The 70,927-nt window shown below is 40.6% G+C and overlaps 2 long non-coding RNA genes across 2 annotated transcripts; both read right to left on the bottom strand.

Annotated features, from left to right (window-relative positions):
* Window positions 1-12,122: 12,122 nt before the first annotated feature.
* On the bottom strand, window positions 12,123-17,307 carry LOC129186082 (uncharacterized). Its single transcript, XR_008572195.1, has 4 exons — window positions 17,230-17,307; window positions 16,684-16,822; window positions 14,350-14,521; window positions 12,123-14,280 (listed from the first exon to the last, which is right to left on the bottom strand). It is a non-coding gene; the product is annotated as an uncharacterized LOC129186082 (long non-coding RNA).
* Window positions 17,308-17,720: 413 nt separating this feature from the next.
* LOC129186078 (uncharacterized) lies at window positions 17,721-36,030 on the bottom strand. The gene is made up of 4 exons (XR_008572194.1): window positions 35,897-36,030; window positions 35,217-35,284; window positions 33,979-34,100; window positions 17,721-18,205 (listed from the first exon to the last, which is right to left on the bottom strand). It is a non-coding gene; the product is annotated as an uncharacterized LOC129186078 (long non-coding RNA).
* Between the last annotated feature and the right edge of the window lie 34,897 nt (window positions 36,031-70,927).

Here is a 70,927-nt window from a genome sequence, read left to right as displayed (position 1 = left end):
CTGTACTGCAGAAAGTAATGTTTTGGTACAAAAATTGAAAGAAAAGGCCAATTAACAATGGAAAGTAAACAGACCATCTTAACACTTAAACATGTAGGTCTGTCCTACAGAGAAATTGGAGTGTTGTAAAACTTTTTTTTGTATGTATGTCGTTACATAAATGCACATTAGCATAAATGATTAGCAGTAGCAGCTACAACTGCCGTTGTTATTGTAACTTTGATCATTTTTAGTTTTTGTTTCAATTTGCGGAAAACAGTTCACCAGAAAAGCATCATGCTTAGGTCACGCATGCAAAGTTATAAAACATTTCAAAATGCACCTGCATTGTTGTGTGAGTCAGTTACATTGAAAAAGTCTGATTGTCCAGTCCTATATTTTGTCATTGTAGTTTTCTTAAAAGTAATGTGAAAATATCGTTGTGTCGCGTTCTTGTGAACTCAATATCGCGGATCGTCTCATCTCGTGAGCTGAGTGTATCGTGACACCCCTAGCAAATAGTCACATCCTCATGGGAACGGATTATTGGATGAAAAAGATGCAATACATAAGGCACACTTACATGTGGCCGTGTAAACATACACAGGGACAAAACCATGTGACGCACCAAAACTATAGAGGAAGAGGAATGCATGCGTACAAGGTCCGCTTGTCCAGCTTGTCTAGACTCATGTCGAAGTAGAATGACTTCGGCAAGTCACTTTGGAGTATAAGACAAAAAGATATCAGGAGAATGTCAACTGGGAGTCATGCCAGTCGAAATGTTCAGAAACAATGTTTGCTTTTCGGCAGCACTTCTGGTCACGTGACAAAGACAGGCCATTGATTTTCACACTCTAGAAGCGGTTTTCAAAAATACCTTTCCAGGGCACCCAGAACTCCTAAAACAATAAAATACTTAACCGGTTTGCCCTGAAAACGTTTCCGTGTGGAGAGGCCCTTTGTGTTTCCGAATGCCAGTCTTCACTAAAGACTAGCAAAAAACGTTACCTAGATGGTCCTTTCTCTTTTCGTTTTGCACATTTGAATTTATGTTTGCTTGTAAAATGTTTGGTTCATGTTGTGTCGTTTCACTGTAGATAGTTGGACATTTACAAATAACACACACACAATCAAATTGGACCTTTTTGTCTAATTGAGATGGGTCTTCGCTCTTGTCTTTTACTATTAGTTTTTGTTGCAATATGACGCCATATGAACAATAAACATTTACATGATTAGATTTTTTTTACCTAAGAAATTCATTTTACTCCTTTTCTTTTGGTAAGGAGTGAATTTCAGAAACCAAAAAATCTGAGCATCTATCTGGGATCTAAAAGAGTCACTACACCGGCTAGGCGACGCAAACTTGACTCAAGTTGGATCCCAAGATGCAGAGAGAGCACACAAAAAATAGTGAACCAAAGGTTTCATACAAAAAGAATAGATACAAGTGTCCAAACAACAAAAATACAGGGCAAGGCCACAAGAACAGGCGAACAAAAAGAGCTGCTAGTAAAATATAGCAGGGAAAAAACTACTCGATAGGCGAGTAACAAAAAGCGCTGCTGAGAACCAAACAGGAAGTAATATTAGCTGAGGTAGAAAAGACAAGAGACTGCTGGAAATAGCCAGGCAGGAATAAATTCTCACAAACAGGTAATGCAAAAAGACCAGAAAGCTAATAACATGAAAAAAACATAGAAGATGCCGGGAAGCAGGAGGTGCAGGCGAGGAACGAGGAACAATCTGGCGCTGAACGTGTGCCGTCAACCAGCATATGAAGGCCAGGTGAGTACTTGGCTGCAGGTGTGCACCAGCGGCTCCGCCTGTGCAGGACAGCATGCACTGCAACAGGCCGTCCTGCGTTTTAAAATTTATTTTAGAAAGTACTGAAAATGTCCTGGTTTTCATTGTTTTTCAAACCAAAGATTATTTTTTTGTTGTTTGATGAAGCAATGTCTGTATTATTTACATCATTACATTGAAAAGTATGTGAGAGATATTCTATTAAAGCTGAATTTGTTAACGTCACTAATATTATTTTAGGTTTATTTTTCCAGTAAGACTTGAGAAGAGAGATTTTTATCATTATTTTATTCCAGAGATTGTAGAATTATTTTGTCACCATCGAAACAAGCATATATTTTAGTCATCACAAAACATGTTGAGTCGCTCTGAGAAGCCTATTTAAATTTGTGTATTTGTTTATAAATAGTATTTTGCAATGTAACAACTTTCTAGAGGGGGCATACTTTAAATGGATTGAAATGAAAAGGCATCTTTGAGTACATTTCAAGTATCATTTGAGCATCTCTATCACTGCCCTGGCTTTCGGTCATCAAAATATGGTGACCCGATGCAATCCCAAAGATGATTGGTTAAAACATGGGTGCTTACACATCTGCCTACCAGTTGGACCTTTGACTTCAGCTTTGCCACTCACAGAAGAACATAAACTGCCTGCAAGACTGAAAAAAAAAATCACGAGGCTGTTCTTTACTAAAAGAAGAAAGCAATTATGGATAGCCTGCAGCACAAACCTTAGCTCCTCTGAAGAGCATTCACTTGAGCGTCTAACACGGCTTCCAGGCACAAATACGGTGCAACAGAGCAAAACAGCCTTTGCCGTCGAGAAAGGAGAAATTGGGCAGATAAATTGTAGGGATTTTTGAAAACAGCCATTTCTGACTGAAATCCCCACATGGGCTCAAGTGCACCACCGTACATCCCTTCATCCCTTCCTTGTTTTTTCATTTCACGCAACATTAGTCAAGGTGCTGGTGCGATTACATTACATGTTAGTCCTCCAGCCTTTTGTGGTGGATTATCATGTCTTCCGAAGAATGACATAGAGGAAGAGTTGTGCCAACTCAAACGTGGCACTCGGACCGGCATGCACAAAAGGACATTAGCCGTCACACAGGTGGCTATCGCTTTGGGCTCCTCCATGCAGCCAAGTGTCAGGAATTAGACGGTCTTGGAAGACTTATCTCTCAGGACTGGCTGCTTGACGTTCCATAAAAAAGTGGTGTCAGTGACCTTATTTTTTTTCATCCGTAACGACACCAACAGTCTGATATTTTTTTTAGTTCAGAAAAACTGCTTTAGTACAACTAATATACCTCCTATGACAGCACAGTACCCAATGTGGTTACTGCATAAAACAGTCAGAGGGTTTATCTTTACTTTAGGCTCAGCTATTTTGTAACCACTTTTGCTGATGATGTACAAGTCATCTCCCTGTAGACTTAAGCAAGGCTATTCCAGGGTCTGTTTTATTCATGCATACGCAGATATTGTGCATACCAGGGGTGTAACGGTACACCATAATCACAGTTCGGTACTAACCTTAGTGTAAGGATCACGGTTATGTTCAAGTGCACTAGTAGTTGCGGCTTGTAGCACCATTCTCACACTCTACTGAACACTGCCGACACACTGCTATCATATGCACTCGTCTTTGTCCATTTACGTATTTCACCAGCAGGCAAAGTCTTCAAAAACAGGTGCGCCGCACCATAGCTGAGGAGATCCGCATCCAGAGCGGTCTCTGCGAACCGCCGACACCGACCGCGTCGCCTGCGTGGCTGTCGCCTGGACTGCAGGAGGAGACGACAGAAGAGAGTCTCTCAGCTCTCGATTGTCCATGGCTCTATCACGAGCCACGACTCCCACCCGCCAAAGGCTGAGCTGCACTGTTTTCGTCCGCCCAGATTTCCGCTGCTTCCATGCTGAATGCCTCGTCTTTTCATCCACTTTTAAGGACACTACTTCCTGTCTTTCACTTGAAATGTGTGGGAAATCGGTACGCAGCTGTACCCAACCGCAGGGTCCATACCAAAAAATACGAACACGAATACAGATGGTCCTCAGGATACGTGCGAGTTCTGTCCCTAGACTGTCAGGTAGGTCGGATCCATCCATCCATCCATCCATCTTCTATGCCGCCTATCCTCACTAGTGTCACGGGTATGCTGGGGCCTATTCCAGCTGACTTTGGGCGAGAGGCGGGGTGCACCCTGGACTGGCCGCCAGTCAATAGTTTATAGACAAACAAATATTCCCATTCATACCTAAGTCGGCTCCTATATGTAAATGATATTTAAACAAACTCCTAAATCACACACACTGTACTCAGCCCATCGCTGAGATACTCAAATCATACTTGACGTTTACTCAAAGATGCCTTATAGTAACCGTTGCCAACTTCTCAGTAAGAAAAGTGGATGTTGGCTGTCCTAGAAGTCGCTAGATGATGTCATCTGATAATTTGCATATTATTGGCATATGACGTTGTTACAGATACTGTAGGAAAAAAGCATAACCTTGTAGAAGAGACAAAAAAGTGAGCAAAAACACCTTAATTACGTAGTACGTAAGTACAAATAAACTTGATTCTTTGTTTATTAACTTAGAATTGGCCAGCACTTCATGAAAATAAAATAATTGAAATAGTTTATCTCGACCAGCGCTTCTCAAAGTCTAGACAGCGTAATAATTACATCTGGACTCGTCTCCAGCCTCCACCCTTTATCTTGCAGTTAGGACTGCTTGTTTCATTTATCACACTGCGTTCTTCCATCACACGTTCTGACACGCTGCCAGGTAAGTGACCGAGTCTGAATGAGCATTGAGTGTAATGAGTAGATTAATCTTAATCTTTCTTCATCAGTGCATCTTTTTCGACTTACACCTGGATTCTCTAACATTTAACTTCCTATTTTCCCCATGTGGATAAAGTTAGCCTGCTAACAATGCTAAGATGCTGACTTTAACATGCAACACCCAGCATGGTAGTGACTGTGTGTGTTAATACTTATGAAAAATGTCAAAAATGCTACTATGTTAATATTAGCATGCTAGTGCTAACATGTTAACACCTGACATGATAGCACTAAGTGTTTATATAGGTTTCTACTCATGTAAATCGCTAAATGCTAACATTAACATTACAAACCTAGCATGATAGTGCTAAGTGTCTGCCATTGTTAAAAACAATGAAAATGGCTAAAAATGCTACTATGCTAATGTTAGCATGCTACAATTGATAACATGTTAATGTCAGCATGCTACCACTTAGCATGATAGCACAAAGTGTTTCTATAAGTCTGCACTTACAAAAATGGCAAGAAAGGCTATGATGCTAACATTATCATGTTAACATGCTAACATTACTATGTAACACCTAGCATGGTAGCATAAAGTGTCTTTGGATTTTATTCCTCATAAAAATGGCAAAAAAATGCTACTATGCTAATGTTAGCATGCTAGCAATGCTAACTGCTAGCATGCTAACACGTGGCATAATATCGCAATGGACCAAGAACGCTAAATGTCCTGATTGAGTTGTTCATTTTCATTTTGCCCTAACCCCTAACCCCTAACCCCTAACCCTGACCACCAAATGTTGGAAGTTTTGCCTTAAACAGAAAAAAGAAGAGGAAAAACGAATCGGATGTATGGATACGCATTCACACAATTTAAGGGAGCGTGCACAGATAATATTCAAACTTAAGGTGGCAGGAAGTAGTAATAATTGTTGTGGTTTTCCACTGTGATATGTAAATAGTAGATGCAAATGGACAGTGGTACATGAGTGAGCAATTGAACAGAATACACATCACATTGTCATGTTCATCCCATACTGTCAGTTTAAAAAAAACACCCACTTGTGCTTTTCACCACTCAAGATGATAATTAACAAATTTAAGCCATTGGATATAATTGCACGGAAGGGAAATTAATCACATTCATTTCAGAGTGTCTCAGCAGCATGGAAACAAAGGCCAGCCTTCTGAAACAAAGAATTTAAGTGGCATGTTGGATTCAAGACTTCTTAATTCCCGTCTAGTATGCATCAGCTGGATATTAGTGGCGGACTAATGTTTACCTGCGCCCACACAAGCTTGCCTTAAGTGTTGGAAGCTGTGATCACTCTTTACATTTAAATAAACATTTATAAATGTGACACAAAAATATGAGCTATTTTCATGGCATTGAATTTATCTTTATATACTCACCCAAGGCAAGAAGCAACATTTCTTCTTAAATGTTGTCTAACTTTAAATAAATAAGCAAAACACCCTTGGATTCCTATTTTATAGCGAGAGAAAGTACTGCCTTAAATGCTGCACTTGCATGAGCAGGCTCAGTGCGCCCTCATGAACAGTAGCACATTTGCAAATGACACGTCAGCGTTTACTTTGTGCCGCTCAAAACAGATTTGGAGTGGCACTCTGTGAAGATAAGGTCACACAAAAAGTTGGGGGAGGATTGTGCATTTGCCCCGTGCATACATTTATCAGAATGGTTAAAGAAAATAAGCATGGCTTGAGTAAGAGTGATAATCTAGTATTTCCAGATGCCACCAGACTTGCAGAAATTCTTCTATGCAGGCTATTTAAAGCTCCGATGCCACCAACAACAAAATCTCAGGTGTCCAACAGCTATGATTATTATAGTGGTATTTACATATTACACTCCATGCTGTTTCATCTCTCAGGGTAAATCTGCCGTCAGTGACACATCAGCTTTGCTTCATGTGTTTCACCAAATAAATGAAATCATCCACATCACATTTGAGTCACAAAACAAGGCCAGAAGGTTTCCTGGTGGCTCAGCTGGCAAGTGCACATGACATTAGGAGTTTTTAACATGGCCAACAACTGCACCATTGGCTTGGGCTGAGCCCACGGTCAGTGCAAGCGGGAAAAGTAGGGCAGGTTAGTGTGGATCTGCAAGCTCTTTGCGGCACAACACAAAACGAGGCTTAAAAAAAGATGTTTTCACCAGTGTTGTAATGCTTTTCTTTCACAGCGGCGGGATTAACGAGCAAATTGAATGCTTTTCAGCCCCTTTGTGGCTATTCCTCTGAAGTCCCACAGATAATGATTAGATAATTATAGCAGGGGAAGCATCTGCAAAACAACAAAGATCTAATTCATCGTTGCAACAGTCAACCAAGTAGCAAAGAACCCAAAATGTATACATATAACTATATTCAGTCATATTATTCCATTAATTAGTGTAGAACTGTCAAAGGCACATTTTAATGCAAAATAACAATGTACAGATCGACCGAAATGAAAAAATTTCAGAACAACATTTATGATTACGGTTGTGCTTATTAGGGATGAGCCGGATACTCGTTTTAGGCGAGTATCCGTTATGGATAATGCATTTTTGCAGAGTACGAGCATGAAACGAGTACAGCTCATCATTATCCGTAATCGTGATGAAGGAAAATCCGCATTGGGTAACTACTTATGTATTCGCTCTTCGTGCTCTGTGATTGGCCAGTCACACACAGTGTGACCGCCCCTGCCTAGACAGACTGTCTACAGCCAGAGAGAGGAGCCATGCCTGTCACCCTTTAACACAGACACACTGCAGACAGTGACTGTATTTTGTTTTGCATGATATTTGAAGTTAGTTGGAGCTGTAAACGGCTCGTGATGCGTCGGCCACTACCGGTGTTTTGTTTTTATTTCCGTCTGCTTGCTGCTAATTTGACTGGTGATATAAAGTCATTTGGAAAAAATTGGCAGATGATGCATTTCTGCCGAGTACGAGCATGAAACGAGTACAGCCCGTCATTATCTGTAATCGTGATGAAGGAAAAGAGAGAGAAGTGTGCAGTGTATTTGACAAGACAGAGTTAAAAACGGCTTGTTGCGTTGGTCACTGCCTCCGCTCCGGACGGGTTTTTTTTAGGTTTTCCTCAGCTCAGCTCGTATCTAAAGTTACTATGAAAACTTGTTTCATTTGACAAGACAGCGCTGTAAACGGCGTGTGTTGCGTCGGTCACTGCTTCCTTTTTGTCTGCTTTCTTGTAATTTGGCTGGTGATATACTGTGAAGTCAGTTGTAAAACTTTGCTCGTAGTGCCGAACGCGGTGCTTTTGAGAAAACTACGGTGAAGAAGGCTGACAGATTATTTCCCTGTTTGCCATCACTGGATGTTTGTCAATTGTCAATCACCAGATCATTAAAAAATAATTAAATCATAAAGTCTTACAGATTTACATTTACAGAAAATGTAAAAACAAATGTGAAGTTTTTCTTTACGAGTCGCGCTAGACAAGTTGACAGTCTGGGCTTTTAGCACGACAGGAAGTGCTTTCAACTCTCATTCGGGGCCCAGGGTGGGACTCGGGGCTGGGAGGAGATGTATTTGGTTCTTCAGTTATTCAGTTATTAATGTATCAGTTATTAATGTATCAACTGATATAAAATTTATGTACAGTAGAGCAGTGGTTCCCAAACTTTTCACAGTCTTGTACCGCTTGTGTACCCCTACTCTTGCACACACGGCCAAAAACAACTTCCCATGTAATGAATTTGCTCACCACTAGAGGGTAGCCTTTGCAAATGTGTCATTGGTGGCAATGCAGGAAGGCTCCCTGACTCTGATTTATATTCTAGTTTCCAATCAAGTTGTCATGCTGTTTTTAGCTTTTATTCACATACCACTTATTACAATTTGCGTTTGGGAACTGAGGCAGCAGGGGAAAAAGAGCAGGAGGTGGTTCAGAGCTGGAATGAGTTTTTTAAAGCATGCAGGACGTGCTGTGGCCTTAATTGAATGTGATGTGAGTTTACTGAGACCATCTGGGATGCAAGGTGCATCCTCAAAGTTTCTCCACTCCCGCAGTACTGAAAAGATTAGCTGGAAAAAAAAAGCAAAACAGATACTGCAATCCCTGACAAAGATAAATTCTTCCACATGGCACAGCTCCAGATCCAGGTACCAAACCCAGGCCGACTCTTGAAGACTTTACCGTTAAAGTAGACCCATTACATCACAGCAATAAAACTGAGCTTGCTGCTTTTAGTGACTGTCATTTTTACTCATAAACCTTTCGTCTTTTCTCGTAATACTTTCTCCTGCTGAATGTCCATGTCCAGCAGGGTCTGTTGCTAACAATTACATTCGAGCACAAATACACATAAAGAAGCAAAACAAAAACACAATTCTCTTTTTAAAAGATGGGAAAGGAGTTCAACTAACCACACTGTGCATAAAAACAGTACATATATACCTATTTTCCTAATTTTATGGTAAAATACTTCAACAGTACCATGAGACGCCATTCAAATAGTTGCCTTTATAGGTTCCAAAATCCAGTTTTTATGTATACAAACCAAAGTAGCAGTATATTTATCCTGTGTCAATTAAAACAATCTTGTTTCTCTGTATTCATGGTGTTAATAGGCAATGATACTGATTTTTATTTTTATTTTTTGCATTTTTATGTACTCTTAATGAGCATAAAAACCTCCATTTGGTACTGTGTGGCAAATTTTGCTCTTTAAAAGTTTTGTTATAATTTTTTTGTTTTTTTTGTTATAAAAAAAAATCACATTCACTTTGAATGTATTTTGAATGATGTTATGCTGCGTGATGACTATACTGTAATTTAATATGCATTTATACTTGTAGGAACTAAAAGCTATTGCTATGAAAGCGTTTTGAAATGAGAACCTGATGTCAATTTCTTAAGAACTAAACAACACAGCTACACTTTCGCTCGCCAACAGCAGCCTTTCGACACCGTGAGGCTCGTACTCCCTCTAGTGGCAATTATATGTCATTACATATTGCCTCGTTGCTGCTCTGCATGTTTCATGCATCATTAACATGCATGAACTGCTGACAGTAAAGAGGCTAATTGGATTTTAAATGAGCACAATTTATAATCTGTCATGGGGATTGTAACATCTCTCACAGAATTACTCAACAGAATTGTCTGCCTTGTCCTTAAATCAACGGGACTACTGTGAATTTAATAATAGATAAGGTCCCAAACATGAACCTGCGCCACTCTTTGTCTATATAACAGGTTGGACCTAATATTTAACTTGTATGAAACACATGGTATAACGAGCTGATAATTACTGTACATATCGACATGGATACAGCTGTGATTTATTTTCCAAGCAGGAGAGGTCCCTTTATTAATTCTTCCTTCACACAGAAAGAGACAACACATCAAGAGACAGGCGCCAGCGAGGGAACACAAAGAAACCCACTTTCCTTGTATAAAGTGGTGCAGTGGGCTGTGAGAATGGCGCCACCTGTATGGCACTGAAGCACCGTGGGATGTCAGCTGAACCAGACTCACACACCCATCCAAACACTCTCTGGCAGTCAGGCAGTTGGTGGATTGGCACCACCATTGTGTGAAAGTGCCACTGTGTTGTTTCTGGCTGAAGAACTGGGGAACATTAGACGCAGACTGCCAGAACATGTCCAAAGCTTGGAAGAAAAACAGTTTGTCGATTAATGTATAAATGCTGTGTAAAGTCAGTGGTTGGAGACTGGTTTACGGAGGTACGCCTGCAAAGCCTAATTAGAATAATGGGTTGGATATGGCACCTTTCAAGATACCCAAAAGGCTTCACAGTGAAACCCATAATTCATTCGCTCCATTCAGTCACACGCTACATCTGCTGCCCTGGGCTAGACTGATGGAAATGTGGCTGCCGATTTGGGCCAAAAGCCTCTCCGACCACCAAACATTCATTCACATTTTTACACCAGTGTGGGCTGCATTGGAGGTGCTGGTGGGTGAAGTGTCTTGCCCAAAGACACAGCAGTAGTGACTGGGGTGGAGGAAGTGGGGTTCGAACTGCGAGGACGACCTGCTGCTCTACCTCCTGAGCCACTGACGCCTGATCCAATGAATTCAGTCCAAAACAAGACTTGTGCTATAAATTCCACATTTACAAAAACCAGAGAGCTTTTATTGATTCCTGAATAGTATTACCTACACTGAAAGAAAGTTTATCTAATGCAGGGCTTCTCACATGGGGGGACATGAACTCTGAGAGGCAGGGAGAACTTTCAGTATTAGTGCAGACCTGCCAACTTGTATGAATTTGTCGTACTTAGCATGCAATTTGACTCTTGAATACGCTTTTATGCTTCACTGCTCTCCGTTTTGTTGCATTTTGCTGGTTTCAGTTTCAAGCTCAGCCTGTACAGTACAGATAAATAAATAGATACAGTGTTCCCTCGCTACGTCGTGGTTCGCCTTTCGTGGACGTGCTGTTTCGCTGATTTTTTTTTTTACAGTGTATGAACGTGCATTGTGTTCTGTGTTCTGATTGTCTAAGGGAGAACCCACATGTTGGGTCTGCGTCCTGATTGTCTAAGGGAGAACCCACGCATTGTGTTCTGCGTCCTGATTGGCTAAATGACCGCAGACTATTGTCAATCAATCTCCTCCACGCCTTCGTGTGCGGGACAGAATGCGTTCAACTTGCCAAATTGACATGTTTGATCGCTGGCAGTGTGACTCTGAAGTGCTGTGTGTTTGCAAGGTTTATCCCCGACAAAACCCACAATGTCGCCGAAACATTCTGCACCGTCAAAGGCACCTGCGGTCGCACCCAAAAGACAGAGGAAGCCAGCCATCACACAAAAAGTTGGTCTTCCAGACAAGCTGAAAGAAGGCAGAAGTTGCGTGGCTCTAGGGCGCCGTTATGGAATGAATCTTCGGTTCATGGAGGATGACGAGGAGGAGTAAAATACAACGACAGGTGCAATATGTTTTAACAAGGATACAAAAACGCTACAGCCAAACGGCACCAGGATGTAGAGGCACAGTCAGGGGAGTGAAATACACACGAGTCATGTAATAATTTCTTGCATCCAACCTAGTAGGTTCTTCATTAAAGAAATTGGAACTTTGAGGTTGTTTAAACAAGAGAGAAATGTGAGAAAATTGCACGTCCTGATTTGGCTGTATAAGGGAAACAGGTTGTCGTCGCTACCACAACAAGAGACATTGGAGACTATAGGCTGGAAGTACTGTAAAATCTACTCAAATACTTATTTTATGGAATCAAATACTAATTAAGTTAATAACATTTATTTAATGTAATGTGTTGTTTGAATATTTGCAGTCATTATGTCTGCAGTCATTATACAACGGCGGTTTTACAACAGCTAAAAATAGAATACACAGACACACTTCCTCTTAACTTCAGCAAAAAAAACAACAATAAACATTTTTGTGCTGAAAACTTTAGCTTTCTTCTTCAAGACGCTGATGTTGTTTGCTGTTTTGTCAAAGCAGCACCACTCGTAACGAAAGAAATGAGTCCAATGCAGGCACGCAGAAGTTTAAACAATTTAATCTTCCATTTAAAATTTTAGAAAACGCTGTGGCTGTGTGACTTAGGACACCACCACCGAGTCGAGATGCATACTGAACCTTCCAACGTTGCACACACATTCAGTTCAGGCACCGTTTAAGCACCGGAACCATTCCAAACGTACCAATTTGGCACCGATATGGGATAATATGGGATACCCAACCCTGCTGTTGAGTTACATGAGGTCTTACTCCCCAGTTCAACCTCTCGACTTTGTGTTTGTCTTGTCTTGAGTGTTTTTATATTTTACCAAACTACTATGAACCTTCCTTCCAATTCTTGTGACGTAAATAAAGGTTCAACTTCTGAGATATTTGTATCCCCACCATGTCTTGTGGAAAAATGATTCCAATATAGAATATAATATATAAGATATGTATCTTTCCATTTTACCTGTTTTTTTTTTCCTTTTAGTCAATGCTAATCTTATCAGTGAGTCAATCTATGCATATTTGATCATCTTGTCATAATACGGCGACATCAATAAAAATCCCATTCACAATGACTGTTTTGATTGCCCTCCTGACTGTGCTAAAATCAAACACAGTTTGGATAAAAAATGGCCCTTGTGGGTAAACACGGCATATTTGCCAGCACAAAATATATTTTAGGGGGGCATGTATGATGCCAATAACAGTGTGGGAGGTTTGGTTTGGTCCATACAATGCACCCTGAACAGAGTGGAATGGGCTTTTATATAATTCTATGCACTACACGTCAGACCATTATTCCATACTCAAGCTAACATATGTCAGACCTTAATTAGTGATACTCATATATAATGCTGATGACCATAATTATGAAAATAAGGGTGATGACGTTTTACATGGAAAATTTTCCATGTAAGAATACCATCACCATTATTTTCATTAATCATTGTCATTAGTCATCATTAGCTGGACCACAACGCCTATTACGATGGCGTATTACAGCCACAGTGAGGAAAAAATAATCAGAGATTATTTTACAATTAATTTACTTTTAAAAACTTGTAATATTACAAGAATAAAGTCCTAAATTTATGAGAAAAAACTTGTAACTTTATGCTACAGGCATTGCCTGAGACAGCTAGGAAAATGGTAGAAAGTTTTGACCTTTGCCTTTTGGCAGAGTAAGGACGTGAGACAGGACATGCTAATCTGTTTGTGCTCAACTGCTCTGTTTTGCTGCCACGTTATAAATAAAAGCTTGCCTGAAGCAAGAGGAAAGTTCCCTTCCTTCCGGAAGAGCTCTGCTCTATTTTCCCTCTGACACGTACCTCACATACTGTAATAATACCACTTTATTTTCGTAAATTTACGACTTTCTCATAATATTACAACTTTTTTTCTCGGAAATTTAGGACTTTTTTCTCATAAATTTATGTCTTTATTCTTGTACATTTACAACGTTTTTTGTTGTACATTTACAACTTTATTCTTATGAATTTACGACTTTTTCTCATAAATTTAAGGTATAGGTTTAAGGTATGGTTTAGACTTGTGAAGAAAGCTGGGAAACTTCACGCAAAAAAGCCAGAATCTACCCTGAACACATTTGCAGTGAGGTAGCAGTGCTAACCCGTGATACAGTGTTGTCCTTGCGTCTGCCGATCATTTGTTGTTGTTGCTTAATTTATTGGTATTAATGTTTCTTCTGTTCTTATTCATTTTCTTGTGTTTTCTTTCTTGCTTTTTTTGGGAGAATGAACAGAACAAGAATTTCATTGCATAGTATAACTACTTGTTTTACTGTGCATATGACAATAAAACTCTTGAATCTCTAAAGATGCAGAGCCCTTTTTTTCCATTTAGCTTTTATAGTCCATTTGCTATGGGCCCAATGGTGCAGTGACTGACCAAATCCAGCAGATGGAGCTGTGCCTACAGGGCTGAAAAGGAAGAGAATGGCTTTGTGGAGAGTACCTGCGAATGTTTGTCAGAGCCATGGACGAAATGAAAACGAAAAGTCCAGGTTCTCATAGAGTGACAGCGGGGACGGATGATCTGGGGTGCTTTTTTCTTCAATGGATGAATGGAGCTTCAGGTTGTTCAGGGGCATCAAACAGCTGCTGGCTATGCGGAGATGTTGCAGGGGGCATCCCTCATGACAGAGGGTGCTCATCTGTCAGGCGGGCAATGTGAACTGCAGCATTGTCCTGTTGAAAAACCAGGCCATAACCACACAAAGGACTTCTTCCAGAAGAATAACCTCACTTTTAAACTACCTTGCGTGTTCCCCTGATCTAAATCCAATGGAGAACATGTGGGCGGCAAGGGACGTTTACAAAAACGGACATCAGCTCCAGACAGTGGATGTCCTCCGTGAAGCCATCTTTACCACCAACATTCCCACTAGCCTCATGGAAACACTGGCGTCAAGCATGCCCAAACCAATTCCTGGGGGGATTTACAAGAATGGTGCAGCTACTCATTGCTGAGTCATTTTTTGAACATTTTATTTCTATTTTAGGAGGGGGTTTCAGGTTTCTTGAGCTATGGTCTTAAACTTTTGATCAGCTGATGAGCAGCCTATTTCAGTTTAATGGTAATTTGCAATAACGTGCTTACTCCAAATATGTTTTGTCTCATTCGCATTCCTTCTTTTTTCATTTTGAAGCTTTACAGGAGTGTATAGAGTAACATTGTCTTTGGATGGTAAAAACTACAGGGGACCAAAACTTCCTTTTCCCCAAAAAGGAATACTTCCATCAGTACACTTTTGGGGTGTGTTCGTGATGAGTGTAACATCTGGGTACGGACGGCGCACTGCATTATGCGGTACTTCTTTGTGTCAATGCACTTGTACATGTAAAATGTTAAGTGTAACTATGGAAGTATGTGACGCCAATCGAGACACAGATTTAGTAAGTGCGATGATGCTGTGGCAATGAATGCATCACCAGTGCTTTTCTGTGTAGAAACTCAGTCCATAAGCTTTGAAACCAGAGGTTCCGGTTCGAAACATACACAGTGGTGTGAAGAAGTGTTTGCCCCCTTCCTGATTTGAATTTCTTTTGCAGTGATTGCCCCCTAAACCTAATTGGGCCCCCCTGGTCGGGCCACCGTGAGCAGCAGCAACTGCAATCAAGCGTTTGCAATAACTTGCAATGAGTCTCTTACAGTGCGGTGGTGAAATTTTGTCCCATTCATCTTTGCAGAATTGTTGTAATTCAGCCACATTGGAGGGTTTTTGAGCATGGAATGCCTTCTTAAGGTCATGCAACAGCATCTCAATAGGATTCAGGTCAGGACTTTGACTAGGGCACTCCAAAGTCTCCATTTCCTTTGTCTTCAGCCATTCAGAGGTGGACTTGCTGGTGTGTTTTGGATCATTGTCCTGCTGCAGAACCCAAGTTGGTTTCAGCCTGAGGTCACGAAGAGATGGAAGGATATTCTCCTTCAGGATTTTTTGATAGACAGCAGAATTCATGGTTCCATTTACCACAGCAAGTCTTCCAGTTCCTGAAGCAGCAAAACAGCCCTAGACCATCACACTACCACCACCATATTTTACTGTCGGTACGATGATATTTTTCTGAAATGCGGTGTTACTTTTACGCCAGATGTAAAAAAGTTGCTCAGTGTCTTTCTTATGGTGGAGTCATGAACACTGACCTAAACTGAGGGAAATGAGGCCTGCAGTTCTGTGGATGTTGTTGTGGGGTCTTTTTTTGACCTCTTGGATGAGTCGTGCACTCATGGGGTAAATTTGCTTTGCTGCCCACTCCTGGGAAGGTTCACCACTGGTTCATGTTTTCGCCATTTGTCGATAATGGCTCTCACTGTGGTTCTCTGTAGTCCCAAAGCTTTAGAAATTCTTAAAAATGGCTTTATCACCTCAATTATTCTCAGTTATGTTATTGTGTGTGTGTGTGTGGGGGGGGGGGGGGGGTATCAGGAATAGGGCAAACCCTTTTTCACACCAATGTATATATAATATTATATTGCATATTATATAGTATGCTAATTAAATAGAGTAAACGAAGCTACCCTTTCATTCACTTGATTTACATTGTCTGACCTGAGTAAATAAACATTTCACTCCATCCAGACCAACTGGCACACTGTGCCTTAATAAATAAATAAATACATCAAATGTTTGCAAAACCTACCCCACTTAATATGGTATTCACGTGCAGTACTGGTATATTAATCATTAATATACAGGGATACTCTTATCGTCTTAATGAGAGAGAGGAGGGGAAAATGAGATATGAGCAGATGTTCACGATGAAGCCTCATCAACTATGGTTACGTAAACCTGTCATCTTGCAGATCAACCACTAGGTGGCGGTGTTTACCTGGGTAAACAACAGAAGACAAGGCACACATTAACGTGATTGATTTGAAGGGAAATCCAAGGAGTAAAAGCAGAGTTAGGTGGTGTGGAAGCGGTAGCGTTTAAGTCTTGTATAAGGAATCGGATTCATGAGAATTAGTTGGAAAGCAAACGTGGCATAAAGATCATAATCAGTCATCCCCTACATTCATTACGTCTATGATTACGCTGCTATTATCTAGGTCAGATACATTCCCTTCCACATCCTTGGAGCACAAACCTTATTCATGGTTAATTGGGGGAAAACAGCATCTCGGTGAGGGTGAGATGCAGTGGAAGCTTTGCTTTCTGAGCTTCCCAAAAGATGGAGGAGAGCATAGCCCAACAAATATCACTCCAATTCTGCATCCCTATAAGAACTGTTGCAACACACAGACAGAAGAAACACATGCACATTGTTTATTAACGGCTGCATGAACGATGGATCACAATGAGATGAAAGGTGAAGACAATTTGTTTAAATATAGCTGTTAAAAATGAATCAAACAATAAACAACAACAGGCAAAGTGCGTGCTTAGCTTTGCTAAATATTTTCTGTGCAGGAACAGTCAGAATTGTCTTAAGCAGTGCGTCCCAAGCAGTGACGCACCCCTTCAGACATTTGACCTGAAGCCATTTTGATAAAGTTTGACATGAGCACTGATCAACAGGCAAGTAATCATCCTACATATCTTTTGTTCCAATTTGATGTTGGCATTCTTCCAAATATAAATAAAATGCTTGAGATTAAACACTAGTAATACACAAAATAATCATCAAACTTACTTATTTGTTGACATGATGCACACAAAGCAATGAACAACATCGTGTGCTGCCTCCTTCCTGCTTTCTGCTCTGTTCTCCATTGCGCCGTGAGGCGTTCAGGCACACTCGTAATTGAGAGGATTGGGCGCTAATTGTTTTTCATTTTTTTTCGCTACGAGTATGCCACTTTGAGAACCTAGGCTCTAAAGCACTGGATTTCTTGTACATATGTATATCATGTTATATACAGTATATTTTTGTAAACAAAAAGTTGAGGTAGAAAGTACACGTAATAAGCACCTCCATGAAATAAGTGAGAGCCAACAATGTGTGCTGTGGTACTTGTAGCACCATGATACAAGACTCAGGGTTTAAAGTTCCACTTCAGGAAAACATTATTGCTATGCTTTTTTTGCAGGCGCTCTTAAAGGTAAAGATTGAATTAAGATGAACCTTAAGAGCTTAAAGGTTGTTAATAAATGTATTTGTCACAATCCTGTGCCAGCATCTGTAAATGCCCATGCTCCCCAAACACATTTAATATACAGAGGGGGAAATAAATATTTGATCCCCTGCTGATTTTGGAAGATTACCCATTACACGTTTATGGTAGATTTTTTTGTGGGACCTTGGTTAGCATCATTAATCTGTCCCAGAAGGTCTGACTGAAACCGGAACGTACGCTAACTGAATCAATCTTTGCCATAAAAAATAATGTAAATCAAATGTATGCGTTCCGGACACCCAAAAATGTTCACACAAAACACATTCTGAAATGGTTTTACAATTATAGTTTTTCGTGCAGAAAATAATTTGACTTGATTGTTGACAAAGACGGCTATGAGGCAGCAGCGAGGGATGAATACGGATCAACACCATCTTCGTGTTTTGCGATGAGTTACTCCCTGAATTCAGTAGTGTTTCTCACCTTCCTTATCAAAATGCTGGCAATTGCAACTTTCTTGGGCTCCCCTGTGTGTTCTTTCGCAGCGGTGATCTATAAGAAGAGCAGAGACGTGCGGTGCAACAGTGTTAGTTAGCAAAGAACGATGGCGGCATCAGTCGATGAAGTCAAACACAGGCGACAGAGATGGACGACAAAAACTTACGCTTCCGGTTTCAAGTTCACAACAAGCTAACAAGCTGCTAACCTTTTTTGATAAAAATACGTTAAGAACACTTTGAAATCACACAGTGTATTAATAACACCACGGGATGTGTGCCATGTGTTAACAGGCACATATACGCTAACTGTGGCATAGTTTTGATGTAAATAAGTGCTAACTGGTTCGTACGCTAACAGAGGTTCCACTGTGTATGATCCCCTACTAATCAGCATAGCCACACTGATAGCCACAGACTGGTTATGTGCCTATGAAGCACACAAAGCAGTCCTGTCCTATTTAGGAAAGTACTCCTAAGCTCAGCTCACTATGTGGATAAAAGAAACCTGTCACGGAAACAGTCCATTCAAACCTCTACATCACCAAAACCAAAGAGCTGTCAAAGGACATCTGGGACAAGATTGTAGACCAGCACAGGACTGGAATGGGATACAAAACCATCAATAAGAAGCGAAGTGAGACCACTATCGCCGTAATCATCCATAATTACAAAAGAGGAGCTTGTTAAAAATGTCAAGGGAGATGGGACCACAGGAACCAAGAAAACCATTAGTAACACATTTCGCCGTCAAGGATTAAGCTTCTGCAGTGGCTGCAAGATCCCCCTGCTCAAGAAGACACATGTAGAGTTTGCCAATGAATGACTCAGAAGGAACTCTTTGGCATAAACTCGAGTCAACGTGTTTGGAGGCAGAGAAATGCTGAATATGACCCCGACAACAACATCTCTACTGTCAGACATGAGGGTGGAAACACTTGAGGCTGTTTTTTTCTGACCAAAATCTCTTCCGAGATGTGCGCAACGCGACAAGAAACGTCTGACTTCTGTGCTTGCCAACAGGGGTTTCTCCACCGAGTACAAAGCCACTCTTTGCTTTGGGATCAAATACTGTACTTACAGTATTTGCCTCATCAAATACAAATAATTTGATACTGTAACATTTATTTAGTGTTATTTTTTTATGATTTTTAAAAATATATATATTTTGTCTTGTTTTTCAAATTCTGAGCTGTTCATATCGTTGTAAGAGGTTAAACTTACAAAATCAACAGGGCATCAAATACTTACATTTCCCACTGTATATACTGTATACCCAAACACAGGAGGGAGATGCAGGAATCGGCCACACTCGCTGAATATGATTCTTTAGTCGTCCCTCGTTTATCACAGTTAATTTGTCCCAGAACAGACCGCAATAAGTGAATTTCCGCGCGAAGAACGATTCAATATTAACTAGAAAAGTACTCAGATAGCACAGGCTCCATCAAGCGCCATAGTTCCCCCATATTGTGATTAACACCATAAATATTAGTCCGACATTTATTTTATCTACATATGACTTAAAGAATGCTAACAATGCTAACATGTTAACGTTAGCATGATGACACCTACCATAATAGCGCTAAGTGTTTGTATAAGTGCCTACCTCCGAAAATGCTACAAAATGTTAGTATGATTATGTTAGCATGCTAACAAGCTAATGTTAGAATGTTAAAATCTATCATGATAGTGCTAAGTGTTTATAAAGATGTCTACCCATGAAAGGGGCAAAAAATGATACTATGCTAATATTAGCATGCTAGCATGGTAACGTTAGCATGCTAACACCTAGCATGATAGCGAAATATATCGGGAAGACTAAACGTCCCAAACATGTGCTAGGACTATTTTTTTGTGGAGCTGTATGCACAAATGCCAAAAATTCCTGGATCCAGACGGTGATCTGGATCACCCCAAAAATTGAATCAGTTCTTCCATATTCCATTTCTGACAATTCTTGAAAATTTCAGCCAAATCCATTTATTTTGAGCACAGACAAACAGATAAACGCCAGCAAAAACAAAACCTCCGCGCTGCGCTTGGCGGAGGTAATAAATTTAATATTTTTGTAGTTAGCGTATAGAAAACCTGTTTGTGACTTTCTAAATACAATTTTTAGAGTTCTTTAAATGTTAAATAACACTTATATAGTCACATTTACACTCCTATTATTCTTTGTTTACAACACATTGCTCGACTCGCAGGCTACGGGATCACTGAAAGGACACAAGTGCTAGCATAGCAAGCTACTGAGCTCGTTACGTCTTGGCTTGTGGTTTTGTGGCGACGACCCCAGGATGCAGAAAGCAGGAAGCAATTACAGGTAAAATAATAGCTGCAGTGCAGCAGCAGGGATTCAATAAAGACAGCTTTGCAGTAGCGTGTCAAGATTCAACAAACAATGCAAAGGAAAACTAAGAAGAAAGCACCTGAACTAAACAGTCAACTCGAATTAGCAACGGTTGTGAGTGATCAAGGAAAAAGCAAATCAGGCAGACACAGAACAGGCAGAACAGGAAGAGCTACCAAAATAAGACCATAAAACCGGAACTAAGGCATAAAAGTGAACATAAACCGAAATGTCGCACAGACTAACTCACAGAGCGTGACACATTTACTTAATCTAAACTTCAGAAAGTGTTTCAAACTGAGTGGGAAAGAAGGACAAAGTAAGAAGCCAAAACCTTACCACTTCCACACGAAATGGAAGGAGAACTGGGAGGAAAACGATGTCATGTGGGACATACCATGGCTGACTCCATGCAGTGTTAAGATAATTTAATCTGTCATGGCGCATCAATGTAACATTACTGACTCCTAGTGCCCAAAATACTACATGTAACTTGTCTTTCAATATTTTTTTAATAACGTGAGGGAGCCATGTTTGAACCACAGTGCAGCGAGGGACGGCTGTGTTCTCTTCTGTTTCTTGTTATTAATGAGCAACCTGTTTTTTAATTTTTTTTAAACATTAAAAATAAAACTCCAAAGGAGTCAGTGCTTCACCAGCCATGAACCTCAACACCCATCACTGCTGAGCTGCAGTGTCAGATCTCAAGTACCTTGTCTCTGCTCTGCCGGTGTTGCCTGTTTTCCAGTCAACACTATCTGAGATTATTTAGCACCATTGTGGAGAACAAGGTCCCAATTGGTTTTGAATATTTCCAACTTAATAAAGTTGCTGTGTATGGTTGAATTGAATTTCACTTTCATTTATTTGCAATTGCCCACACGGTAGTTCAAATAGAGGGCGATTTGGGGCTTTTCATATCCCAAACTGTGTGACACACACAGCGGGGATTTAACTATCCAAACAAACAGTCAGTGCCAGGAAATATTAATGGCAGCTTTATGTCAATGAAAAGAGAAGATGCAAATTACTGACTGCTGGTTGATTCTTGAGCACTCCAGGACTCATTTGGCATTTGAGAAATTAAAAAATACAATTCAGAGTTGTGGACATCCCGGTGCGGTGGGACCGTCCAACAGCGAGCGCATATCAAGGATGATGAGTGATCCAGCAGCTCTGAGCTGCATAAGTACAGTATTTTCTAGTGGGATATTCGTAGGTCAAGGACTCTGGCCTTTTGGTGTCAAAAGTTAGCTCACTGACACCAGTGGGACATCACACTTCTGTTTTCAAGTGTGTTGCAAAAAAGGCTTTACAAAACTCATTTTTCGATGCTAATTTCATGTTGGCTCACAGGCTGGAAGTTCAGTGTTACAGTATTAGATAAACCTGCACAATCCAATGTTTTAGTTTGTGTGTAATCCTTCAAAATGGCTATAAATTAATCAATGTTACATTGTAACAACAATAACGAAAACGCATTTTGCGAAGGTAATGATGATTGCCACTGTCGCAGGTTTGAATCGATCAATTTCTGTCTAATTGTGCTCTGACTTGCTGGTTGTTAATTATATTTATTACATACAACCATCATTTACCAATTTTGCACTGAAATAGCAGGTTTTGTTTTCTCTGCAATCTGTTATAGGTACTGCATGCATCTACAGTCAGGCCTTGCAACGTCCACTTCTGCAACCAATCGCTCACTTGCTGGCGCAGTTTGTGTCCTTGCTAATGAAACTGACAGCACAGACAGATGCAGGGAGTTTCTTTGAGAGCGAGTAACACATTGGGAGCCTTTTTAACCCCTTTTGAACATGCCACATTGGTTTACTGACTGTTTCCTTTGTATAGAAGCGCATCAACAAAGTAAGCCCAGGTGGACCTACATACTGCCACGAAGCATCATTAATCCTTTAATCCAAATAATTCCTCTGCCCATGTTGCGCATCAACACAAAATGCTCCACCGTGGGAATATGTTGCTGGCAGATATTTGAAAAAAAAAAAAAACAACCAAAAAAAACCCCAACAACAACCACATAACCACACAATAGGAGTTCCCAGTATCCCCTCACTGGACGAGCATTCAAAGCTAACGGTGACACGTGTTTGACATTTGAATGTCATTTGTGACTAATTCCACAGACAGTGACAGCTGAGATGACTCAAAAAATCAAAAATGAAGGCATAATCAAGCGGCAGCATCCTCTGTCCCAAACCTCCCACAATCTGCCGTTTGAGCGGCCTGGCTGTGCGCCCCTGTCTCTCTCCTCATGATGACCAATGAATCACTGTGATGCTCCCCTAGTGGGGCACACACACAGACACTAACATGTCTGTCAGAAAGTGTGCACTTGGATAATTCTACACATGGCTGTTGTCCCCATGAAACAACAGGATTACAGAGGATTTGGACTCATTCCACCTCGTCAGTTGAGACTTCTTATCAGCACTCCGCTCACCGCAGAAGTATCTTCAAACTTTTGAGATTGTTTGAACCCTATTGATTCTTAGGGACAACAAATCTGAAATAGTGGAAGTAGCTAGGGTCAAAGATCATAGCGAGACGTTATTGTTTTGTTACAGCTCTACTATTGAAACCATTTTTGTGGAGCGTGAAACACAAACCAGGAAAACTACAGCACTCTCTCTAAAATTCTAACAACAATCATTTGATGTTACTGCCACTGCCATCTTAGATGTGGCAAGAGAGGACGGGGAAGGTGCCTTATTCATACTCTGCATAAAATTGTACCAACCGGATTACAGTCCAAACAGAATCTCACAGGATTACCTATCACAGGTAAGGCTGAAAAAATACTTCTGGTTGTATTTGGCCATTATGACATCATTTTAAGAACAGAACAGAGCAACATTTGTTGACTTTTATGTTGTGGCATTATACTGCGGATTCCCGCCGTGAAACCAGCCTCCACAAATTTTGTAGAAAGGCGTTTTATTAAGTTTGATCATTTTTTTTGCATTTGTTTAAGGGGCATATCTGCCACATCCAAACATATCACTGCAACGGACCAACCATCTCAATGAGGTGTTTGCTTATTGCGTATACTTTACAGTTTGTCTATGGGAGTCTCTGTGTGAGTTTTGGGTTGTTTTTTTTGCGAAAGCGCGCTGTGACACTCGACTTGGGTGAATCAGGTTCACTTTAGTGAGTGACTCATAAAAATTCAAGTCAGTAAAAAGGAACGGAGTTTACCATCACTAGTCTGAAGTAGAACTGTGTTCTGGGCATTAGTCTTCAGTTTCGACACACTCCACTCAGAGGACACCGCTGTGGCTGTACTGCTGTTGTCTATGTTTAGCTTTGCTTCACTTTGGCCGCAAACTGACTGGTCTACGTCTGCACAAGGCAAATGAAACACTTAACCTTGCAGAATGTGGCTTGTGTTAGTGTGTTTTGGGCCTAAGCACACATAAAATCGTCCCAGTTTTTTCAATATCTCCTTGTGAGCAGCCACAGAATTGTCGGGACAAAGGTCTGGATGGTGTCTGATGCTGTCGCAATATGCGTGTTTGACGAAGAGTACTTGCTGTGTGCAATGCAGCTCCCGATGGCACACTCCATTTTTTTTAGGTCTGTTTTCAGCGAAGGATGTCAACTTGCCGCATGAGTTGTTGCTTGAGCCGTCCCTCTGATCTTTTGAGCAGAAATGCTCTTTCTCTGCTTTCGACTTCATTTTGCAGAAACTGGATGAGCCACCTTCCGTTCACCGCTGGGGTGAGTCTTGCGCGTGTGCGCTAATGCAAGGTTGCAGACGGCCACATGTGTCACTGTCAACCCCAAAGGACTCATCGTACAGATGTCTGAGCGCAGCAATATCTGCAGATCTTTTCACACGGAGTCAGGTTCAATAATTTCGACATGTGTGCACTGACTACGACGTCCTTCCTTACAAAGTGACTCTGAAGCATCGCTATTGCTGCATCATAGTTAGAATCAGTCACACTCAGTCCTGTTATTGTTTTTGCTGCTGTTTTGCTCCAGTTAGATAAGATCTCAGATAAGTGAATTTTTCATTCTTACACAGTGTGTTATCGTTGTGAATAGCAGTTTCATATAGAGACCAAAATTCTTGCCAGCGGCATGTATCTACATCACGTTATCACCAGTTTAGGAAGTTTAACAGTCTGTTGAGTTGATGGTCTGGTGGAATTTATACTTGCATCACTCACATGAGCGCTCACAGCATCCAGTTCCTTCTGAATGAACCTGCTAGCACAAGCCTTTCACGTGAGAACGAGCTCCTGGTAGTTCTGCGCTGATGCAATCTCCTCATTCAATTCCTCCGTCAGTGTTTCATCCCCAATGCCTTTATCCAAGTTTGTTAACCATTCTTCTTTCATGGACATCACAGTTTGTCACAGTCGGGTGGATTGTGAGGTGTTATTGAGACCTGCATTGTCGCTCGTTTCCCTCGAATTTGTTCAATGTGATGGGCCATTTCATTAATTAGCGTTAGCTGTTAGCTTCCCACTTTGATGATGTATTTCAATCTTCAAAGATTTTCAGGTTTTGACACCAAAATTGTACACAATCAAAGCTTCATGGCTAAATGGCCAAGCGGATGATTCTTTTACAGTACGAGCATTTATTTTGTTAGATATTATTATTACACCTTTGGAGTCAGTCTATTAGGTCACTGTATTTTCAGGCGAGTATCTTCTCATTGAAGGCCTTTTTGACACACAGACACTAACATAGCACAACCACAGTTGCACAACATTTAGATATGACTCATAGAAAAATACTGGGACATACTGATTTACTCTTTCTACGCCAGGATGGAACTTGTTTGTTTGTTTATGCGGCAAACAAACTCATTGGTATAACTTTCCTCATTTGAATTTGCCAAATGAATGTGCCTTACAGGATACCGTAGTATTGTGAAATCAAAAAAATCGCAAGATTTGGTGTTGTTTGTGCGATCCAAGATCCAATGCTGGTGGTAGCCCACCCACATCTTTTTTAACACCACATGATTCAATATGCCAAAGGGTAAAAAGCAAATATTGCATGATAACAGCGCATGAGAAGGGAGACAACGTTTTGGTGAAAATTTTCAACCAAAACCAAATCATGCGAAAACTGTGCCGTTCACAAACCAAGGTTTGACTATACTAATGTCCTGCTTTGGTAATACTTGACTGAAATTAGCAACATTGTTTTTTAAAAAGTCGAATCATTTCTATAAACTGACTTCTGCAGTTTATTCGGTGTCATTCCATAAATGATGATGGAATAAGATAACAGACAGTTGGATGAAACATTCTCAGATGGCATGTTGGTTTGAAATGTAAACATTAAATGTCTTCCAGCATACAGCGACAAGACTAAGTGAAAAATGCGCTCCAGGACAAAATCTTTCTGAAGGGTCAGTAAGGGCGGTTAAGAGGCGACTGGCAGAGTTAATTAACTCAGGAAAGCTACAGTGTGCCATACTGGGAAGATGCATCAGTCCACACAGCAACACACATTTGCCTTCCTTATCTGTAATTTTGCTTCTGTCCTCTTGATGTCTTTCAAAAGACATAATAATAATCAGTTTCTAACTAGGACAAATCTTGTGTTCAACGTTTTTGTTTTATTAGCACACCAACAAGAAACTAGCGACTTTTGGAGCCACATGCCATGTTTAGATGCTCGCTAAAAATTACAGATAGTCTTTCATCACCGCTTTTAAATGTGAACAACTACAACATGAATTTCCCATTAGAAATGTGTGATTGAATTGCTGGGAGGTGAGGTTGCCGAGTATACATTTTTGCGTTCTTGCGTCTCAACCTTTTTGAGTCGCAACGCCACAAGAGAACAGTTCACCGTGTGACTGTTTCATAGTCGTGCAACAGAGTTTTTTCCCATGTTGCTCCCTCCGCCGAAAGAACTCAGAATCAGATAATAGGTGTAGACGCTGTGTTTTGCCTAGTACCTTACGTTTTACTGGTTTCAAGCTTTTGTGTAGCTGAGAAAATTACATGGGGGTATGCAATGTTGTTTATGTTCGTGCGTGTCAATTCCTATTTGGAAATTATGTGAATCTTGCAAGAGCCGTTATCTGCTGTTCCTGGCGCCCTACGCTTATCACTCAGGTGGTGCTGCTAGACTTTCAGGTTATTCACCTTGAGACACCTCCCGCTGTCCCAGGTCTTGAGCTGGAACACTTTTTGTGAAGCCAACACTCCATTTTTTATCCACGTGACAGATAGCAAACCATGCTTGCTTTTTTTTGTTTTTTTCAGTGAACAGTTAAGTTAAGTTAAAGCACATTTCCAGTGCAAGATGATGACTTTCACCTACTGTGCTTGTACGTAAATAGGGTTACGTCGTACCAGTGAGGCAGTGTGTAATTTGCCAATTAACAAAAAAACCTGAACTCTTGGTTTTATTTTTCATTCTATTTTCATTACACCAAGCAAATGGACAGAGTGTACATTTTTTTTACTTGCACTTGCATCTACAATGATAATGTATATGCACCCATCAATTTTGCCAATTTAGAGTCTCTGATTACCCTAATATGCATGTTTTTGGAATTTGGGAAGAATCCGGAGAAAACCCATGAAAGCAAGTGTCGAACATGCAAACTCTACACAGATTTCATCCTGTATCTGCAGTCTGTGAAGCAGACGTGCCCACCACTAGTTCCCCTGTGCTGCCCACACAATGTGTATGTTTCGACCATTTTTCTTGTAACCCTGACCCTTTTTCATCACATTGCCCTGCTCAGTCAAACTGCTTGTGCGGTTGGTCCAGCATTCATTTACACGTGTCTCAAATGTCGGGAATTATTTGAATAAACTCAGTCTTCCCTGCTCAGGATGGATGACAATAATTTCTCCATTATGCTCAGAATTAATTCTATCAAGGGAGAGAAGATTACACAATGATGGGCCTGGTGAGAGCTGTGCCTGTCACGGTGGAATACCTCCATTAACAGATCTTTGAGATCGTATCTAATCTTTGGAATTGATTTCATTTCTTTTTTTGACATTTGTATAATTGAACTGGCACAGACCTTGGTTGGCAACTCACAGAGCTAATCCTACTTTTTATGGGAATGAAAATTCTGCAAATCAATCAAATACTCTTATGTTAATTATTCCATTATGCACAGCCATGGGTGATAACTAGGAGGAATTGATTGTAACAGCTGGGCTGCTGTTGACTTCCCGTTGTCATGCCATGGCTACCCACTATTTGCCAGTCTAATTAGCTCAGTTGCATTTTGAGGAACTTTTGAGGAACACGTAATATCTTTCCCATCATGCTGCATGACCGATGAAAAGGTTGTGCAGCTCATTCAGCCATCCTCTAATGTGTCTGCTGTACCCTCACAGATCTTAACAGCTCGACTCACAACATGACATTTACTTCACAGCCAAAAAACTAAATGCTTCTTCACCTGCTTTGGTTTTATGACACTGGTCTTTCGTCTAGCGAGTGCCATAAATAAAAAACACGTCACTTAGCTGGTTTCGGTTGACTGGGCAGGTCACAAGACCCCCGGAGCACCCTGTCTGTAGAATGTAGCAGGCTATGGCCCTGCCCCCACATGAATGCTCCTGGGATTTTTTTTTTTCCAGGTTGAAAAAAAATTGCATCAGCGTTATAGTCACATCCGGGTGTGATACATAAGGCACACCTACGTGCGGGGCTGTGAACAGACACTCAGACAGAACACCAAAACTACAGAAGAGGAAAGAACGCATGCGCATAAAGTCCGTCGTCTTCCGCTTTCCAGTGCTTGTCTAGACTGGCGATGAAGTGGAAATACTTCTGCGAGTCATTTTGGATAATGGATAATGAAGATCTTCTATTAAACAGGACATGTTAGGGCCGCATGGTGGTCTAGTGGTTAGCATGTTGGCTAACCACTGTCCGGAGATCGGGAAGACCTGGCATTTCTGTGTGGAGTTTTCATGTTCTCCCCATGCGTGGATTTTCTCCGGGTACTCTGGTTTCCTACTCTGAGCTCCATACCCACATTTCCTCCCACATTCCAAAAACATGCATGTTAATTGGAGACTCTAAATTGTCCATAGGTATGAATGTGATGTGTCTGTATGTGCCCTGCGATTGGGTGGCGACCAGTCCAGGGTGTACTTCGCCTGTCACCTGAAGTTAGCTGGGATAGGCTCCAGCATACCCTCGTGATGCTAATGAGGAAAAGAGGCATAGAAATTGGATGGATGGATGTCCTCTGTTATCCAGAATGGTTGTTGAATATAGTATTTTAGTTGGTATTTGGCCACTTCTTAAGTATCAAGCTCATATTTTAATACAGTTGTCCCTCGTTTAACGTGGTTAATTGGCTCCAGACCTGACCGCAAGTGAAGTGAATTTCCGCCAAGTAGGATTCATTATTAATAAAGGTAATATTTTTGTAGTTAGAGCATAGAAAACCTTTTTATAACTTTGTAAATACGTTTTTTAACATTATTAGAGCCCAGTAGTCACCCCAATATTCACCTTTACTCTTTGTTGACACTACATTGTGCAGGCTACGGGATCGCTGCAGAGACAAGAGGTAGCCGCTAGCATAGCAAGCTACCACGCTACCGGGCTAACTAGTTAGTCCCTTCACACTGCATGGAGTCAACCATGGCATGTCCGACAGGATAGAGTGAAAAAAGTTCTTCCATTCCATGTGGAAGTGGTAGGTTTTTGGCTTCTTACTTTGTCCTTCTTCCCCACTCTGTTTGAAACACTGTCTTAAGTTTAGATTAAGTAAAATGGAGATAAGAAACGGCCCGCCGCTAGCATAGCATGTAATGTAATGTAATGCCCGTCTCATCAATGTAACATTACTGACACCTTGTTACCAGAATACTACATATAGCTTGTCTTACAATATTTTTTAGTAATAATAGGCCATAGTCAACCACAAAACAGTGATTATTAATTAATTTGTTAATTTTTGAAAAAACGCGACAGAGTGAGGGGGGGATGTTCGAACCGCAATGTAGCGAGGGACGACTACATTACATTGATAACAGACTTATGTACGTCTTATATTTTATGTCTAGTTGTTATTTCTTTAATTTATCATCGAAACACAGCTCAGATTTCCTTCTTCCAAGTATGTCCACATACTTTCATACATCATGCACACATTACACAACCCTTGCCATCAAAAAAAGTGTTCAAAGTTGTGCGTCCGGGACTGGAAAACATTCCAATGTGTGTGGTAGCAGCATAAAAAGGAAATGTGGAGGATTCACATTCAAAAACACCCCCAGCCAAATACAAGGTACATTTGTACTTAAGTTAACCTACAGGTCATTAGTTCTTCAAGCTAACACTTTGTAATGGATACATCAAATTCTAGTTTTAAGGTACTTTCTAAAAATGTCACTGAACTCATGAAATGCAGGTAAAATGTATTTGTGAAATACCTTCACTTATCACTGTGTTCTGTTAAATGGTGAGTTCTGCTTTTGAAAGAGACCATTTGAAATATTTTTTTGAAATATTTGAAGGTTGTCAGTGTCTGATCCTTTGTACTATGTATTGTTGAACTGTTGAATAGCTATTGAATAGTGAAATACTTGCAGTATGTCATTGCTGGATAACATCTTGACATTGTGGGTAACAGTGACACAGTGAAGAAATGTAATTATTAGTAGTATTATTATTACAAAATTATGGAGGACTACAGTAACAAAGATTTTTACCTTTACTTTGAATTATTTTAATCGTTTTCCAGTGTTTTGCCATTTTGGCATGGGAGTTTGTATGATCAAACAACGGATATCTATTAACTTGTATGGCAACGGTAATAATTTTATCTAGGAAGAATATTTTTCATACATTTTGCATCCAATCCTGTGATGGAAGTCTTATATTTTAGCATTAGGCATATTGATTTGAACACAGAGAGTATTTCTGCCAGCATGTCAGACTTATTCGCTAGAAGGACAAATTATGCTTTGTTTTGACTATTTGCTCTTGGCTTGAGACCTTCTCTCTCCGAAAAAAAGTTTCTCCAATGTCGTTTCCACGTCATCAGGTTCTGATTGACCCGGAATATGTCCTTACACCCCTGATAATGTTTGTATAACTATGCTTCTGTCCTGTCCTTCGGGGAGGCACTTGCAGCAGACTCTCAAGTGCGTGTTTCGACGGTCTTCCCCTTCAGCACGATAAAAACCCAAAAAGACAGATCTGTCGTTGAGCAATTTCTGTCTTCTCTCCACTGGTGATAATGGAAATTGTCCACAACAATCCACCAAAAAATATGCCATTTTCATTCTTAAAATGTATCTCTGTTGTTGAGTTGTACAGTAAACAGAACACCCTAATAAACACACAGAACTTCAATTGGCATTTTTAGACACTTTCATAATAGTCAGGTTTGAAATACTCATTCTTCTTTGACCCTTCTTTTGACCCTTTTATTGAATGCAATAAACTTCATTCTTGTTCAACATAATTTGCTGGTATTCTCAACTCTTGTGTCTGCTGGTGAAAATAGTTTCTCCTTGGTATCATTATTCTGGTGCAGCCTCAGTATCAAAGCCTAAGCGACAATACAAAAAGAAGAAAACAAATAAACTTTTGGGAGCAAATATATGGAAGCATGACAGCTAAATATTGAACTGATTTGACACGCTGTGCTAAGGTTATGTGGAATTCCTGTTTGTTTTCTGTGCAAAGAAGTGAAAAGACTCCTATGTGATGAAATATGAGCTCTCAAGCAATTCTCAAGCCAAAACCACACCGTGGTTGAGAAGATAATACCCGAACTGAGTGATGTTCCCTTTGCGACCGGACCTTATTCAGTTCACCTGAGAGAACACACCTCATAGCGGGGATTCTAATTTATTTACATAGAATTCGCACCCAGTCAGATGGATGAAATGGCTGCGGACTTTTGACATTTCTGCCTAGGCGACCTTCAGACTGTGTTTTTTCTCCATCCTTGTGTGCGTGTACTGTATGTATATATTTGTAACACACTTGACCTCTGCCTTTGCAAAACAAGGGCCCATCTATTTTAGTGCAAACTCAGCAGGGCTCATCAAAGGTCTGCAAAGCTCAGATGCTTAATGAATATTTAAGTGGGTAAGTCAAAATTTAAGTTTGTAAGTCGGATAAATATCCTTACATATCTGTGGTAATGGACGGGTTGAAATTAACCAAAGAACCACTATGGAACCGTATATATATCTCTGTGCTCTTAACTACAGCTTTTTAATACTGAAGCTACACTATAATAAGAGGATGTTTTTCTCACAGCACATGTGTAACTTCCTCGTTACAGGTATCTATGCATCAGACGTGCAAGGTTGTGCGAGCATGTGCATATGCAAGCCTGTGCAATCAGTGAACACCCCAGATCATTAATCAAATCAAGGCCAGCCAAGTATGAGCTCCCATAAAGTCAGGGAGGGCTGGTGGGCAAAGTGGTATTCGCAGCCATGTGAGTGAAGAGTTGGAGAGTTTGCACCTACACCAGGGAGCTGAACGCAGCACATTGCTCCCACTAACCCCGCTGGTGGGGAATAGCGAGACAGCAGAACAAGAAAGTACATTTTCACTCTCACTACCACGCAGATATAATAAAGTTTCAGCAGCTTTTTGGAGAACAAATTTCGCATTAAATATGAGATTGTAGAAATGTAAGAAATAATTCCTCTGTGCAGTGACAGCCGATGCATTTGGTACCTGGGCCTTCAGTGAGCAGGACAGAATGATTTTTTTTGCCAGACAACGTGGCAGCCAGTACCAAAAAACAAAACAACGATAGTAAATACGTGCCATAGCAGGGATTTGTTAGTGATGCGCCATATAGGCGTTTTGGCTACGTTGACACTGCAGGGTGTGATGCCCAATTCCGATTTTTGTTAAAATCAGATTTTTTTATGTGGTCATTCATATTGCTAAAAAAATGCGACTTGTCAGTGTGAACGCAAAGCGCCCATGAAGTGACGTGCATGTGCAAAAGCACGACATCACTAATTCCCATGACTTTACGGAAGTAAAGATCACGCAAGTATGAGCACTCTTTGGCGCGTTTGTGGCACAGTCAAGGATTTTGTGCAAAGGGAGTTAATATTTTCTTAACCAAATGATTAGGGCTGAGCCGCATACTAGTTTTAGACGAGTATCTGTTATAGAGTACGAGCATGAAACGAGTACAGCCCATCATTATCTGTACTCGTGCTGAAGGAAAATCCTCATTGGGTAACTCCTTATAAATTCACTATTCACGCTTGAACACTCCTCCCTAGACAAACTTGTTGCAGACTGCAGCTGGAGAGGAGCGGTGTCTCACTCTTTCACACACAGACAGTGGCTTGATTCCAGCTCACGTTGCTCGAATTAGTACTCAGTTTTCCTCAGCTTGCCTCTACTTTGGTTTGTATGATATTTAAAGTTAGTTGGTAAACTTGTTTCATAACGTATGTGGTGCAAATGGCAGGACAGACTTGAAAATAGCTTGTGTCATGTTGTTCACTGCCTCCTCAGCTCGCCACTACTTCAGTGTGTATCTAAACTTGGTGAACTTGTTTCATTGCGTACGCGGTGCATTTGACAAGACAGATCTGTAAATGGCTTGTGTTGCGTCGGTCACTGACGATGTTTTTGGGGTTTTTTTCCATCTGCTTGCTTCTAATTTGGCTGGTGATATAAAGTCAGTTGGAAAACGTTGCTCGTAGTACTGAACGTGGTTCTTTTGAGAAAAATACAGTGAACAAGGCTGACAGATTATTTCCCTGTTTGCCATCACTGGATGTTTGCATGAATCACCAACTTCACACAAATCATTAAAAAATAATGAAATAATAGAGTCTTACAGATCAGAACAGAACAGAACAGATAGAGACAGTGGTGTACTCGCCCATCCCTACAAATCATCCTTTGCAGCAGATTAAGAAGAAAGAGGGCAAGAATTTTGGTGATGGCAGTTTGTAGAGAACTTGCTGCAATGTCTGTTCCGAGGAGCGTGTGTGTGTGGCAGTGACACTGTGAGCTGCTTCACTGACACTTTTTAAAATGTATTTACGGATGACAAGAAGAGCTTTTGCCTACATCAGTGAGTACCTTTATCAAAGTCTCGGTAAGCACGGCATTACCAGTTTTTCGATGACGCATATGTGAGATATATGCGACCTGACCGTTCACACTGCAGTCACATCGCATGTAAGATCGGAATTGGCAGTGTGAACATAGGGACACGCCAACACATTAAGTAAGATAACCACAATACCATACCAATACTCTATCAAGAATAATAGAAGTCACCTTATCTTATAATACATAGCCACCAATATGCCTGACTTACATTACCGCTAGTAAATAGGAGTTAATGACTAATTTCCTCCAGTGATTGGTGGTCCACAAGTACCACAACTCCAAAGATCTGCAGCATCTGAAGCAGTTCACAATCAATATTTATCTAATAACGTGACAAAAATATGAAACCTTTTAAGTGAAATACGTCTACTCACCATAGATGTCAATTCCTCCTTAGTCAGCCATCGTGGGTGGAACTTGCTTGTTGAACAGGTTTGCTCTGATCGACCAATCAGAAAACCATGGGCCCGCTAGCTGAGAGGTGAAGTCTGATTGGCTAAAAAAAACAGAAAAAACAGCCCCATTGCATATATTGGGTATGTGACATGGGCCGAAAATCGTAATTCTGAAGGCCCTGTGCAGATTACAGTGATATGGCAACACATAGAAGCTGAAATCTGATTGGACAAAAAATCTAACTTACACAGTACACTACTAAAACAGTGCAGCCAAGAGACACACTACTAAACAAAAATAATTGAGTGTTGGAATAAATTAACACAATTTCGTAGAACAAATAGTACAATATAAGTTGTGAATGTCGGTCAGTCTTTTAGGCCAGCAGAGAAGGATTTGATGGCCCTGACTACACAGCACTGATTCCACTGTATGTCAGAACATCACTATATACTGTATTTTAGATTTGACTAATAAGGAACCACATTTGTTAAAAATTAAATGTTGATATTTATGGATAGATTTCCACATTAACTATGATAAAATATAATGATAATGATACTGTAAAAGCTATTTTATTTTCTTTGGACCACGTTGCTATCGGAGAAGTAGTCAATGGTCACACAATTCAAAAGCTTTTCAAATTGTATTACAAAATAAGAGCAATGTATCTATCTCTAAAGCTGTAATAATATCTAACAATACTGAAGACAGTAGACAGGGACGAGCTGGTAATTCAGTCATACAACAATAAAAAAAAAAACTGGCACAAGAGACTGGGCATTGCACCACCTATGTTAGCAGGGGTGGACAGAGTTTGTCAAAAATAATTTCCCACTTGTGCAGGTGACCGAAAAAAAAACAAGTATTAAAAATACATGTGCTAAGTGGTATACACAAAGATAATCTTCAATTTTGAACCAGATTCCTTCAGCAAAATCCCAATGATATGATGACTCTAAAGATTACACTAACAGATTATCCTGTGGTGTGAGGTAGCCAATCAGGAAGCCATCAAACACAAGACGACGGAAGCATAACAAACAAATAATGGTGACTGGCAGCAGTACAAAATGTAAGATGGACTTCAGAAATGGAGGACCAGATATAAGCCAGTCTGGATTCTGACTGTCCCGTGTCAGAGTTTTTCATTTAATAAACCACATATCCACTATGTCATGAATGTACATAACGTATGTAATGAACATTGACATACCGTGTGTAATGAACATTGGATTTTCCCAGATTGAGCAGAGGTCTTCAACCCTTGGTAGCGTGGAAAACCTTTTTCAGAAGCAATGATTAAAAAAAAAGTCAATAAATAAATAAAAAAAGACACTTTTTTTGGTAAATGACTACATCAAGTTTAATGTAAATGCTTATACGTTTTGGAAATGTTGGCAATTATTTTATTTGAAAAGTAATATACAAAGACATGTATCTTACGCACATGTATCTTTATCGCTTCCAACCAAACCACTGTAAAAGAAGTACAAAGTAAAGTAACTACCCAGAACTTTCCACAATGGCATTGAAGACGTTGGGAAAACACGCTGGGCCAGTCACGCACACGTATCAAACCACACCATTATTGTACTGATGGTGAGTCACTGTTCATGTAGTGGGTTTAGTTTGATGTTGAACTTTTATTTGTTTTCTAAATGAGAAAATAACAATAGCATTAGATTACTACAGTATATAAGATTACAATGACATCGGACCCCTTCCGCCCGGTTTCCCATGTTTGTGGGAATGCGAGCCAGACTGTGGGCTCAAAAAACCTGGGAACCAATAGGTTTGAGGACAAATAAGACAAATAGTGAGGTGTAATCACAGTTACAGCAGCCGCACCACCCTTCAGCAAACCTGATGGAGACCAAAAATAAGCAAACTAACCTCCAGGGGTTTTCCAAGGCTGTGTGCCGGGTTTCCGTGTCTGTTTCTGTGAGTGTTCAGGCACACAGGCTTTTGGAGTCACACGAAAGAAGAAAGAGCTCTGAGAAGTTAGTTCTCTCCCTGCAGGAAATCGCTAACTCATCATGTGCGCTGACCAAAACAGGAACACAAACAAACCTGCGCATGGCTCCCCATGTTGCCTGGAAGAGAGAGAGAGAGAAAACTCTGGAGCAGATTGGGCCATTATCTTAAGAGTGTGAAATATGCTATGACTCACTGCTTTGAGGGTACAGTTGCCCGATGGCCGTGTGTGAGAACAGGGCATGACAGGTGCACAATCGCAACACAAGCCCCTCTTTGACTGGTGAGTAAGCAAGCTAATAACACGCTGTAGCTGCAGATGTGAATTTTCATAAAAATGCTTCCCTATGATGACAGCAGAGCAACACTTCCCTCTGCCTGAGCACCCGGTTACCCTTGAGCAAGGCTTCCCGCTGTGCTGGTGTGGTTGCTTAGTTGGACATGAACTGATTTCTGCAGAGGTCTCTCAGGTGGAATGTGTTGATACAAGGAAGACGTGTGTACAAGCTGAAATGGTTAGATGTGGAGGACCACAAAGTTGTTTGTAGTTGTTTTTAACAGCATGTTATGTTATTGGACCCAGGGACTTTAGAATGTCAAACTGTTGGCAGGGATCAAACACCCCCTCCACCCTCATACTCATTGTCTTTAGGGGCTGCCACAGTCCTGAAAGAAATATGTGACAAATATATTCATAAAAAAATAAACAAAAAAACCCAGCCCAGACTTACATTACTCTTTAGAGACATACACTCACTGTGGGGGGAGCAGTTGCCAGGCAACAAGGAGCAGCCCCTATCCTTTCCTTCCTTCACCCCATTTCTTTAATATATTTCTTCTCTGAAGCTGCTATCAAAGGTGAAATGAAGAGAAAGCAGACAGAGCTATCACGTCAAAGTAATATCTCTCTTTGATGCTTAATATTGAGGCGAATGCTCAAAGAGTGTCTGGTCGATGCAGTCGACAAGTGCATATTTTGCTGCATAACAGACAAGTGGCAGCACCATTTTTACATTTGTTTTGACAGTGATAACGCAAAGTAAGGATTGAAAGAAAAGTTTGGGTTCCCACATAGAGAAAAATCTAAACATGCCCCCACAAAAACTTACCCTAGATTAGGGTGGCCGTGTTTTGATTGCCGAAAACCACGGCACTCGGCCCGACAATGAGATACTCTAATGATACTAGAAATTTACTCACAGATGGCTCACAATTTCAATACATTTAAAGTATGCCTCCTCTGTATGGAGAGAAAATTGTTATATAACAGAATACTATCTATAACCAAAGACAAAAAGACCCAAACCGGCAGGAAAATGATTCCAAAAACGGAATGACACAAGAACCTGATGTCAAATGCTTAAATTTTGGAACTTAACCAATATTTGGGAATTAGAACCATGGTTGTGCATGACTACGAAGCTATCTCAGGGCCAAAAGTTTTATACTTGAAAAAATACAATTTGAACCTGAAAATTCAGGTTTTGATTGAATTTAGAAAAATAAATCGGCCTATTCAAAATCTAAATAAGTGCACAAAAACAAATCAGCTCATATGGTCATATAAAATTATGCTTCACTTTCATAATACTTTTGAATAAATTATGTATTTTAATTTTTCACTTTTATATACTTTGATATTGAGAATATCATAATCATATCATAATTTACACATTAAATCACATCCCAACAAATGTAATGTTTGAAGCTGAATTGTGTTTGCCGTCATACAAAAGAGCAGAATGGTGGATCACTCTTGGACCACTTCACCTGATTCGTCAATGTTAGTTAACATAATTAGTTAACAATGTTAATTAAATAATTATAGTAAACATAATTACCATTCAACTTTGAACAGGAAAGGAATTTGTCGCTCTGGGTGTGTGTTGCATCAGCATTGACAGAAAAGAAACCACCTTGCCATATTCTGTATACTCAGTCTTCTTTTAGCATCATCTAAAAGAGTAGTCCATCATATCCTACATACAATGGTGTGAAAAAAAAGTGTTTGCTCCCTCCTGGTTATTTTTTTTTTTTTTGCAAGTTTGTCATACTTAAATGTTTCAGATCATCAAACTAATTTAAATGTTTTTAATGTTTTTAAATGAAACTTTTTGTTGTTCAAGGACAAAAAAATCCAAACCTACATGACCCTGTGTGAAAAAGTGATTGTCCCCTAAACCTAATAACTGGTTGGCCCCCCTTAGCAGCAACAACTGCAATCAAGCGTTTGTGACAACTTGCAGTGAGTCTCTTACAGCGCCGCGGATGAATTTTGGCCCACTCATCTTTGCAGAATTGTTGTAATTCAGTCACATTGGAGGGTTTTCCAGCATGAAGCGCCTTTTTAAGGTCATGCCACAGCATCTCAATAGGATTCAGGTCAGGACTTTGACTAGGCCACTCCAAAGTCTTCATTCAGAGGTGGACTTGCTGGTGTGTTTTGGATCATTTTCCTGCTGCAGAACCCAACTTTGTTTCAGTTTGAGGTCATGAACAGATGGCCGGACATTCTCCTTCAGGATTTTTTGGTAGACAGCAGGTTTCATGGTTCCATTTATTTCAGTAAGCCTTACAGGTCCTTAAGCAGCAAAACAGCACCAGACCATGACACTACCACCACAATATTTTACTTTTGGCATGATGTTCTTTTTCTGAACTGTGGTGTTATTTTTACGCCAGATGCAATGGGACACACACCTTCCAAAATGTTTTACTTTTGCCTTGTTAGACCACAGAGTAGAAATCAGGAAGGGTGCAAACACTTTTTCACACCACTGTAGCTATCAGCAAGAGGTACTGATTGAAGCCAAGACTCTAAACAAAAGGTAGAAAAGGACAAAGCGTGTTTGTGTGTGTGTGTGTGTGTGTGTGTGTCTTACTGTCAACTACTATACCGTCAACTATTATACTGTCAACTTCAGTGTCATTCTTGGCATCAGATGAGTCAGCTTAGGCATGATCCTGTCATGTCCCACCTCCTTGCCTCAGTCTGCCATACTTGTCGGGAAAGTCTTCTATCAGGTCTTTGTTTCTAAGTCGCCTTTTGTTGCACATGCCAGGGTCATATTGCTGTCATAGTCTCTCTTCTGGGTGACCTTCCTGCAGGTGGCCATTTGTAGCCACAATATGGATTTTGGTAAATGGCTTGTCCTTGCATCAAAAGTGTGATACATCCAGTTTAACATCCATACATCCGTGTTTGGATCGTCATCACCATGAAAACATGTTGGTAAACTTCCTCTTGAGTGGTCGGGGAAAGTGGGACAACTTGACTTAACACACTCAGGGCTGTTATGGCCTCCCTGCACGCCCTTCTTACGCTATTGTCCCACTCATAGTGCCCACGTTGTCATGCGTCATAGCATATTTGCTAAGCATCCATCAGGACACAAGTGACAATGCACGTCTGGAAGCGATTGTTTCCATCAGAACACCGTTCATGCAATGGATCCTGTTAGGGTCTTGATGAATACAGAACTGGAGACATTGGCAGATGACATTGGACACATCATCATACACGTTGTTGAATCAGGATGTTGTGGTTGTCGACAGAGCAAGGATGGACGTGTGCGATCAAGGTTGTGGTCCAGTCTGAGACACTGAGGCACTCTAGGATAAAAACAGGCCTTGTCTGTTCTTTTCACGTCAGTGTGTATTGCGGAGTTTGCCAGTGTAATTGTGTAATCATTGTGTAGTCTTTGTTGCAAGCAGTGCTCTCAATGTTTGAACATTCTTTTTCTTTTCATTTTTTTTACATTCTGTGCTTTAAACTAAATACTTCCTTTGAATGAATGCTTTTTGATGTTCTCCCAAATAATCATTGTTTAACAACATTGTTCCATTAAGAGAATCTCAAGTGATGTTTGCCCTTATCATCATAATTTTTCTAAAAAAAATAAAAAAACAAACAAAAAAAACCCTCTCCGATTTTAATGTTGTTGCATTTTGTTTAACTTACTTTCTTTGTTAGTATATATTTTTAAACTCACACCTCTCTTTATCAAAAGTTCCCCATGCTTTAGTTTCCCATTAATGCTTTTCCCCAAAATTATTATTTTCAAAAGATTGTTCTCCAGATTTGTCATATTCACAAATGCCACTATCTGTGCACAAATACTTAAGACGAGGTTGTCACTCCGAATCCATGTTTGTCACTCGGGCGCAACTACGAAAGCCTAAGAGTTTCACCTGATCGCAATTCCGAATTTGTCAAACAAGCACAACGTTTGGAAAGCCGAAGGATTTTCACCAGACTGCAATTCCGAATTTGTTGAACTAGCACAATTTCAGAAAGCCCGAGACGTGATTTCATCGCTAATCAAAATTGTTCACTCCGGCACAATTCAGAAAGCCAACGCAAAACAGCTGTATTTTATAAATAATGCATAACTCATTCTTTATTACAGAGATCTCATTTGCATGAATGTAATTCCAGTATACTTTGGTGCGTGACTCCTTCTTTTTTATCACAGTGATCTTGTTCGCATAAAAGTATACCAAGTATACCTTGGTACGTGACTCACTCTTTGTTATTACTGAGATATCAACCGTACTCATGCGTAAGAAAATGGGCATATGGAAAATATTGTAATATGTATATAATTAACCCATGCCTAGAAATAGTAATTATTTCAGCGTTCTCACCATGTAAAAGACGTAGTTCCACTCTTATAAGAGATTCCAGTGGCGATGGTCTGTCCTGGACTCCCAGCCCTCGACATCTCAATGTCAGAGAGGCTGGAAAAAAAAAAAAAAACGATTCCAGGATGATCAGTGGCCATCTGCCACAAGTCCAGATCCAGTCAGCCATTGAATCCCACTTCTGACACCAAATTGTTGTGGAGAAAAATTAATCCGAACTAAGAAATAGAATTCCAGAAATAAAGACAGAACTTGAGCAGTTTATTATTCCTGTGCAAAAGGGTCAGACATCCTGTCTGACATGTGACATGTGATAAGTTATATCTATAAACTATAATTTTTTTCATCACAAAATCAACCTCCTCCTGGGCAGTATCACACTGCAAGTGTGATTGTGTGAGTCCACCTTGGTGTTAATAACCCCACAGACAGACAGTAGGAACCTCAAAACTTTAGTTTCTTGCCAGCACGACACATATGATGTGAAACAGTTTGACGCTCTGAAGGCAAGCTGAGAAATGTTGTCAAGTGGGCTTATCGCAGCGTTGCCACTCCCCATATGGCCACTGACAGCATTAGAAATATTGTGTATACCCACATGCGATCTTGTTTTTTTTTCTACAAAAAAAGGCTGTTTTTTTCCCCAGAAAACACACCATTCACCCCAAGTCGGTAATAATTTATGATATGTGATAATAACTCATTATCACACATACAGCATACCAACGTGACGTCAGTGCATGATGGCGGCACACTGTGTTGCTCCAACAGCACCTAGCTTCTACAGTCAACTTTTTTTACAATTCGGCCCCAAAGCGAGAGCAACACAAGTTAATACAGTACACGATCGTAAGTCATTAACAACCAGCGTGGAATATGTTCACGCGGCTTGGAGAAACGGCTTCTTTGACATCATCCGTGATGACACAGCGTGTAGCACCGCTAGCAGTTTTAGAGCGACATGGAGGCGGCCCCACAACAACAGAAGCACGGTTGTAGTGTGACTCCACCTGTTGTAGTGATCATCTCGGATTATCAATCGTGATGAGTACCTCCACATCATTTAAAATGTGTTAAGTGTGTGAGGCATATTTAGGGGTTAAACCAGGATTGTGCGTCGATGCATTTAGCTTGTTAGCTTCCTCCGTTGCTAGAGAACAATGACAACTGAAAAGAGAAGGAGAGGGTTCTGTAGCTGAATCTAATTACAATGTAATTACATGTAATTACAACAGTCACCTTGATTGCATATGTTGATCTGAAATTGAAGGAGAATGTCAATGTCCAGCGAGCATCAGGGTTTGGAGGGGGAGGACCGAGCAGTGTGTCAAAAATAGACATTTTTATGGGCCTCTCAATTACTTATGGCTTTTTGCCATTCGCGGGTGGTCTCCCTTATTGCAGAATTGCACGCAGTCTTAAGCAAATCCTTTAAAGGTCCACCCGGAAGAGGAATCATCACCACCTGTTATCGACTGTCTCTGTCTTTCCGTGCACTTTTTGCAGTGTGATTCACCTACTTCCCTGCATGACCCTACTGCTTAGTTTGCTGCCCTGCCTTCCCTGCCCTGCCCACCGAGGATTCCCCCCACCCCTATTCACGTACTCTGCAGTGGCGGATTCTGGTCATTCAAGGAGGGGAAGCCCACATCATAAATGTATCATGTATCTGCCACGATGTGCAGCTTGCTAGCTTTTTAACAAAGAGAAAGTCACTGGGGATCGGTGAAGTCTCCGGATCTGTTCAGAACAACGGAATGAAAAACTTTGAAAACGCTCCGGTGGAGGTTTATACTTCAAGGTTGCTGATTCTCTCATTTCACTGTCAATCAAAAAAGGATTCCGCCTCAGACAGATCATCCAATCATCATGCAGAAGCCGAGCGTCCGGGCCAGCCCACTGCCCCATAGACTCCCAGAGACGCTGAGTGTCCGATGGGCAGGACAAAGCCCAGCATTTATTCAATCACCGTTCAGTTTTGCACAGTGGGACTACCCACTCTACGCTTCCCGATCAAAGTCAGTAGATCCCCCTGCGGGGATGAATGAGAAGGAAGTCGTGTCAGTTATCAGTGATAAGCAGCTGATTCTGGACAAAAGATGAAGGTATTGTAGCGCATATTTAGTCAATGAAATGTACACACAGCAGTACATATTTCACCACTTTTTTTTGGGTGGGGGGACATTTTAAGGGAAGCTGAGCTTCCCTTGCAGTCTTAGAGCAATCACCACTGGAACCCTGAGTGAGTATCAATAAAGTATTTTGCTCACATTAAAGGGGCTGCATTTTGGAGTCCAAAACAGTTACAGGACAACCCAAGCAAATGGTGAGCATCTGCTGCACAGTATTCCACATTATCACAGAGGAACTTCTGAAGTCATCCACCCCTGAATTGTAATTCGACCAAAACTTTCAGAAAAAATATGCCTCTAAAGTTGCACGGAACTATTCCATCCAAACCAGTCATGCGTGACTTCATAATAGTGGCCAGCATGTCACGTGAGACCTCAGTTTGCGAGGGAAGGATAGGATTACCTCCGTGTGTACTTGTTACACACAGAGAATGAATTGCTGAAATACAGGGAGAAATAATTGCACAACTGACTCATCATGCAGTAGAATGAGGAAACTGCCCCGACTCCCTCAAAGCATACCTGTCAACATTTGCATTATAATGTAGCGGAAGCTTGGTTAGCGTCATTAGTTTGTTCCAGGAGGTCCAACCCGAAATGGACGCTAACGGAATCAGTTTTTCCCACAACCCATCCATCCATCCATTTTCTATGCCGCTTGTCCTCACTAGGGTCACGAGCCTATGCTGGAGCCTATCCCAGCTGACTTTGGGCGAGAGCCAGGGTACACCCTGGAGTGGTCGCCAGCCAATTATTTTTTCCATAACAAATAAGGTAAATCCAATTAATTTGTTCCAGAAAGCCAAAAATGTTCACACAAAACATGTTTTTATCAGTTTACATGCATAAAACAATTTGAAATGCTTATAAACAGTGAATGACAGCAATAAATGAACATTTAAGGTTCCTTTTGCCAGCATTGAAGATGTGACTCTTGATGTGACTGTTCCCAAAGACACGATGTGGCGGCGAGATCAACACCTTCCTCTTCAACACCACTTTCTTATTTTGCCATGAGTTATTTCTTCATGAGTTATTTCTCAAAACAAGCCAAAGAAAGTAGCCAGTGCCAGTGTTTTGATAAAGAAGGTGAGAAACTTAATAAATAACTCATGACAAAACAGGAAGGTGGTGTTAAAGAGACAGATGTAGATCTAGCTGCCACATCGTGGCTTTGGGAACAGTGAAGGTAAAAGTAACCGTAAAGGTTCATTTATCACTTCCATTTGTCATTTATCTGTATTTATACGCATTTATAATTGTTTTGCGCATGTAACTGTAAAAAAAAGTGTACAAATAAAATAATTGGTGCAACTTTAAACAATAACCAATGTATTCTGTTTTTATTTTGCTTTTTGAGGGTTTTTTTCAGAAGAAGTAGCCTCAACAAGATATGCTGGAGAAAACGACCATGAAAAGTATCTATGTGAAACAGACTCACAATCTAAGCCGTACAACACCAGTGTCACCATCAAAGTTGCGCTAAGTTAGAATGTTGTTTTACCTTTTACTTTTCACTTATTTTACATGTCACAACAACCCATTACAAAACAAATCTGAATGTGCGCTGCTTTAATAAGAACATAAACAGTGCTTGTTAAGAATTTATAAATACATTTAGCAAGGTCGTATTCCTTTCCACGGGCATAGAAGTGTCCATTTTCCTTCTCACAAAGTTCCTGGATTCATAAAAGATGTTGAAGGTTTAAAATCATGCCACCAAAAGACTTTAGATCTTGTATTAAAATCTGGTCCAGTTTAATTCCTCTTCTGTCTGACTGAACATTTGCAACATATTTCCCCATGATTCATATTCATCAACTCATAATAAAATTTACTTTAGTGAGGAGGTTGCTCTCAGGTTCACCTTCAAATGAATAATATCATTTAAAAATATATAAATCCATGCAAAAGAGTGTTCCCACAAAAAGCCTGCGGTGTCCTTGAGCGCTCAACAAGATGACAGCCATTTGTTTTCCTTATGTCCTCCCAAAGTGTTCCGACGCCGCCTGAGAGAGATTACAGTTGTATCGGGCGCTGCCTGTCACTGTACAAATGCCTGTCATTAATTTCACAGGCGGCAGGCAATTTTGGAGAAGTCGATGAGTTCTGATAATGATGCCAGTGCCGTGTTGTGCTTCCAAGCTGCGAGCAATGCCTGAGGTCAAAGATGTACTGTACCTTGCTTCTATTTGAACGTTTTGATCTCTGTGTTCAAGAAATAATAAAACATGGGGAAAATATATAAGCAATATATTAGGAAAATACACATAACCTAATCAATCCGTAAGATGTTATTATTACACCTGTAGTTGGTTTCGGTCTGATCGCTTAGTGCATTGTGAGTGTAAAAACTTATCATATCGAGATTCACCATCTATGACACACAGAGTACAATCAGAGTTGCACAGCACTTACGGTACATACGACTGGTGGAAAAATACTCGGAGTTACACATGCATTGTTCTCACTCACCCACACAAACTTAACTTTCACATTCTAGAGGGGCGCGGAAACTGCTTTATAGACTTTGTGCACCTTCCTTTTGGGCTCTTTGTCAATCTTCCTCATTGCTGTCCAGTGCTATAAACAAATGTACACTCCTGATCAAAATTTTAAGACCAGTTTAAAAATTGCAAGAATTGCACTGTTGGCGCTGAAGGAGATTCGAATTAGAGCTTCAAAATGCAAAAAGAAGAAATGGGAGTGAGACAAAAACAATTAGAGTTAGAATTTTATTGCAAACAAGCATGAAACTGAAATAGGCTGTTCATCAGCTAATCAAAAGTTGAAGACCATAGCTCCAAAGTCCGGGAATTGTGAACTGCAGTGAACTCCATCTTTGGTGCTTTTGTACAAATTCCAAATGGCAATTTTGTGGCACTGAAGGAGATGAGGCCTTTGAAGACGTGTTTTGTTCTTAAAACCCTGCTCTTGGAGATGCCGTCTGGTGGTTATTGAAATGCACTCTGGACCAGTAACAAACGTCATTTGGGCCAAAGATCGTCCCATGTCTTGACGAACAGTGAGTCCGATGCTCCGGCTCAGGGCCGGTGACATTTTGTTGGGTCTACCGCTTGGCTTTCTTGTTCCATAACCCTTAGTATCATTTATGAAGTTTAAAATGGCTGTTTTACTACAACTAGCCGTGCTTATGTAGTGCAACAATCCGTTCAAAGAGAGAAAGCTTTTCTACCTTTGCCATTAAGACATCATGACAGTGTGAATACCTGGCAGAAAATGACACCGAATCCACATTTTTGCCAAGATTTGGGCTTTTCAAAGTTGTGGTCTAAAACTTTTGATCAGCTAATGAATAATGTAATACCAATGTATTACCAATAATGTAATGGTAATGGTAATGGTTTAATTCATCTTGAACATGCACACAATTACAGTGGAGCTCATCACATAACACAATTCCCAATTCTGCATATCCAAGAAAGAGTAGGAAGAGGCAAAGTTTACAGTATTTAATGGTACCCCTCATCAGTTTCACATCAGTTGCTATATATTTGTTCAATGTACAACCGACTTTATCATGGTAAGAAATTGACACTAGCTGATGAAATAGTTGACAGAGACTCAGTTTGATGGTGAGTGAGTACAGACAATGTACCCACCGAAAATGCCTATTTCAGTTTAATGTTTTTCTGCAATAAATTGCTTACTCATAATTGTATTTGTCTCACTCCCATTTCTTCTTTTTGGATTTTGTGGCTCGACTCTGAACCTCGTTAAGATCCAGTAGTGCAAAATGTAAACTCTTGCAATTTTTCAACTTGTCAGGAATGTATTGTGCTTATCTCCGAGTACAATTTGAAAAGCTTTCAAATGTTTACTACTTCTCCGATAGCAACGCGGTCCCAAGAACCAGGAGGAAAAGATAAAGAAAAAAATGGTATTGTTGTCAGCAAACTGTATGAATGCAGTACTTGTTTGCTCCCATTTTTGATTTTCTTTATGCAAACAGACTTACTTACTTAGTCTGACCTTATTGAAAGATGTTTGTTTGTTTTTGGAGTTTGCGTGTTCTCCCTGTGCTTGCATTGCTTCTCTACGTGTACTCCAGCTTTCTCCTCCATTCTAAAAACATAAATGTTGTGCTAATCGGTAACTATGATTTATCCATAGGTGTGACCTACCCGTGGTATAGAAAATGGATGGATAGTGTTCACAAATCCACCAAAAAATCATCCAACCATGTTTTTATGGATTTGCATACTGTGCACTACTCTCCTACCCCAAACTTTTTTCCATAAAGCTGAACATTTCCAGAATTCCCCCAGCATCTTGGCAAGATGAGGAATTAGGATTCATAGGGGACTAAAAGGGAATAGCTCAACCCCTGACTAATTCATAAATATTGAAGTGCCACCCAATACTTCCATCCAAATGGTGTATTTTGCCCTATTCCGTGTGTAGCACGTTGACAATGAATAATCCATTACACATCTGCTGCTTTTACAGAAACTGAGAAACCTGTCTCACAAATCTTTTAACACCTTGTACATTTTTATGAGCGCATAGTCAGTGGAGTGAGACTTTGAGCAGCAAGTTTTTTCTCAGGTCTTTCTAAAACCAGTCTGACAAACCCTTATTAGAGGCTCTGTTATACATCACTACAGCTCGTGTGTGTGTTGTGCGTGTGTGTGTGTGTGTGTGCGTGTTTATGCCTTTGCACCAGGACAGGAAAGCCAATATAACCAATTAGGCCAGAATGTATTTGCGTGTGGGCATGTGTCGACAGCATGGGTGGGAAATACTTAGAATCCTCTTGACACCCAATTAGAGAACAACCCCAAATGACCCCCACACCTTAACTTCAAGACACACACATACACACACAAAATGTGGCTTAAAACAACAATTTGTAGCTGCTTGATATGATACATCCCATAATGAGTACCTCTAAACGGTATTTTTTGATTGATTGATCGGTGTGTAAGATTAGAGCGTATGCAATGCGCTGAATGTCCTCACAATGTCTATTTAAAGGATGTGCATTACTGAAGGAGTCACTGATGCCTTAGTGTTTCGGGATGTCCAAAGTGTGGCACTCGGCACATTCTAAAAAAATAACTTTAAACAAGAAAAGTAAAAAAAAAAAAAAAACAGAAAAAGTTGAAAAAAAGAGCAAAAAGGCGTAATGTGAGGAAAAAATGTTAAAATATGAATACTAATAACACTAATATAGTAATGTAATATTATTACTATGATTATATAATATTGAACATTATAATAATATGATTATATAATATAATAGTACGTATGTCACCTACAACACAAATCTAACATACAATTTAAAAAAAAATACTGTGTATATAACTTATTATATCTACCTGGGTTGGTTTGGTCTGTGTGAAACATTTAAAATATTAAAACGGTCCCCAAATCCTTTTCATTTTTCTTGGTAGAAAAAGTTCGGACACCCCTAGCTTAGTGTTTGACTCCCCGCTCAGGGCGTGCCGTTCCTACCAAATCGTATTATATCATCCACATTAAAAATGATATAATATTCCATTATATTTATTAATTAAAATGATTTTTTTTTATATGGTTGTATTTACAATCCCATCAGTTGGCCAGATAAGCCCGAGTCCATGAAAATGGAGGTACTCTGAATAAAAGAGCTGTAATGGTAAATGTGATATTTTTTGTGAAACCTCTCAAATTAAGCTAAAATTCGACACGTGGATCACATGTTGAAGGGACTGCTAACTTTCCACCGTGCTTCAAACATTAAATCTGAGCATATAAAGTCATGCATTATCAATCTAATAACTTCCCATAGAGGCTTTCACAATACACACCCTCGCCCTCCATGACACCCACACACCACATGCTGAACTTTCACTTTTACACAAACTTAACTTTCACTTTGTAGAGGGGGGCGGCAAATGGTATACGGACTCTGTGTACTTTCATTCTGGGCTCTTCTGTTGATCTTCCTCATTGACGCTCGACTCCAGCGCTGCAACCAGATATATTGCTCTTAATTTTGCATACAATTTGAAAACTACTTCTCCGATAGCAACACGGTCCAAATGAGGAAGACAAGCTAAAGAAGAGAAATAGCTTTTCCACGTGTACCTTATAATGATAATTGTCTTATAACGATAGCGACTAATGCTAGTTATCATTGAATACTAAAGCCTATCGTGACAACAGAACGACTGAATTGTTGGTCGCTTCTCTAAGACCATTTAATATTTCAACGCTATCCTATTAAAATGGCATTATTTTCCTCATAATATTATGAATTTATTCTCATAAAATATCTAATTTCTTCTCGATACTATACAACTTTTGTTCTTCATATTTGGACTTTGTTCTCATAAAATTACAGCTGTTTTTTTTCCATTCCACCACTTCTACGATTTCTAGGCGCTGCCAGGGTGTTGGGGGGTTCCAGTTTGCTGGCTGCAGGATTGGGTCTCTGCTTTTTGCAAATGATTTGCTGGCTTCATCGAGCCGTGACCTTCGTCTCTCAGTGGATCGGTTCGCAGCCGAGTGTGAAGCAGCCGCGATGAGAATCAGCAACTCCAACTCCGAGTCCATGGTTCTCGCCCGGAAAAGGGCAGCGTGCCATCTCTGGTTTGGAGATGAGATCCTACACTAAGTGGAGGAATTGATGTACCTCTGGGTTTTGTTCACAAGTGATGGAAGGATGGAACGCTAGATCGACAGGCGGATTGGTGCGGCATCTGCACCCTCACCTCACCTCACCTATGGTCATGAGCTTTGGGTAGCGACCGAAGGGACAAGATCGCGGGTACAAGCGGCCGATATGAGTTTTCTCCATAGGGTGGCTTGGCTCCTTGGAGACAGGGTGAGAAGCACTATTATCCAGGAGGAACTCAATACAACCGCTGCTCCTCCGCATTGAGAGGAGCCAGATGAGGTGGCTCGAGCATCTGATCAGGATGCCTCCCGGACGCCTCCCCAGTGAGGTGTTCAGGGCACATCCAGGAAGCCTCGGGGAAGACCCAGGACACATTGGAGAGAATATGTCTCTCAACTGGCCTGGGAACGCCTCAGGATCCGCCGGGAGGAGCTGGATGAAGTAGCTGGGGAGAGGGGAGTCTGGGCTTCCCTGCTTCGGCTGCTGCTCCCGCGACTCGACCTCAGATAAGCGGAAGAAGATGGATGGATGGATGGATATTACGACTTAAAAAAACTTTGCTACTAAAAAAACGATGCTACTAAAATGACGTTACTTTCCTCATAATATCACAATGTTATTCTTGTAAAATTATGACTTTTTGTTTGTTTTCTTACTATTTTTGACTGTATTATTGTGAAATTATTGCAGATTTGTCCACTTTTGCTGTTTTTTTTTTTTTTTAGTTTTCCTATCAAATTATATTTTTCGAATGCTGCGTGGGCCAATAAAACGAAAACAGCCGCGGGCCACAAATGGACTACACTTTGCACTTTGGACACTGGTGGTTTACCCTAGCTGACCAAATTATTAAGTAGTAGCAGTTTCTGTTAAGCAAGTTGCCTCAATGCTAGCAGCTCTGCAAATTTATATGCAGTTGGTTTACCCTGGGTCCTTTCCCATACATCACCAGTAACAGATAAGAGATTGTGTCATTGTGGAGTTCCCTGACAAGTGAAGTGATCCAACAAACTTATTGATCAAAACCCATAGTCAGTTATCCGCTACACCCTCCTGACGTTAATTTCTGCACTGCTCGTGCTGCTGAAATGAACAAAAGTCGGATCAAAGCGGCCCGGCAAGCTCCCATGGCCGTGGCCGTCAGATCACAGACAAGGAGTGGGTCTTGGGAAAGAGGAAGAAGGCGAAGGATGAAACAGAATATGAAAACAGTCAAACGGCGATCAACTCAGCTGATCCCGCTTTTTGATCCTAGTCTGGGCAGTTCCGGTATAAATCTGCGAGCATTCCCTCCTCACATTTATTTCCTCTCACGCAAGCTCATCTTGCATCACAGCTTCAGTGTCAGTGCTTAAAATGCTAATTGTCTGCATATCAGCTTTGTATGTAATATATGCTCTTTCCCCCCTGAAGGCAGTATATTGTTAGCATGGCCTACTCTGCATCCGTGAATTCATCACACACATCTGGTGTAATAATATCACTGTCGCTAACAGCTTTATATTTAGCTGGTGCTATGCTACCACTCCAAGTGATTTATTGCATTTCACAGCCAGCAATTACATGTATATGGACTTGTTAAATTATTTTATGGGGCGAAACTCTGCAAACAATGAGGGCATGCCACCGCAATTAATCTGTTTTTATTAAAGAGAGCAAGCACTCACAGGCCTGTCCATGCCAACACTGCAGGCCATTTTAGCACCACTGGGTCCTTTCTCTCCTTTCTCTCCTTTCCCTACCTCCCTACACATCTGCACCCACTGTGCAAGAAAAGAGTTCACATTCTCAGACCTGCCAACCTTGAAGACATTTTATGAGAAGAAGAATCCATTATTTATTTCCTTTTTCAGTATTCTATTCTGCTGCGATTGGCTGGCCACCAGTCCAGGGTGTACCCTGCCTTTCACCTCTAGTTAATCGGGATAGGCTCCAGCATACCCCCACGACCATAGTGAGGATAAGTGGCATAGAAAATGAATGAATTAATGAGTATTCTATTCTGTATTTACAGCATATCTGTAGTGCGAATTACACCAATAAACATGCACTTTGTGATTAATCAGTGTGATGTCAGAGGCCAAGTCAGTTGTGCAAACAACAAGAGCAGACCCTGCGGGACGTATCATGGCGGAAACACTGCTAAATCAAGCGTGTGCTTCCATTATGCTTAACACAAGAGACAAAGGTTGGCTTATTGTCACCACTTACAATGATAAATGTGCTTATGTGCATCTCTGCAATGAGCACACAGGGTTAATAAATGGCTGCATGCAATGACCACAGCTGGTCGTATTAGCATGGATCAAGGTACATGTCCTTTATGAGGACAATTTCCACCACTTTGAAAAAGCCAACCTTTTTTCCCAATTCAGCTTGCACTTTATTAGTAGTCATTTTGCCACGTGTGTGTGATCTTGACCGCTGAATTAAGCGCATACTGATTTTCAATAGACACAGAATGTTGCTTTGCTGCTAATGAATGACTGATTTGCGCCTGGTGATGCTGTCAACAGACCCAGTGATTGTGTATGCTCACAGCCTTGCTCAGATCATGATGTCATTTTTTTCTTCATTGACCGCGCAAGCGCTCATTAATTCAAGTTTTCTTTTCATTTCTCAGCAGGCTCTGCGCACAAGAGTCACTCTGCAGCTGCAATGATTAATGGGGGAGGTCTTTTGGTGCTGATTCCAATTGGATAACAAGAGCAAGGCAAAGAACAAAGGCAATCTCACTTGTCGCTCTTTTGTGAATGACTGATGGAAAAAAAGAGTAGATGTTGAATGTTTATTTTTTACAAAAGGTAGCTCATATGTGAGTCACACAGGCAGGCAACGATTTGTACTAAAAACTTTTCTGCTCCGGCATGATAGATCCAAGCACACTCAGCATCTTGTATTCCCGTATCGTTTTTCCCTTTTATAATTAGTGTCTGGATGCAGTATAATTACAGTACTTGCTGCATAAGGACCAAGGAGGCCTCGCTGACATGATCTTACTCACCACAAAGCCAAAACTTACCGGCAAGAGACACAGCTCCTCTCCAGTCTGTGCTGTATTTGTCTGTGAATAACAGCTGCATTTGCAAAACACTCACACACAGTAAACATTCACCTTCATAATTTCTCCCAGGCCAATATGTAGCACAGATAACCAAAGCAACCTCAGTATTTTGAACACAATTACAGCGGATGCACATTTTCTACCACACCCAGACCGTGAACGTTGCTCACATCATCAGATAATTGGAATTCATGCACTGGAGACTTTCACTGTTCTCCCCCGTCTCAAAATTAAATATGCTCCACAAATGTTTCTGGACTCTGAGCCAGGTGAAAATGAGGTTTGAATTGTGTGTGACGGTGAGGATGTAAGCCCTCTTAAAATCCACACCGCATTGATTGGTGTGTGAGCCGCAGCTCCGACTTGGCTTGATTCGCAGTCCGGATGCATCTGCGAGAGTGGAGCGGTTTGATATTTTCTTCCTCTTGTTTCATGTCCCTGCGCATTCACAAGAAACAGTCAAGCAGATCAGGCGGGATTTTTGCCGAAGGTGTGCGCACGCAGTACATCCGTGCCCTCTCTCCTTGAATTTGTTTAACCTTTTCCAATCCATGTGTATGCTCAACACTGCATAAATAACATTTGCAGAGGATGAGTGGGGGCTACATATCAAAAATCCAAGCGCACATACGAGGTCTTTTTTAACTCATTCGATCCCAGCCATTTTTCAAAACACAGCCCCTTCAATGCAGGACATTTTAGGCGATTTTGACTGATATTTCAAGCACACAGAATATTGTGTTCTGTGGCTATTTCAACATGGAACCTACCAAAAGATAGATTAGACTCCTGTCTTTCATCAGAAAAAAAGTTTGTTTCTCGCTTTTTCCGTTCTTTAGTAATCAGCCGTAGAACGTAGGTACGTTCCAGGAAAATATCAGCTCCCGACTAGAAAAGGGAGAAAACCAGCTTTTTGCAAAAAGATACCTTTCAAGCATAACTTTCACTTTGACGCAAATATTTTTTTGCTTTTGTGACAGCTCAAATATCTAAACGACTGTACCGACATAACACAAAAAAGGCTTTGTTTTATATGAAAATAACAATTTGTTTACAAATGTAACACCATGGCTTATTTACAAATTTCACATTGGGAACTGAACAATGTGAGCACGTGTGTGTGCACACGTGTGCGCGTGTGTGTGCATGCGTTAAAATTCCCCTACAATGAGTAACCCTTCTCCCCGCTCTCTCACTTCCTCCTTCCTGTCATGTGTGTTGTTTCTGTTCACATGATCTCTGCCGAGCTCTTACCAAATGCACTTCTGCCACCCCGTGTGCGTTTTTGTGGCTTGAAATTGCTCTGAAGTGAAATGCATTAGTGCGGAGTTACGTCATCAACTCTTTTTGCTTCTCGTGCCAAAAAATCATAAAACACGTACAAATATGTTGCCGGGATCGGGTGTTCGGGTTTATAAAAACGTATAACTATGTCTTTGGTATTGAATGAATTAGTGACTGGAAGCTACATATGCTACATACACACTAACAAAATCCAAAGTAGATGTTGAAAAGCAGAGCCACCTTAACTGGCTCCATGTGGAGGAGGAACAACCCTACTCTGTGCCCATCCCAAATGATCAAACTACTCACCCTATCTCTAAGGGTGAGCCTGCAGAGGAAGCATGTTTCAACCATTTTTTTCTGCGATCTTGTCAGGTCAGTCATGACCCAAGGCCTATTCAAGAGATTCAAGATTCAAGAGAGTTTTATTGTCATGTGCATGGTAAAACAGCAGTAATACCATGCAATGAAAATCTTATTCTGTTCATTCTCCCAAGGAAAAGAAAGAAAAACACAAGAAAGAATAAGAACATAAGAAACATAAACACATATACATAAATACCAAGAAATTAAGCAACAACAGAAGAGACATTAATGCAAGTAAATAATACAAATAAATAAATAAATAAATAAATAAAGTGCTATGAGTGTGTGTTGCGTGTGGCGTGTCTGAGTGCTTCATTGAGAAGCCTGATGGCCTGTGGGTAAAAGCTGTTTGCCAGCCTTGTGGTCCTGGACTGCAAACTCCTGTAGCGTCTGCCTGACGGTAGGAGTGTGAATAATGAGTGTTGTGGATGTGTGCTGTCCTTGATGAGGTTGTGTGTTCTGCGTAGGACTCTAGATGTATAAATGTCTTGCAGTGAGGGGAGGGCTGCCCCAACAATGTTCTGTGAGGTCTTGATCACCCGCTGGAGTGCCTTCCTATCACGTGTTGTACAGTTACCGTACCAAACAGTGATGGAGGCGGTAAGGACACTTTCGATGGTGCATCTGTAGAAGCAACTCAGGATTGTGGTGGACATGCCAAATTTCCTCAGTCTTCTCAGGAAGTACAGTCTCCTTTGGGACTTCTTCATAATTTGTTGGGTGTTGTGAGACCAGGTGAGGTCCTCGCTGATGTGTGTGCCAAGGAACTTGAAGGTTTTCACCCTCTCCACCTCAGTCTCACCAATAAACAGGGGTCTATGTGGCTCCTTTTCCCTTGTTCTTGGGTCGATGATCATCTCTTTAGTCTTATCTGTATTGAGAAGGAGATTGTTATCACGACACCAAGCTATGAGGTCCGCCACCTCTCTTCTGTATGATGTTTCAACACCACCAGTGATCAGTCCGATGACTGTAGTGTCATCCGCAAATTTAATGATGCTGGTGTTGTTCTGGGAGGCCACGCAATCGTAGGTGAAGAGCGTGTAGAGGAGTGGACTCAGCACACACCCCTGTGGGGTCCCAGTGCTCACAATTCTTGAGCTGGATAAGTGACCATAAGTGAGGGTAAGAAGGTAAATCAGCCTGTAAATTGAGAGTGCTGCCTGTTGGCTCAGCTCTCGCTTCACCACCACAACAGTCCAGTCTAGCACGCCTTTCCCTCAGATACTTTAACTCCTTTATCTGAGGTAGGACTTTGCTTGAAATCTGTAGGATGCAATCCACACTTTTCCAGCCTCGGATTTAGTGGTGCTGGGTCTCATCCCAACTGACTCAGCTGGACACCCTCGAAATCTTGATTATTTCCAGAGATTCTGTCCATGAAGACAACGAGAACAACTCGTGACAATAGTTGTACTTACTTAATCTTTCTACACTCCTAAAACACAGCATTCTGAGTGGTTTGCCAGAACCTCTTTGAGGCTGACTAAAAGTCGTGCTCCACGGCCTCATGCAGGTTTCTGCTGTCAGCCATAGCTGAAGCAGCACATCCCAGACCTGTCGGTACCAGTCAGACTCCTCGGAAGTCCCACAAGCTAGCCAAGGACTCCTTGTACTGCTTGACAGCTCCCTTTACCTCTGTTGTACACCATCGGGTTGCGATGGTGCGTAGGGGTTGTGTTCATGTGCTACTTCTCTGCACCTCATCCCTCTGCAGCGTGAGAAACCATTTCCCCCACATGAGGACACCTGGATACCTTCTTTTTTGTCCAGTCCCAAGCCCGGTGTCCACATGGCAAAAGTAACAAATGTCACAGCTACGAGCCGAGTGGGCATATTGATGGCAATGGAGACAAATGTCCTCATTCTGTGATAGGTCAGAGTTGCCTCAACCTTGACCTGTGGGCCCGGAACCCACCTCGGTTCCAGGCAGCATCCCCTACACGCAGGCCTTGCAGGAATACATTGACCGAATGTGTTTCCTGCAGAGATGTGCTTGAACGTGACCCAACCCAGTGGCGGTGCTTGACCGCATTGGTGGAATGCGGGAAATGGGCGCCACCACCACTTGTTGGGATGGCGGAGGAAGTGATTAGGGTGGAGGCATCATTGTACTGAGGAGAGGGGCGCCAAACCCTATGAGTGAGAAATACAGAAAAAGCACACATGTGGAAGTATTTTTGTTGTTTTTGTTTTTATCATTCTTTTCTGTGTCATTACCCAACAATGCTGTAATTGTTGGACACTCGACGAACCGCCCACAGGCAAACCCCAAATCATTTACCCAAGTCTGTCGGTAGCCAACACAATCACATCCTTATTTTGACTTCATAAGTTCCTCTATGGGACCTTCCGGAGGCTTAATTGGAACTGTTCTCTGTCTTTAAGGTAAACAGTCAGCGTGTGTACACTTTATAGCAAGTACTGTAAGTGCAGTTTTCACCGCGAGTCCTCGACACAATTAAAGTTAAAGCCACTGTCGAGTTTCGACCTTGATTTTTCTAACCTCTCTTTTGGTGACCCGAGCGGGTACAACTTGCTGTTCAACTCAGTTTAGATGTGCACAGATTCAATTTGATTAGCAACATTATTAGCAATATTAAAGACATAAATGGAGCCTAAAAGAAAATAAGGAAAAAATAGAGCTGGAAAAAAAAATGCTGAATAATTGTTAATAATTTCATTTTCTTCATTCAGTGATGGTGTAGTGGTTGGATTGTGTTTATAGTCGTCCCTCGTTTATAGCGGTTAATTTCTTTCAGACCTGACCGCAATAAATGAATATCCACAGTATAGGATTCAATGTTAATAAATAGAATATTTTTGTAGTTAGAGCACAGAAAACCTGTTTATGACTTTCCAAATATGGATTTTAACATGATTATAGCCCTGTAGATATTAAATAACATGCCTTTACGCTCCTATTATTCATTGTTTACATCATATTACGGAACTCTTATGCTGCATCGAGCCGCTAGCTAGCAAGCTAATGAGCTAACAAGCTAGCAAGCTAACCAGTTAGCCTCAAATGTATTTCTTCTAAACTTACAAAGCCAAAAGCTTACCACTTCCACAAGGAATGGGAGGAGAATATTTTTTTTACTCTGTCATGTTGGACATGCCATGGCTGACTGCAGGTTTAAGGTAATGTGATGAAATTAATGGTTTGTGTCATTACTAGTTACCAGAATATCATTAATGGATCATTAATGAATTAATTTCTGAAAAAACGTGATAAAGCAAGGGAGCGGTAATCGAACCACTGAGTTTCAGGATTTAGCACATTTATAATTGAGGCTCACTTGTTGTTTGAACAATTTGCACTGTTTTTTGAAATGTTTTTTGTTCAGAATATTTAGAAGGCCCTTTTTTATAAGTTCATATTGTTATTAGTGTTGGATTTGGTTAGAGTTTGTGTATTTATGACTATTCAAAGTGCTTTACAGACAGAAGAAATTAAATTAACTAAATTGACATTAAAGTTTTCAGCCTGTTTTCGAACTGGGAGTGTTTACGGTACAGGTAACCCATGGTACGGTACATACCCCGGTTTTTAGGGCTGCGGTTTTGGTGCGTTTTTTTGTGCATAAAGAGAACAACTTTTTTCTCCCCAAATTCTCTGTTTATTTATTTATTTTTTTTTGTTATTATACGTTTTTTAAAATGAAGCATGAAAATGAAACTGAAATCTACTGGAAGGTAGTTCTCCAATAAATAAAATAAATGTAAAATAAAATATATATATATATATATATATATATATATATATATATATTGATATAGCATACAGAAAAAAATGATGCTCCAACCAATCCAATGTAGCTCCATTATATTGTAATATAAGCTATACAAGCTTTGTGTTATAGGTGACAAAGTAAGTTAGTGTAATATGTAATATACAGTATATATCATTAGAAAAAGCAAAGACAAACCTGCACGCCAAAAATGGCCCCTGGGCAGCGCTTTGGACACCCCTGGTTTACAGTGTTTCGTCTTAGGAAGGTGCAAGTGCAACAGTAAGAATCTGAAGGCTAATATATTTGGTGCTGTAAGGGACCTTGTTCAAATGAAGAGATTGGCGTTGAATTCATTTCTTATGTTTATCACAGAACATATATGTGTGTTTGTGTAGCAGTAGCACTATGTGTCATTTGTTAAGCCGCAAACAACGTCTTGTTTAGGGACACAAACAGCTGAGGGCTGGCCATGCTGGCTACACAAACACAAGGATAAGGACGAGTTGTACGTTTCATCCAGCACAACTCCATGCAGCAGAAGATACAAACAGAACCTCACAGCGGTGTTTATATCGAACGTAGTTTTAATGAGGGCTTGGACAACTTGAGCCACAAATCAAAGCTCTAATTTGCTGCCTTTAGATCTCTATTGCCTTCTTGTTCCATTGCTAATCACACAAATGGATTGATATGGATCTGGACAGTCTAACTTCTTCACTCCCCTGAGATTCATGAGTGGTTTCTTTCATGTTTTAATTTATTTTTAATACTGTATGAGAACAGCACCAAAATGCATCATCAGATTCTCCATGTGGGATATTTTCATGTGTTATGGAAGTAAGCTTATATGTGATTTTGTGATTTTTACCTTGAAATCTGCAAAAAAAACTTGACCAGTTGGCCAAAACTCCATGTGGCAGGAACACATTCGTATATATTTAGAGAGGGTACTAATCCAAGACAATCCATTTCTGTTTTCAAGGTATATCTTCCCCCCAAAATGAGTTCCCAGTGGTTTGCTGACAGTGGAAGGCAACCCTTGCAATTCAGCTTCCTGCAAAAAAAACCCCAAAAACAGTGCAGCTTTGATGCAAGTTGAGGCTCATGACATGCCAACTTTTTAAGACAGATTCCAATAAATTAATTTTTGAAGCTGTTCATCAACCAGAATAACAGATTACTTGTCTTCATAGTATGAAATAAAAATAAAATAAAAGTTAAGAAAGTCAAAAACAGAGGTTTCATGACCGAACATGGACTGAATAGTAGCGGTGTAACAAATGCATGTATTTGTAACTGCATGCAATTTCCCAAAAGGATAAACATTTGAAGTGAGGGACAAGAAGTGTACATTCGGTGTTGCGATGCACCTCTACAATGTTATATTTGAGAATGTTGTTTATTGGAGAGTTACAGTGGTGTGAAAAAGTCTTTCCTCCCTTCCTGATTTCTTATTTTTTCACGTTTGTCACACTTAAATGTTTCAGATCGTCACACTAATTTAAATATTAGTCAATGACAACACAACTGAACACAAAATGCAGTTTTTAAATGAAACTTGTTTTATTAAGGGAGGAATAAAATCCAAACCCACATGGCCCTGTGTGGAAAAAGTGATTGCCCCCTAAACCTAATAAGTGGTTGGGCCCCCCTTAGCAGCAACAACTGCAATCAAGCGTTTGTGATAACTTGCAATGAGTCTCTTAAAGCGCTGTGGAGGAATTTTGGCTCACTCATCTTTGCAGAATTGTTGTCATTCAGCCACATTGGAGGGTTTTCCAGCATGAAGCGCCTTTTTAAGGTCATGCCACAGCATCTCAATAGGATTCAGGTCAGGACTTTGACTAGGCCACTCCAAAGTCTTCATTTTGTTTTTCTTCAGCCATTCAGAGGTGGACTTGCTGGTGTGTTTTGGATCATTGTCCTGCTGCAGAACCCAAGTTGGTTTCAGCTTGAGGTCATGAGCAGATGGGCCGGACATTCTCCTTCAGGATCTTTTGGTAGACAGCAGAATTTATGGTTCCATTTATCACAGCAAGTTTTCCAGGTCCTGAAGCAGTAAAACAGCCCCAGACCATCACACTACCACCACTATATTTTACTGTTGGTATGATGTTCTTTTTCTGAAATGTGATGTTACTTTTCTAGCAGATATAATGGGACACACACCTTCCAAAAAGTTCAAATTTTGTCTCCTCAGACCACAGAGGATTTTCCAAAAGGTCTTGGGGATCATCAAGATGTTTTCTGGCAAAAAGAAGATGAGCCTTAATGTTGTTTTTGTTCAGCAGTGGTTTTGGTCTTGGAACTCTGCCATGCAGTCCGTTTTTGCCCAGTGTCTTTCTTATGGTGAAGTCATGAACACTGACCTTAACTGAGGCAAGTGAGGCCTGCAGTTCTTTGGATTTTCTTGTGGGGCCTTTTGTGACCTCTTGGATGAGCCATCGCAGCACTCTTGGGGTAATTTTGGCTGGCCGGCCGCTTCTGGCACGGTTCACCACCGTTCCATGTTTTCACCATTTGTGGTTAATGGCTCTCACTGTGGATCGCTGGCATCCCAAAGCTTTAAAAATGGCTTTATAAGCTTTTCCAAACTGATATATATATCAATTAATCTCATTCAAGTTATGTTTTAACAGGGGTGCAATCACGTTTTCACACGGGGCCATGTAGGTTTGGATTTTTTTCTCCAATAATTAAAAAACTTTTCATTTCAAAACTGCATTTTCTGTTCAGGTGTGTTGTCATTGACTAATATTTAAATTTGTTTGCCGATCTGAAACATTTTTGTGTGACAAACACGCAAAAAAATAAGAAATCAGGAAGGGGGCAAACACTTTTTCCACACCACTGTACCTGCCAGCAGATTGCAATTGCATTTTCAAGCTTCATTTAAAAAAAAAAAAAAAAAAAAACATTAAACACAAAAGCTAAGTAGTAGTGTTTTGCATTTTGTTGCCCTTCTGTATCGGAAATTAACCGAACCGTGACATGGTGTACGGATCACTTGAAATGTGTACCTTGTTGGAAATCTCATACAGTTGCGCACCGATTTGATCCAAATCCCCTACTGAATAATATATATTATATTATCTATTATCTATAATAATAGATCTATATAGTATGACACTATGTGTCATGCTAAGCTTCCTCAAATCACTCACAAGTCTCTATGGTTCTGTCCACATGGGAATGTTCTTGGGAAAAAGTTGCATCCACACTGTGCTGGTTTAGTAAAGAGTTGCATCCAGACGGGAAAGGATCACTGGGTGAAAACGATGTAATACACAAGGAACACCCATGTGTGGCGTTGTAAACAGATACGCAGACGGAACCATGGGACACACCAAACTATACAAGAAGAAGGAATGCATGTGCATAAGTCTGCCGTCTTCTGGTTTCTAAGGCTCATCTAGACTTACGACGACATGGAATTACTTCTGGGATTCATTTTGGAGAATAAGTCAAGTCAATATCAGGAGAATGTTGAAAGAATATTGAAATATTCCGATATTATGTTGGATTGTCGTCAAAGATCACTTCTGGTCACGTGGGTCTCCGACGTCACCGTTTCGGTTCAGCCATCTATACGGAAACGACAAGCCGGCGTTTTCAGCCGTTTTCAAAAAATACCGTTTCAGGTCACACAGAATGCCATTTCCGTGTGGATGAAAGGCTGAAACGATAAAATACTTCAACCTGAAAACTTTTCTGTGTGCATAGCCCTAAGTCTTGGAGAAAAAAAACAAACACATTAATGGCGGTAACTAGTTTATTTGATTAATTACGTTAAAAATGGAAGACTAATGAATTGACTAAACTAAACTGTTGAAATGAGTCAATGTGATGACGTGTATAGAAGATGCGGTGACTATTCTTCTGTGTCAGACCTCTAAACTATTTGGTGAAGGAGTTCTGTCTTCTCAGCTGATTCTTTTGATCGCTCTGTTACTATCCTGCACATTATTCCTTCCTAGCAAATTGGCATTTCCACCACATTATGTGCTACCCTAATCCGAAGCGATTACAATTTCAGATTTATGAGAAGTTATTAGCAATTAGCACCTCAGGACGTAGCACCTGGAGCAATGCATGCGTGGAACGCTTCAATCCCAGCATATTGGTCAACTGGGCTGGAAAAATACACTTCTGTTCACGAAGCTTGGCTGCCATTCTCCAACATGGCAAGAAACTGAACCACCGTACAACGTGTCCTGATTAGCGGCAAAACCTCATGTGCTTGAACTCCGCGCTGGAGAGCCTCAAGAGGGATTAGAGAGAGAGGAATTTCTGAGCCAGCGTATGCAAAAATATATTCCAGCCACAAATATTTCGCTCCTTAAGTGTCAGTTTCCGTTCATTACTTGAGATGTATGCTATCATCCACTCCAACGACTTGCTGCCATGACTACCACAGCTACCATTCATTTGAATACATCCAACGCATGTGGTACCAGACAGACCTCACCTGCACACATGCCTTTACATCAACATTTTTGCTAAACAACCTGATGTGCAGGTCCGATATTGGCTTTTTTGCCGATAACCAACATGCCGATAACTAACTCTCCAATTCTCAATTTCCGATTTGATACCGATATGTGTATACGTTGGTTTCTTGTGCCTCGATTTATGTTATTTTTTGGAAAGATTTAATTTATTTTTAGTTAAAGAGGTATTGTTTAAAATACATGAATTTGCTGATTATTATTTTGATTGATATTCATGTTCTTATTTAATATTCTTATTTCTATTGCATTAAAACTACTCTATATATGTTTTGCACATGCTTTTTTGGCAGTAATTTCTGCTCTATAGCTGATGTAATGTGAATTACTACTGTGTGGGATCAATAGAGTTCTTATCTTAGCCATCCGAGAAGATCAGATACATTGTTTTTGGTGCCTAACTGTTTCCCAAGTATATTAGTGGATGTATAAACGAGAGGTATTAGCTTCAATGTCTTTGTAGAAAGGCGCTTTATGAAAGTAAGCGCATTTATTTGTATTCACTTACAGGGCAGGCTTGCCACATCCAATATGGCGGCAACGTTGACGTAAGGCTCAGCGCTCGATGCTGCGTCCACATGTATGGTTTTTACGTTTTACGCTTTTTACGTTGCTGTGTGATGCTTTTTTTTTAGCTCCTTCTATAGCTCATTCTTTAAAGACACTGTGAGTAAGAATGGTATGTGAAATGGTAACCCCCCCCCCCCCCCCTCTATGGAGCTGGTATTTGTGAGCTCTGTTGTTACTTTGCTTGCTAAATGAAGTTATTTCTTTTACACAGGCTTTTGAGCGGCACAGTATTAACGACATGGTTGGACAATGTTGCAATTTTGCTACATCTGCGTTAAAAGCTCTATATCGGCTTTCATTGTAGGCAAAAGACAGATACTGATTTTGGACGATATCAGATGTTTATGCTCATATCGGGCCGATAATTATTGGTTGCCGATATTATCAGACATCTCTATTGTTTTTACATTTAGATTTTACAAATACAGATGAATCTCCAACTTTCAACACACTTGAGGTTGTGCGATTCCTAATTTGGCCAATATTTCTTTTTTCACCTAAAGTCGAACTTTCAAGTTGAACTGCAACTCACATCAGACATAAAGGCAGCTTTTTTCTTGTTAAGTTTTAATAATATTGAAGTTGGCGTCTTCCCTGAAGGGTGGATGCAAAGACTGAGACAGCAATTTTATAACTGAAAGTATTTAATTAGAATTAACTTGCAGATCAGGGCCAAGTACATATTAACACAGGGTATAACAGAAGCACCGTGAAGCAATTAGCATGACCGAAAATACAAGAGTCCTACTAAGAGGAAAAGGGAACCCGAGCCGCTTCAGGGAGACACACTAGAAACACACTCATCGTGGAAGGTGGCAGCAAAAACACACAGCAAAGAGGACAAAGCCTGGCTACAAAGAACAGCAACCGGAGATGCGACGAGGTGCACAGAATGCTGAGGAAACAACCAGGAATGAAGATTAATGAACTGGTGCCCCCGCGCTGCGGCTGCTGTGCTATAAAGCAACAGCGCTTGCAAAGGGAGAGCAGGTGTGCGGCGCTATTCCGCCCATCAGCGGAAGTAGTGATAAAAGGGGAATGAAAATAAAAGCACAAAACCATAAATAAAAGTGAACGCAGGAAATTGCAGCCTGGAATGTTACTTAAAAATTCCCTGAACATTTAGTGATAATGTAGATTATTTCTATTCCCATTATTCCGTATGTCACATGAGCTTCTACATGTCAACAAATGAAAACACTGAATGAAAATGGTCTGTGCCAATGGGTTATTTTTATGTTCTTGTTTTCTTTCTTCAGTGCAGACTACTGCCACCAGCTCGTAGGGAGGATTACCTCCTCCCCAGCCAATGCCCAGTGAGTGTTTTGGGATAACTTCCCCTTAGTGGTAATCCTTGAGTGCAACACGACTGTATACACAATCACCTTCTGCAAAACAGTTTGAGCCTAAACTGCTCAGTGGTGCACCCCTTGAATGTCCCTCGAGATGAACGGCCACCGACGTTTGAGTCAGTACTGCCCGTTGTTGGCATCAAAAAAACAACCCTCACAAGATAAGCTTTGGGGAGAACAGGGATTCCAGTGGTAATCTCCTAAACATGATTTCCATACCGCTTTTCACACCATGCCCCAGGATTAAAGACATTCTATTAAAAAACAGGGCTTAACATGTGGAAGAGGAGGAAAGACAGCCATATACCACTTCTTTGGGTTTAGCTGTCCAGTTCGTACATGCCTCCTTTTTCAAGAACGTTTGAGGTGTCACAGCCTTGTGTTTTAGTTCCCATTTTTCAATAACTATTTAGGTATGAGTGAATGTGTTGCAAAACAGAAATAGTTTTTTGTTAATTTTGCTAAAAGCGGAAAAAAGTAACCATGGCCAGAAATCAATGAGGTTTCATAGTGTCATATGATGGATGCAAACCGTGCTATCCATAAAATGAACAAGAACTAATCACGAACAAATCAATATTGATACAATACAGCAGTGACGTTGAGCATGTTGGAGATTCGCACTCAACTTTATGCCGATTTCCGGTACTTTACCGCCGTGTATTGAGTACAGTGGATCCCCTGCACATTCGCAATTCTGCATTCACAGTAGTGATTCCTTTTAATGACTCGAGTTTTTATGAGTCACTCACTGTGACTCGTGTGATCAAGTACTCGATTCACTTGAGTTGGGTGTCACAGGGCTTATGCGCAAAAAAAAAAAACCCTCACACAGAGACTCCCATCGACATATATACGCACTCAGCGAACAGCTCATAGAGATGGTGGGCCCATCGCAGCGATACGTTTGGACGTGGCATATCTGCCCCTTAAAAATGCAAGAAAATGGACCAAAATCAAGGAGGCTGGTTTCACCCCGAGAATCCACCGCATTATGACACAAAGTCAACAAATTCTATTAGTAAAATCATGTTATAATGGCCGAATACAATCAAAAGTAGTATTTGGAGCCTTACCTGTGAAAGGTAATCCCACGAGATCTCGTCTCATCTTCCCCTTTCTCTCTTGCCACATCCAATATCGCGGTGACTTCAACGTTTGATTCAGTGTTCAATGCGGCGTTTACCTTATCGTCACCCGAGAAACTTGCACATGCGCAACACGTCCGCCTACCCGACTCACTAAACCCCTCGAGTTCACGGTTCACTTGTCGCCCCCCTCATGCTGCCGTTGGTTGAGTGAGTCAAGTGAGTCTCGGTTTGCGAATCCGCTGGTGCTTAGTGATCAAGGAGCTCGGACAGGAACAGAGAGGGGAAAGGAGAGCGTATCTGAGGTAAGGAGCAGATCTGTTGCTTTTTCCACGGGGTTGATACATTTATGCAAATGCAGTTAGAGTAACAGCTGCACAGTTATTGCCATGTGTTATCTGGTTTCTGTTCTAATTAAGCTAACGGCAGCAGGGTAAGTGAACAAGTTAACAGAGACGAATACCCGTGGGTTCAGTAAAAACATTTGTTTTGAACGACTCGGTCAATACTCGACAATCTTTTCATTCACAGCTGTAATAGCTTCTCTTTAGCCTTTCTTCGTAGCTCTTTGGACTGCATTGCTATCGGAGAAGTAGTCAATAATCACACAATTCAAAAGGTTTTCAAATTGGTTCAATTGGTTTTCAAGTTTGGTTACAGTGCTGGAGTCATATCATCAGTGAGGAAGATCGAGGAAGAGCCCAGAATGAAAGTACACAGAGCCTATAAAACAGTTGCCATGCCCGTCTAGAAAGCGAACGTTACTGGGATGTGTCTGCCTCTTCTCCCAGTGTTTTTCCACGAGATTTACGCAACTCTGGTTGTGCTATGTGAGTGTGTGTGCGTGTCATGACTGAAAATCACTGAGCAATTAGACTGAATCTTTAGGTGCAATATAATATCTAAAACAAAATAAGCATTTTTTCTGCAGTAAACATCTCATTCACCCAAAGTCGGTCACAACTTATACAGTATATTTGTGATAATACAGGTAAAATGTACAGCATGCACGTACAACTGTACGTTTATGTCTTTATGCTTCCCTGATAATATTTTTTTGACAAGCTTTGCGATTTTGCATTTTTTACAGCAGTCCTTGAACAATCCATAAGTGCTGAGTACTTCTGCGGACTCCGATTCTATCTGCTCATCGATCATCTTACATAGTCATTCATTTGTGGTGAGTACCTATACATTCTATCGTTTAAAATTTGTTTAATAAGTGTGTGAGGCATATCGAAGGGAGATGGGGGAGGGTTCTGCAGGCATCTCAATTACTCACAGATTTTCGCCATTTGCTGGTGGTCCAGCAGGGATCCTGTATTGGACTACAATGCAATCCATGTACACACACGCCATGATAGATTTCAAAGGTTCCACTGTAAAAAAATGCAAATTAAATGTTGTAAAGTAGTAATTAATAATATAAGAAAAAATATGTGCACATTGTGCAATTACTGAGCCCCAAGACTTCCAAACAAGACGACTGACAGGTGAAGGCAGTGCTAAATCCTTCAAGATGTACTTAGTGACTATCAATTAATATGGTGTTTTAAAAATCCGTTTGGTCTATTTGACTGGCAGTGTACCGTTCCTTCCCATTATGTCGGCAAAAAAAGTCTTGAGCCATAATTGGCATCTGCTTGGGCACTATTTCCATGTCTCCTATCAGTTTGACAAGCAATTAAATGCGTAGTATTATTGTAAGAATGTTTTTTTTCCTTCAGTGCATGTAATTATGATTTTATGTTTTCTTTCAGTTTAATTGAGGTGCCGTCCTGCTTAACAATTTTCTTGCAATTATTATGAATTGCTTCAGATAGCGTCATTCAACTTGTGTCAGCCATTGTGCCTGAAATTAGACGTTTTAGTCCTTTTAAGGTTGCATTTTTAGAGTAACAGCTAAATTTAACTAATTGAAGTACGCAGCTTAGCTTGCCTTCAACAATAGATGTTTTTTTTTTGGTGTTTGCCAAAGACTCATATGGTATACTGGTATGACTTGCACGGCACAGATGTCCAGTTAGTCACATGCCTAAAATGTGAGAGTGTTGTCTCATTTGTCCACTTAGATTCTAAAATTAAAGATAGGTCTCATAGAAGACCTTCTTGACACAGGCACTCACATAGCACAATCAGAGTTGCAGAACAGTTAACATATGATTGATGGAAAAACACTGGAAGAGGCAGACACACATTAGATGCATTGTTCTCACTCACACAAGATTAACTTTCACTTTCCAGAGGGGCGTGGCAACTGCTATATATACTGTGTACTTTTATTCTGGGCTCTTCCTTGAGCTTCCTCATTGATGATAGAGTCCAGCGCTATAACCAGGTATATTGCGCTTATTTTTGAATACAGTTTGAAAACCTGTGAAATTGTGTGATCATTGACTACTTCTCCGATAGCAATGCTGGCCAAAGAACCAGGGAGAGAAGCAATTGCCTTTACACTAAATTGACATTTGCAATGATCTTCTTACGGACAGTGCAACCATTTTACAAGCCAAGTTAAAATACGCTAATCCCTCCTTTATCACGGTTAATTGGTTCAAAAACAGACCGTGATCAGTGAACTTTTGCCAAGTAGGATTCCTTATTTATAATACATGCATATACATACATGCATAATACATAAATGTAATATTTCGTAGAAAACCTGTTTCCAACCTTCTACATACGGTTTTGAAAATTATTAGAGCCTTCTAGACGTGAAATAACACCCCTATAGTCACCTTTACATTTGTATTACCCAATATAGTAGAAAGACATAAGACATAAATAAGGCTCATGCTGGTGTGTGTTGCAATAAATGTCTTGTGGACGATGGGGTTTCAGAGTTGAGTTTTAGCTGGATTACAGCCACAGTAGTAGCCTGTGTTGTTAGTATAATTATTATTATGTTACTGCCTCTCGAACACCTCCCTGGTGAGGTGCAAAGGCCCCGGGGCAGACCTAGGACACGCTGGAGGGATCATGTCTCACAGCTGGCCTGGGAACGCCTTGGTGTCCTTCTGGTGGAACTGGAATAAGGGGACCGGGCAGTCTGGACTTCCCTACTCAGACTGCTGCCCCCACGACCCGGACCCGGAGAGACGGAAGATGGATGGGTGAATGGATTATGTTATCATTATGCCTGTTGAGAGATAATTCAAACCGCAAATAAAAGCCTGTCATGTCTGATGCGTGTGTTACTAGTGACATCTAGTGACCAGTGTACAATACTACATTTCATCTTTTCGTCTTTTAATGCCTGATACTGTATTTGTATTTTAGTTCATTTAGACATTTTAGGACCCTGCCTGTTGCCCGAAGTCAGCTGGGATAGGCTCCAGCATACCGCCGCGAACCTAATGCGGAGAAGCGGCATAGAAAATGGATTGATGGACATTTTATGCTTGAAAATGCTTAATTCAGGTCAAGAATATGTTAACATTTCTTAAATATGCTTTTTTATACTAATAACAGGCTGTAGTCCACAAAACAACAATCATTTATTAAGTTGTTTTTTTTTTAAATGTGATGTTTGAAATGCAAAGTGGTGAGATACAACTGTACTGTAAAACACACTGTCATCATTTTTTTCCCCTCAAACTGAAAAAATGTTTTGAAAACAGTATCATTGATTCCTCCTTTTAACTTGACAGTATTTGCTTCACAACTAGCACAAATACCTTGATAACTATACGTTCTCCCAACAATTACCTTGCTGAGAGATGAACTGAAACGTATGTCCCACCATATGTGTGTACTATGCACCCCACCTCTCTACCCATTAATTCCGGGTTGGGAACAGAAGCCCAAAAACCACTGGTGGTTCATGTTTTATTCATGGTAAGGAAGAGTCGGCTCTGTTCATCTTCATCTCTGACTTTTTTGATCTTTTTACATTAGTGGATGCTCAGTGTTGCAGTATGGCTTGCTGAAATTCGTTCATGTCCATTTTGGCTGACACAGGCTAGGCTTATTTTTTAAATCTCCATTTTTTATATCTATTAAAATATAAAAAAAAATACCTTTATGAAAAACACTGACTACAAATGCATTGGCCGTAAATTACAGTTGTCTGATAATGTTATAAGTACACAGTCATTTATTTTAAAATGTTTTTTTTTTAATTACACAAATGGATGGCTAAAATCTAAATCCTTTGTTTCAGGTGCTGACAGGCAGCAGTGGCATTCAGAGAACAGCTAGAGTGAGACGTTGACACAACTGTCAGCAGTATTGTTCTCTGATGTGTTGAAATGGATGTTACCATGGAGGCTCCGTGCTCCATTTAGACTAAAATACTGTAATTTGCTGATTACCCCAGAGACGTATAGCTGTGTGCTACATACGGGAAAACCCCTCTCCCTTTGGTAGTGTGCATCAGTTATTTTTATTTCTTTTTTTATTATATGTTTTTTACAAGGAAATGCTTACTTCTGAACAGTGTGCCCTAAGGGATAGTTCAGATTTTTTGACATAAAGTTGTATGACATCCCCATCAGTAGTGTAGTCCATCAACAGAGACTTACCCACCATTTGGTCCCCAAAATCCAGTTCTGGTAGGATTTCGATGATGAAGAACATAGTTCCAGACTTTTTCCAGGAGGCATTTTTGTGGTACAAATGTATTACTCTTTTGAACGCATATTGTTTCGAGAAGCCAAACTCCTTACTTGTGTAACCCCTAAGATCTTCATCCCCAAAATCCGACCAAGAAGCTTCAGTTTGTCGGCCTTGCAAGATTTTCCATATCAAATGCATAGTTGGAATATACACTCACTTTCACACCAACCAGATCAATTGGCCTTTTAGATCATTTCGACACACAAGTTGAAAAGTAGCAAATAGTATCTAAGCATTCAAAGGCATTGTTAGACGATGGTGTAGTGCACGTCGCCACATGGGATACGTCAAGCTCTGTGTGGCCTACTGACAGACTTTGTATAGGACAAGAGTGCTCTGCAGTTTTTCCAAATCTGCTGCAAAAATATTAGCGAGTAAATTTTGAAAGGTACTCATGGGCCAGTCTGATGTAATCCACGGGCCAGTTTTGGTGAGTGGGCCATAACCCTGCACTAGTACATGAAAGTACCCAAAAAAGCTGTGGATCTCCTTTGTCTCGCCTCTGGCTTTCACTGTGTCCTTATACTTGTCAGAGCCAATAAGTCCAACTTTTGTCTCTGAATTTTTGAGGTTCTTTTCTGTAGTTTTGGGCAAATTCCAGCTTGACCTTCCTGTTCTTCCTGCTAATGAGTAGCATGGGCATCTTTAATCTTCTAAGAGCAGTAGATAGTGATACCTTCACTCCTGGCCTCTGTAGGTTGCTGATGTCAACAGTTGTTTTAGGGTCTTTCTGTACAGCTCTCACAATGTTTCTGTTATCAACTGTGGATGTTTTCCTTGGTCTACCTCTTCAACCTCCAGTACTACCAGTTGTTTCTTTCTTCTGGTTGGACTGGCTATGGCCAATGTTTGTGCAACGGTTGTGATTGATTTTCCAACTTCCCTCAGGTTCACAATTGCTTGTTTTCCACCCATAGACAGCTCTCTAGTTTTCATGTTGTTTTCACCTCTAAATGCAGTCTG

Source organism: Dunckerocampus dactyliophorus, chromosome 1 (assembly GCF_027744805.1).
Source record: "Dunckerocampus dactyliophorus isolate RoL2022-P2 chromosome 1, RoL_Ddac_1.1, whole genome shotgun sequence".
Lineage (NCBI taxonomy): Eukaryota > Metazoa > Chordata > Actinopteri > Syngnathiformes > Syngnathidae > Dunckerocampus > Dunckerocampus dactyliophorus.
This window is presented reverse-complemented; position numbering and strand designations above follow the sequence as displayed.